The sequence below is a fragment of the Xiphophorus maculatus genome, chromosome 7 (genome assembly GCF_002775205.1).
Source record: "Xiphophorus maculatus strain JP 163 A chromosome 7, X_maculatus-5.0-male, whole genome shotgun sequence".
In the NCBI taxonomy this organism is placed as follows: Eukaryota; Metazoa; Chordata; class Actinopteri; order Cyprinodontiformes; family Poeciliidae; genus Xiphophorus; species Xiphophorus maculatus.
Window position 1 is genome coordinate 5349579 of NC_036449.1, and position 72089 is coordinate 5421667.

At 40.3% G+C, this 72089-nt stretch overlaps 1 protein-coding gene and 1 long non-coding RNA gene across 2 annotated transcripts; both read right to left on the minus strand.

Moving 5' to 3' along the window:
• Positions 1 to 1580: 1580 nt before the first annotated feature.
• On the minus strand, positions 1581 to 46458 carry itgav (integrin subunit alpha V). Its single transcript, XM_023337490.1, has 32 exons — positions 45844 to 46458; positions 40821 to 40951; positions 34003 to 34091; positions 31517 to 31631; positions 31238 to 31299; positions 30268 to 30316; positions 28613 to 28732; positions 27212 to 27256; positions 26002 to 26045; positions 24398 to 24454; positions 23067 to 23119; positions 21564 to 21639; positions 20348 to 20477; positions 19450 to 19547; positions 18477 to 18570; positions 18334 to 18379; positions 17540 to 17647; positions 17293 to 17348; positions 16594 to 16748; positions 13547 to 13684; positions 12159 to 12226; positions 11911 to 12055; positions 10834 to 10926; positions 9584 to 9663; positions 7177 to 7257; positions 6859 to 6964; positions 5421 to 5579; positions 4185 to 4310; positions 3928 to 4041; positions 3210 to 3317; positions 2715 to 2834; positions 1581 to 1911 (listed from the first exon to the last, which is right to left on the minus strand). The coding sequence occupies exons 1-32, from the start codon at positions 46011 to 46013 to the stop codon at positions 1819 to 1821; spliced, it is 3129 nt and encodes a 1042-aa protein (XP_023193258.1). The 5' UTR covers positions 46014 to 46458; the 3' UTR covers positions 1581 to 1818.
• Positions 46459 to 63133: 16675 nt separating this feature from the next.
• LOC111609276 lies at positions 63134 to 63571 on the minus strand. The gene is made up of 3 exons (XR_002753032.1): positions 63546 to 63571; positions 63298 to 63448; positions 63134 to 63220 (listed from the first exon to the last, which is right to left on the minus strand). It is a non-coding gene; the product is annotated as an uncharacterized LOC111609276 (long non-coding RNA).
• Between the last annotated feature and the right edge of the window lie 8518 nt (positions 63572 to 72089).

The window sequence follows — 72089 nt, forward strand, 5'->3', positions numbered from 1 at the left end:
TAAATCACCATTAATGTTTTGTACAAAATGCATTTAAACGCACAAGAAAACCCTGCAAACGCTCCCAAAGCAGAACTCAACATACAAAAGTTTCAGTCTGTTACCAAACGCCCACAGAAAGCAGGAGAGAAAACAAAGAAGAAAAATATATTTATATATATATTACTGCGACACTCTGATCGTCTCCTCTCAGAGCAAATAGTTCATCTTTATCCAAAAATATTCAAGAATCTAAAGTTTTCTCAATCCGTATTGTTGTTTTATTGCTGCTGTTGGTCCTAATTCAATCAGGTGACTCCAGTACTGACAGTTAATAATACTGGCTCTACTGTTGCACTTCCTCCATCAACTGTTGCACGCAAGGGCGTAGGTTTGGTCTAAGTTTTGGTGGGACCTTACAACTTACTGAGCCCCCCCGACCATTTCTGACCAGTGGGGGTGGGGGGGGGGGCACCACATTGGCTTAATAACCCCCTCCCCCCAACCATAACCAGATCATGCATCTTGTGTATACAACCAGATACAGTCATGCTCAGCAGATCAGTTCAAGAACACTTTACTTTTTCCTTTTCAAAATTCAGCAAACATTACAAGTAAGATCAAACGAAATATCCTCTGGATCTACTGATTATACAACAAACACAATTACAGATAAGAACAAAAAATGACTTCTTGCACTACAGGAAAAAGATCCAATTGTTGAGATATTATTGCGTGATAGATATCTAACTTATGGGTCCCCTCACTGTACTTACAGCCGAGGTAGCGAAATAACTTCTAATGTCTGTCGTCCTTTTCTTTTTTGGTGGCGACATGGAGACTCATAATAAATGTCAAACTCAGAAGGAGACGCGTTCACTGTCAGCACCATGGACCGAGCTTCCGTTCTGCGTGTGGCCAGCTGGCCGCCGCCTGGTGCAGCTAATCAAAGAACGTAGATCCACGTTCTGTGAGCCAACAGCGGGTCGTCATAGTTCATAACAGCGAATTTTAAAATGAATGCTACCACTGCGTAGTATATTGAAATATTAAACTAATCAATGTAGATTTTCGTTTATTTTATTTTTGTTAAAAAATACATATGTTTTTTTTTTTTTTATTAATATGGCAAAAATTGGTCGGGACTATTTTATATCCCTTGAATATTGGTCGTGACATGTCACGACCGTCCATACCCAAACCTACGCCCATGGCTGCACGTTTCTTTATGCATCAGCAGTTCTGGACCTCAAGGCCGACAAGACCAATCAGCTCGTTGCCTGTTCGACGTGGCGACTAGGCAAAAACAAACAAACAAAAAAAAAAACAGAAAAGAAAAGAGGAAATGTGCAAATCTGTTGAAAGGCCAAAACCTGACGGACAGCTCAACACCTGGCCGCTGCTCCCAGTGCATGCTGGGAGCGTTTCGTACGTGTCGCTTTAAATGTCAGAGAACCGCAGAGACGGAGCGCGAGCCGCACCGCAGCGCAGCGCAGTTCCACGCCGGGTTTATGGGAGTCGTTAGGTAAAAGTGCTCCGGTGTCGGCGGACGTGAAGCCGCACAAAGAGACCAAATGATCCCTAAACTTTTAAAAACGAGCGGGTTTGTAGCGTTGAGGGTTTTTTTTTTTATCAGCGACCAGTGTTTTCCAGCTTCTGTTTTGGCACAAATGCAACATGATTTAAAAAAAAAAAGACATAAAAAAAAAGCCAAACAAATACAGTTACCTGTCCCTCCCCCAAACAGTCATTACAGTGATTCTCTCTGAGGCTGGTTTACCCTGATTTCTTCTCTCCTTAACTTTCTCTCTCTCTCTCTCCGTCTTAAAATCGTAGCCTCTAAGCGTCAGTGTTCCCGTTCTCCTCCGGCTGCAGCTGCTCCTTCTCGGTGCAGTCCACCTGCGGGGGGCGCACTCTCTTAAAGAAACCCAGCTAAGAAAGGAAAGAAGAAAAGAAAAAGAGATCATTGGGAAACTTTCTTACAAAACAAGACGAATAAGGTGAGGCAAAGCAAGTTAAACTGAGTGTTAATCAATCAATCAAATTTTATTTGTACAGCACATTTCAGCAACGAGGCATTTCAAAGTGCTTTATATCATAAACCCAAAGTCACGCAACATAGAATCAACAATCAAACCATGACATTAAGTCAAGTTCCATCGTTAAATTCATAATTGATTACGTTTCAAATACAATTCTAACCAGGTGGGCTTTTAGTTGAGATTTAAAAGAAGTCAGTGTTTCAGCTGTTTTACAGTTTTCTGGAAGTTTGTTCCAGATTTGTGGTGCATAGAAGCTGAATGTTGCTTCTCCTCGTTTGGTTCTGGTTCTGGGGATGCAGAGCAGAACCAGAACCGGAAGACCTGAGAGGTTCTGGAAGGTTGATACAACAACAGCAGATCTTTAATGTATTGTGGTGCTCAGTCGTTCAGTGATTTATTAACTAACAACAGTATTTTAAAGTCTATTCTCTGAGCTACAGGGAGCCAGTGGAGGGAATTTAAAACTGGTGTTATGTGCTCTATTTTCCTGGTTCTGGTGAAAATGCGAGCAGCAGCATTCTGGATCAGCTGCAGCTGGAGGATTGACCTGTGAAGACGCCGCTGCAGGAATCGATGCGACTGAAAATAAACGTGTGGATGAGTTTCTCTAGATCTGGCTGAGACACTAGTCCTCTAATCTTGGAGATTTTCTTCAGGTGACAGAAGGCCGACTTTGTGTACAAGCAGCCTCACCTTGTACATAATGAAGATGAGCAAAGCCAGCAGCAGCAGTCCTGCGAGTACCGCCAGAGCGACCACCCAGCCCGGCACCGGCGGGGCCGTGTCAGCCACCCACGTCACCGACACGCTGACCTGGAAACAAGAGCAGGGAGGAGACCTCAGCTTCTCCTTTAGGAGATCACCTGGGTGTTTAAGATCTTCCACTAGATTTCAACAGTTCTCTTCAGAATCTAATGTTAGAAAGAAAGATCTGGACATTTTGTGTGCAAATCACCTCTGCAAATGCAGAAAGGGTTCGGGGGGAAAAAAGATGAAAAAAGTTTTGATTTTCAGCGATAAAATGAAACCAACATTCTAACACATTTTACACTTTGCAAAGTGTAAAATTTGTATTTGTACTTTATAGATAATATATTTTGATTAGCTAACAACATTGCCTCCTGTCCATGGAAAACCCTGGTGTTGTCAAGCTGTATGCTGATGACTGAGTGTTTCAGTGAGACTCACAGTGGTGGAGTTCGCCGGTAGCTCAGTCTGCAGGTTCTTATACGGCATCTCGATGACCTCAAACGAGGCCGTCGATCGAACCACGTAGGAGCGATTCTGATTCTCAGTCTGAGAAAGGAAACGAGATGAAGCAAAGGAGGTAACGCATCACCAAAAGCATCAGTCAACCTTTGAAAACCCGACCTTTTTAAAGGCCTATGGGAAACCCCCCCCAAAAAACATACATTTCAGTGACATTAGCCGTCTTTGACATCTGACTTTTAAGCAAACTTTTGACATGTCGCAAAACAGAAAAAAGAAGGAAAACGTGAATTAGGTGTGTTTCCATCTGCTGGTTTGGAGTGTAATCTCCACAAATGTTGCCTGTAATAGACAAGATGGAAAGCACACACCACACATTTCAGAAAAACGGAGAGTTCTCCGTCCAAACTGAAGGTTTGGACTCTGACATTTCTCAGTTTCGTGTCTCTAATAAGGCACAGACCCACCTGTGGATGGGACTACATCCAAACTTAAATCTGTTTCCATCTCCCCTTGAGCGACTTTTTTTTTTCAGAAAAGCCAAAAACTTCCTCAAGAGAAGTTTCTCCCGTCAACCGTTTCTGCCGCGAAACTTCAAAAATGCGCGTGAAAAAACAAAAAAAAACGTTGCTGGAGACACGATTCCCGCCACGTGAATCTTAAGGGAGCAGTTTTAAGAGCTGCTTTGTTGTTGTACCCTGAGGAAGTTGTTGACGTCCAGTCTGGAGTAGATGAACAGGATGGCGTTCTTGGTCCTCTCCAGACGACCGACCTGACACCTCAGCTTCAGACACTCGGCCGTGTTGCAGTCCTAAACAAGCAGACGCAGTCAAATAAAAACAGAAGATAAATTCAGGAAACTCGGAAAGACAGAGAAAATAAAACGAATGTGAGGAATAAAAGCAGGCCGTGCTGTGTGTGTGTGTGTGTGTGTGTGTGTGTGTGTGTGTGTACCAGTATCTGCAAGTCGTTTTGCGTCTCTTTGGCCTCCAGGTCTCTCTTCCTCACATGTCTTAGGTTTCCTCCCTCCATCTCTCTCTCTCTGATGTCGCTGGTGTTCTTCTGGGTCGGCACCGGGTTCTGAACGGCAAAGAAACCACATTTACTGGGAATTCAGTGGCATGATCTGTAACCCCAACTGAACGCAGAGAGAGATGAATCAAAAATCAGGACACCAGCAGTTTCTATGGATACTAAACCGATGCAGGGTTTACACAGGTTTCACCAACTTAAATTTAAGACTTTTACAGACCCGTATCATTAAAATTTAAGACCTGAATCACAACAGAAATGTACAAAAAGATATTTATATCGTAGTGCTAGACTTTTTTTGCACAGAAGGCACATGTAATCGTACAAGTTGGCAACTGGAGTGAGCCAGAGGTGAAGGCAAACATCCAGCAAACTGCCGATAAATTCACACTTACGCAAAAAGGCTAGCTAGCTAGCAAGGGATTATCAGCAGCTAGTTGGCCGCAGCTTAAACAGCCTCGAGTCGCAGAACGTAACTAAGATGTCTGCTATGGGCTCAAACTTTCACCTGACAGAAACGTCGCATGACAAAAAAACAAAACAAAAAACTACATAGCATACGAGATTAAATAGTCCTGCCGCGTCAAAATGTAAGACCTGAGATTGACATGTTTAAGGCCGACTTACATTTTTTAAAATGAATTTAAGACATTTTATAGCCTTTGATTTAGATACATGAATTTAAGACTTTTTAGGGATGTGTGAACACCTTGACATACAGATAACTTTCCATTAACGTGTTTTTAACAGAATCCTGAAGGGCCAGCTTCTTTAGCAATGACTTTTGTGGTTTACCAACGTTCTGCTAGATAATTGTTATGTCAGCACTCTTCATCCTTACTGTCTAGCTAATAGTTTCTGTATCAAACATCCTTCACCTACAGACACATTTCCTAAAAAAAATGTACTTTTTGCTGCAAATGTAAATCGACAAGATTCGCAGACACAGATACTGCTGTGTAATGAGTTTTACTTTGCGAACTTAATTACTGAAATAGAAAAACGGTTCAACAATACCATGATGCATTGGGAAACTGTGAAAAGCCACTGCTTTTCACAGTTTCCTCCTTCCAAAGGAGAAAGCTGTAAAGACACTTTAATTCTCTTCATGGGTAGAAAAGAGCAGAATAAAGAAGGAAACCGTGTCCGGCGTCTTACAGAGACGTTGAGTGGGTTGATCTCCACGTCCGTGGTGCAGTTGATGGGTCCCTCGGTCTCAAAGCTGGTGATGTAGAGCAGAGAGCCGTTCCTGAAGTGATACGGCCATTCCACCTCCAGCGACGCCTTGCTGAACGTACTGGGCCCGTTGTTCAGCAGCTGAAAGAGCAGCACTCTGTCAGTGTGAGATCGGAGCCACTGCGATGCAATTCTCCTTCCAGGCACGTCTGCGATTTACTCAGAGGTAAATATTGCAGAAGCGGCCGAGGCGATGGAGCTATTCGTCTCATTTCTCCTGAATTTTTGCCCACTGCACTGAACCCCATTGAAAGCCTCCTGGTTCTTCCACCAAATATTGATTTCTGAGTAAAAACATTAGCATTGTTGTTTCTAAATGAATATTAACTTGTTTTCTTTGCATTATTTGAGGTCTGAAAGCGCTGCATCCGTTTGGTTATTTTGACCATTTCTCATTGTCCGATAATAAATACTTTTTTTTTTTTTGCTTGGAATTTCGGAGACATGTTGTCAGTAGTTCATAGAATAAAAGAACAATGTTCATTTTACTCAAAATAAACCTATAAAAGAGTAAAATCAGAGAAACTGATCATTCTAGGTGGTCTTTTTTCCAGCACTGTATTTAAACATATCTAAAAAGACCAAAAATAGTCAGGACTTTTTAGTTGGTCTAAACTAAAAAAATTATAATAAATATTTTGAATTTCCTGTAAACTTTCACGTTTTCTAAAATTGTTACAATATGCAAATAAATTCAAAAATTTATAGATGACTTATTCAGCGGCGCGCCGATAAATCAGCGCCAATTTACTTAATTTTGGAAGTTTGGCGATTGGCTGATACTGAAACGTGAAACCGGTTTCATCTCTGCAAACGACTGAAAATCAGATACTGTCCCACTTCTCTCAGTTAATAATAGTCACCACACTGCTGCCAACTTAGCAACTTTGTTGTCACCATATTTAGTGACTTTTCAGACAAAAATAAAATAAAATCAAACAGTTCAAAATCCTCCAGCAGGTTTCTTAAAGATCAATGATCGGCCAGAAAACTGTAATCGGTGCATCCCTAGATTTAATATTCAAAAATTCATGAATTCCTATAAAATCAACGACGATACAGCAGAAAACATACACTAACATGTAAGGCATGATGTGACCTTAAACGCATAAAATACACATAATTAAAAAAGAAAAGGGTTCTGAACTGTGGTACTTTAAATGCTGACAGCAAACAGAAACAGAAGCAGCAAATGCTTCTTATGTCAAGAAAATTAACTAAAAAGATCCAGTTCCAGCTGCCATTTTGTGTGTTGCTGAACATTTAAAAAAAAAAAAAAAAAAAAAAAAAAAGAAGAGCTGAGGAACAGAAACATATTTAACTTTATTTAACTGTTTATTTGCATTTGAGACTTTTGTACCTCGTAAACGTGAAGAATCTGCGGCCCGATGTCGTCTCCCAGCACCGGGGGGTTTTTGGGCTTCCAGTTGGCGATGGGCAGCAGCACCTGAGAGGGAGACGACGACCTGGGAGAGCAACACACACGGTTTCCATGGATACATCCCGACATTATAACACCCAGAACAATGGGCGAGAGCAGAGAGTGGGAACTACAGTCTGACTGCTGGGTTTGTTCCTACTCTACTTCCAACATTTACACAGGAAAAAAAAAAAAGATCAAATTGTATATTTAAGAAGAATAAATTCCTGTGGAAAGGAAGCTAAATGTGTGTGTTACCCTCTGATGGAGGCTTTAGCCAGGATGTCCAGTTGCGTGACGCTGGACACTCGAGGACTCGTGTTTTGAAACTGGTTGGAGCTGAAACACAACGACAACTTCAGTCACCTCCGTGAATTAGAAATGAGAAAAAAAACACACTGATATAAATATAGGAACAGATAAATGATATCCAGCTCTGGAAGATTCATTGTAATGTGAACAACATGTTTCTCCTGACTGGCGGTGATAAAGGTGAATCGTCAAAATAAAAGTGGAAACATATTAAACGATTTAATACAGGTGTGGCGTTTCTGCAGGAGACTCGCATCAGGAGCTCGGACGGGGGGTCGTGTCCTGGCATCCTGGAGGGGGACAATGTTTTCACTCCCATTTTCAGGTTGAGGCATGAGGGGCCTCTATACTGATCAGCCAGAATACTGCGTTTGCTAATATGGTGGCTGATAAACATGGCAGATTTATTATAGTAAGTGGGAAACTGCACGGCACTCTGGTCGCCCTGGTCAATGTTTACGCTCCTAATACAGATGATGAGAATTTTTTTTAAACAACTATTTTCTTCCCTACCTGACCTCAATAAATACTCACTGGTCCTAGGGGGCGATTTCAACTGTTGGCAGGACCCAGCTTTGGACCGCTCATCCCTTAAAGGTAACGTCATAAGCAAGTCTGAGTCAGTCATCCAAACCTTTCTATCTGAGTACGGGCTGAATGATGTGTGGCGTACTTTAAATCCTGACAAGAGGGAGTACTCATACTTCTCACATGTACACAAAACCTATTCAAGAATCGATTATTTTATTACAGATGCTAAATGGCTGCAGCAGATGCGTTCCACTCACTTTGTCCCTGTCCCTTCCTCACTTCCCCCTAAGAACTGGACCATGGCGTTTCAATTCAACCCTGCTGTCGGATGAAAACTTTGTAAAGTTTATTCAAGATGAGATGCGTTTCTTTTTTGCTACCAACTCTTCCCACGAGACCTCCAGCCTTGTGGTACGGGATGCCTTTAAGGCCAACATCAGAGGTCAGATTATTGCCTATTCAGCCAAAATTAAAAAAACAGGCCACCTATGAACAGAACAACCTAATTCAACAAATCAAAGAGGTTGATGTAAAATATGCTCTGAATCAGTGTCCTGAAATGTTCAAAAGCTCTGTGCAGCTCAGCTCCACCCATTCTGGTTGTTTTAAACACGGACCCCTTCCTCAATCATTTTACCATTTCACACTTATTTCAGAAAAGGGCAAAGATCCAGTGGAATGCACCTCACACAGACCTCTCTCTCTCCTAAATACAGATGTCAAAATTTTAGTCAAAATTCTTGCCCGTAGACTTGAAACTGTTTTACCATCGGTTATTTCAAAAGACCAAACGGGCTTCATTAAAGGTCGGCACTCGTATTTTAATATTAGAAGGCTGCTTAATATCGTTTATTCTAGTGCCACAGATTCGGCTGAGTGTGTCGTCTCTTTGGACGCTGAGAAAGTCTTTGACCAGGTTAAATTCGACTATCTTTTTGCGATCCTTAGCAGATTTGGCTTTGGAGGAAACTTCATTTCATGGATTAAACTATTACACCAGCAACCGTCACGGTTCGTACCAACTTTCAGACCTTAAAAACCTTTAAATTACAAAGAGGCAGCCATCAGGGCTGTCCTCTCAGCCCCCTGCTGTTTGATCTGGCCACAGAGCCCCTCGCCATTGCACTTTCTCCATAGTTTGGTTGGTCCTGGGACTTTTTTTTCTTTCCTTTTAATGACATTTTTTTGACTGATGCGTTGAATATTCATTCATTCTGACAGAAATAAACCAAGGAATAAACATAACTGTCTGAAAAGCAAAGTTTCATCGAATCATATCTGGGGATGTACATTTAATAATGTCTAGATAAAAGCAACTTATACTCCAGTGCGTCTTATATACGTTTTCTTTTTCCCCCCCATCTTCATATCGCATTTTTTTAGTCTGGAAAATACGAAAATGCGGTACATCAATGGTGCATTATAATAGAGCAACACAGCTCTGCAGCAGCTAAGTTTCTTTAAGCTCACACTTTTAAAGTTGAGGAAATGAACCAGAGAGGCGAGGAGTGAAACCAAATCCTGCTCAAACCTCTCATTAACATAGTTCAGCCCCCCCTCCCCCCTCTACCACAGAAACACAAACACACAGGCGAACGCCGGGGGCGATGCATTCTCTCACTTTCATCCTTTCTGGCATTTAGACGAGTCTTGACTAACGAAATCAGCTTCCTACTGAGTTACTTGTTGGCTTCTGTAAGGCAGCAAAAGTCGAGATTCGTGTTCACTGTTCCCCATGAAATAAAACCATTTCCTCGCTCAGCCAGCAGGTGGAGCTGCTCTCATTCCGGTTAAAACTGCGGAGGCAGCAACGGGGGCGTACCTGACGATCTGGAGGTCGAATTTGATGGAGGTGTCCTCCTCCGACAGCTGGTGTACGCTGAACCCCAACTCCGCCAGGATCTGGCCAATGAGACCACAGAACAGGAGCCGAGGACCAATGAGAGAGCGGGGAGAGATACACACACACACACAAAACGTCTCAGGATACGTCCTAAAATATCTTAAAACAATGAGAGGGACTCCCAAAAGTATTCACACCCCTTGTACCTTTTTGTCAATTTACAACAACAAATTTCAGTGGAATTTATTGGGAATATATTTGACCGACCAACACAAAAAAAAACCCATAAACTGAACATAAATGATGCCTGGTTTTCGTGTTGTGCTTCTCTTCAGGCCCTGTGAATACTTTGTAAACTGAGTTTTTTGCTGCGTTTTGCTACATTTGCTCTGATTTGACCACATGTTCACTGTGTCCCTTACATGGCTTGTTTTTAACCTTCAAAAGGGTTTTGTTTCAACAAACGCTTTCTTCCTGACGTTCCTCCATTAGGACCAGATGTGTGAAGTGGACGGTTGCTTCGGACTCTCTCCATGTTTGGATGTTGGACTTAACAGAGTTCTGTGGGATGTGGGAAGCCTGGGATGTCACTTTGGGTGTTTCCCCACCTGATACGTCTGATAGAATCGCCTTGATTAGGGACCAAAAGTGCAACATTTGCTACATTTTCAGCAAATCAAATGATCCAAACCCTGTGAAAAACCTGTTCCCCTCCTCGCCTGTGGGGGCGCTGCACCAAGAACCACTGAAGGAAACGACAGGAAAGCCTCTGAAGCGCAACTTCCTTCTTCACAAAATGTAAACAAAACAGTGTAGCGTCAGATTTTAGCGATTGTAGGATTTTTCTTTCATCGTTGTTAAAAATGGCGAGTCATTTCTCTCGCTAGCGTTAGACTCGCATGTTTGTTTTGATTGCATTTACCCAGAATGCTTCGAGCCAACGCCTGCTTCCTGCTTTTGGGGCGGTGTCCAGTCCGCTTGGCATTGACATAAACACCAGGGTTCCCTTCAACTGAACACAGACTCAGGTCTTCATGATGTCACCTGTTCATTAATGTTCTCTAATAAACCTGCGTTGACCATTTGATCTCATTTGTGGTTGTGTTGGGACTAAATGTGACGAGGTTCAAGATGACCTTGAGTCCTTTTCCGAGGGGCTATATGTAATTTACTCTGTAATGTTTTTAAAGATGCCGAGTGTTGACTTCCTTGCGTTGCCTCTAACTGACCGTAGTGTCTTTCTTCATGGGGTTTCCCAGGTCGCACACCACCATCTTGGTCTCGTTCTCCTTCTTGTAAGCACAGGAGAGCCTGGAGAGAGTCTGTGGAAGAAACAGGCAGGAAGGAACGCCACAACGTCACCGTACACATGTTAACAGTGATAATGGATGAGATCTTAGGTAATAAATAAACAGACGTTCTGTCTTTTTTTATACCAGATCCAGTTTCTGATTTGGATCGAGTTTTTTTTTTATGCTTTCTTTCTTTTCTAAAATAAAAATGAGAAATGACAGAAAGAAAGTCATCAGAAAGTGGTGCTCATTTAAACCATCTCGGCCTTCTGGGAGCGCCGAGTATCAGGGCCAGGCTGTGAACATTTTTGCTGAAGTGTGAGAACATCGTCGTAACACTAGCGCACAAAAGACGCAATTTTAAGAACAACAACAACAAAAAAGTCTTAAAACTACGAGAAAAAAAAGTTGTTTTAATGAGAAAAGTAGGTGAGTTACTAGGATCTGACGTGAGCAGATTTATTTTATTTTTTTAAATACACAGTTGTTTGAACGATCGTCTCAAAATCCTGCTACTGATATTTTGATGATGTGTTAAAAAATTTATTATTTCTATTAAGTTAAAACTGTTAAAACTTATACAAAAGCAAACCTTCCCAACATTCCTCCTGTTAGATTTTTTTAAATTTCTGAATTCAAAGTCCAAATAAATAGAAACTTTAAAAACACACTCGTCAAAGAAGATAACATTGAACTGTCCTAAGATAATCTTATTTAAAGACACACTAACAGGGGAACACTAATTCACATCTAGCTTTGTAGTTTTCTGATGACTTCCTCTATCAGGTGAGTCGCTACCAGCATATTTAATATTTTTATTCCCAAGCAGAGGAAATCAAAGAGTACTAAAGAGTTCTTTTTCACAAAATGAGATCATGAGTTCTACAGGTTCTGTCATAATCCATGCACATGAAGACATGGATTACTTTGAGACCTCAAAGATAATTCTTTGTGTTTTATGTGACTTTTTGGCGTTCGCTCTGGATGGAAAACGTGAGAGGCGACCAGGTCTACCTGACTGCGGACCACCCCGGTGAAGTCGGCCTGCTGAGGCGGGTAGACGTGCAGCTCGGCCTCGTAGGCGCCCTCGCCCTTGTTCTCAGCCGTGACCATCAGGGTGAGGGCGTTGTCGTCGCCGATGTAGATCTTCTCCCGGTCGCTGCGGCCAATCAGAGGACGCAGACAGTTACAACCTCTAATAACTCTTTAACGCCGTTATGTCTCCATGACTGGTTTTATTTAATCGACTTCGCTGCACCAACCTCTTCACCGACAGCTTGAGGTCGGGTTTGCAGATGTTGTCTTCGCCGCAATCCAGCAGAATGTGAGCCTGGCACAAATGGGGAAGAAGTGAGAACAGAAAATCAGACTCTTACTGTCAGAGTAACCAAGTGGTTCAGGACCAAGAACAGCCACTAGAGGGAGATTTACCTTTTCTGTAGTGTCTCATTTACAATCAAGGCAACACTATGGGCTTCATTCTGAGTCTAGCTCCGTGCTAACATGGTGCCAATTTAACTTCTCTGTTTAAGTTACCATAGCAACAGTGGCACGTTTGACACATGAGCCAAGATTGTCAAATCTTGGCTCATGTGTCAAACGTCTCGCAGGTCCATCAAATAAAAATAAAACAGAAGAAAACAAGAGAAAATAAAATTTTAATCCAATTTTAGGGTTTTATTGTAGGAAAAAAGTTTTTTTTGTAGAAAGAGCATTTTCCTAGAAAAATCCTCTATTTTCTTAAGTCTGCTGTATTAAAAGCACAACGGAGTATTAGGAGCACGCTAAGAAAATAAGAAGATAAAATCACGAGAGTAAAGTTCATAGTGTTATGGAAACAGTATTAAAACAACATTTAATTTCCCTTTGGGATCAATAAAATATTTTTGAACTGAACTGAATTTGAATAAAGTCATAAACTTATGAGAATAAAGTAAGAAAATTATGACAACAAAGTCGTTTTATTATGATAATAAAGTCATAATTTTGCTGCTTAGTTTTTTTCTTAACATGGCCCCAATACACTTTCAGGCTCGACTGTACAAATTTATTAATCAGTTATAAGAACAGGATTTGGGTCACTTTCCTTCAAAACGCTTCCCATGTTTAGCAGTTTAATAAATTAAATAAAATCTGATTTGATTGCATTAAAAGTCTCTGGATACATGTTGTGTCATTCTTTTCTCTTTTTTTTTTTCTCCGAAGAGTTTTTGCGGCGCTAGTGGCTCTTATTTTCTCCACAGTAGGCAGACATGGAAGGAGGGTGAGGAGAGGGGGGAAGACATGCGGTAAAGGTCGTCGGGACCGGGAGTCGAACCCGCGACGTCCACGTCGAGGACTAAGGCCTCCAAGCATGGGGCGTGCTAACCCCCTGCGCCACCACAGAACGCCCCATGTTGTGTCATTCTTAACATTTTCCATAGTAAGAAAATTATGTTGGTAATAATTTTACCCCGATTACAAATAAATAGTCTACATCTGTATCAGCCACATGTGCTTGTCGAGGCAAATCTGAATCATTCTTGATCTGCAATTGGGGGCCAAAAAAAAAATATCCAAGGGCCACAAATGGCCCCCAGGCCACACTTTGGACACCCCTGACACAGTGCTTACATAGAAGAAGACCCCCAGCCCCGTCTGCAGTGAGTACCTGCTTGGTGACGTTAGTTGGTGCCCAGATGTTGACGATGGGCAGCAGTCCGGTCTGATCTGCAGCCAGCTTGTAGTCCAGACTGTACTCCATCGCCACGGAGATGGGAGTGATCTTATCCCGAAACTCGCGGTCGTCCTGGGTGATAAGGAGAAGGGAATCAGATGTGCAGCTTCAGGTTGACTTTTACTCAGTTTAATTTTATGGTAATATTCGGTATTTTTTGTCTTGTTTTTAAACTCTTGCCTTTCCCAGCCTCTCTTTACACTTTCAGATGAGGTCACACAGGTGGATGACTAATATGTGCAGAATACTTATGCCCACTTAAACCAGGGTATCTGCAGGTTTCAGCAAATCAAATGGAAGACTTTTTAAGGCCACCTTGGATTAAAATTAAGACTGAGGAAACCTTAAATATAGGGGATGGCTGGAAGATCCTGCTTTGTTACAATCAAGTGGAGCAAATCTGAAATTTTTGGGGTCCGTTTGTGGCTCTTAGCAGCCACTCTGTGCGTAAGGCTCTCTAAACTCCATACTGTCTAGCATTTCTGTTGTTGTTGTTGCACAGAATGTGTATAGCCTCGTCTCATTTGGTTAAAAAAATAAAATAAAATGAGCCACTGCCGAAAGTTAACCTTATCCAGCCAACTAGCAATACATTAGCATTTACCACAGATGGGCACAAAAAATAGCTAGCTAGCTACTAAGGGTTCTTTAGCAGCTAGTTTCAGTCAGCACGTGACTCAAACTTTTGCCTGACAGAAAAGTACATATGTGAGATTAAATAGTCCTGCCATGACAGAATTTAAGACATGTGAGTAACATTTTTGAGGCCAACCTACTTTTTAAAAAAAAATGAATTTAAGACATTTTAAGGCCTTAGGTTTACATACATGAATTTGTGGCTTTTTAAGACTTTTTAAGACCCTGCGGACACCCTGTAAACACATATCATGTTGGGTGCGCTGGAGAGGTTAATGGAGGTCTACAGGTACATCCAAGAGATGAGATTTAGTCACATTTTGGGAGAAACAAGGGCCCCCATTCCCTTCTTTTTAAAACAAATATAGCTTTGTTGTAAATAATCTGTAATCATTGTAGAGTAATTCAGTCTGAGTTAGCAGTAACGGATCGAAGAGTTTTCTCCCCACACCTAATCCTGCATCAATCTCCTCCCAGCTTGCACAGCTTGAACTTATCTGACGTGTTTCTTGTTCTCCTGCTTTCCAGAACATCTGGATTTATACCGACATTAAATTAAACACAGGTGGAAGTAGGTGGCCTCCACAAACACTTGGTTGCACTGGTTTTTATGAACAAGAAAAGAGAGCAAAGTGGGTTAAAAACAAATGGGAACTATTCAGGTTTGTACTTTAAAAAAAAAATATATATATATATAGTTTTCATTCCACTCTGTGTTGGTCTGTCCCATAAAACCAAAGGGGTATGAGTAATAATTCAAGGCCCTTTTACATAGCTGAACATTGATGTAATCTGTAATGATAGCGCAATCTCTCTCTCACTATGTGTGCAAATAAGGCATCACACAGGCCTTCGAAGAGTTGCAGTAATAAATACACTTCTGTGGGAACAGAATGTAAAAGGGGAAGGGAGGCTGTGGTGGAAAGAAGCCGACTGACGGCAGAAAGCTGGATCCACACATCATGAATAACTGAAAGTCCTCAACATCGCATGTGGGCCTGTCACTGTAACAAATTTTGCTGGAAAATAAATTGTCCCAGAAGAAAATTGTCCGTGGAGCAAGTTCTAAAAATAGCCAAAGAAATTATTTCATTTAATGTTTTTACATTGAATTAATAACATTTGTTTATATCTAGAATTTCTCTAAAAAGTAAATTATAAAAAATGTTTAAAATAAAATGCTCTATGCATAAAACTCTTTTCTATGGTTAAAGTTCAGAACTAAGCGCAGACGCCGGCAGGATTTTATCGGAGGGCAGCAGCGCCTGCAGCTGGACGGCTGCACCAGCTCTGCCTACATTAAGATTTTCCTTGAAGTAAAAATAGAAAAGAATAATGGCTGAAAGTTTTATTATCGAACTCTCTTTACAATTAACAAAATTGAGGAGAAAAAAAAAAAGATCTTGTGTGTCAAAACATCTTGTAGCGCACATCTGAGTCTGTGGGGGTCAAAGGGCACGCCAAAGCCTAAATCTTATTGGTCAGTTTGTTTTTGTTTCTTCGGCGACTTGGCGCTTTTTCTGTAAGCTAAAAATGAATGACAGGAGTTTGAACCTCCCGTAGTTCTAAGAGGTCGTTTGGATCCCGGCGGAGCTTTTTACCGTGTGCGGTTCTGGCGGGTCGCCGGTTTCTGAGCTTCTTTGATGTTTCCTGAACTGAAGAGCTGATGGGTCACCTGTTAGCTGACATCTGCTGCTCTTCCTGAGCGTCGTGCTAAGACTGTGGGTTAAACAATTTTTCCCCACAAGAGTAGAAATTAAGCAAACATTGTTGCTTCACCTTCTCTTCCTTTGGACGTCTGACAGGACCTGAACCTGGGAATCAACATCCTCCTCTTTCTGTGGATCTCATGGGTATATGGGCTTCGCTTCCATGTCTTTATTATTTAGCATCGATTGTGTAAAAAAAAAAAAAAAAGAAAAACAGGGTGCGCTGCTTTAGTGGTTTAGGTTTGTGCTGCTTTTGTGCGACGCGCACATGATGCGCGTTGGAGAGGTGGTTTTGCTCCTGCAGGTCAGGTGCAGTGATAGTTTTGTACATTCCGATCTGTCGGCCATTTTTCTTTTGACATCTGCTGGTGTCAGTCAGTAGGTGACCAGTCAGCAAAAAAGCTAATAAACCGGTGACCCACCAGAACCGCACACACTGCAAGGAGCTCAGTCGGGATCTTAGAACAACAGGAGGTTCAAAGTTCACTCATATACGTATATTTATTATTGTTATAAAGGCTGAGCCAAGAAAATTTATGTCTGTATCAAACAAGTAGCCCTTCGTGTTACTCTGTACCCGTGAAGTAGCTCCCAGTCTGAAAAAGGTTGGTGACCCCTGGTCTATGACTTCCTCACCCTTAAGTAGACTTCCTGCTCCTCGCAGGCCAGCCGTCTGTTGCTGTTCACCGTCATGTTCTTAGAGTACTGATAGGTTGCACTGTGGAGGAAGAGGGCGCGTTTGGTCGCCTCCTTCTGCTTCAGGCGATCCAGCGTGAGGTCCACACGAAAACCTGCGGCAGGAAGTAGGAACACGGAACATTTTCCATCACAGTGTTCCTACAATATGAATAAAACAAGTGACAGGAGTTTTTACAGACTCTGTGGAAAGTAGAGTAGAGCCCCCCTCCCCTACGTGTTGCTACCAGCTGCCAGGCTGAAGAAAAGAAACTCAACAAAGTCTTTTTGTGCCTCTAGGAAGGCACAAACACAGGAAAGTCAAAAGCTACCTCAAGCAAGAATAAAACTTTTTTCCATCAACCTTTTCCAACGCTGTACTTAAAAACATGCTTAAAAAAAGAACATTGATGGAAACATGGCTTGAAAATTTGGAGACCAAATTTTGTAGTGCTGCACATGGCCAGAACATTCTGTGTTAAAGTGCTTAAAGTGTTTTTGGTCCGATGTAATGATGCAGTCAAAACTGAATGTCATGTTTTCACTAGCTGTATAATAACAAGAAGAACTTTCACTTTTTAAATTGAATTTGTGAAATACTTGATCCATAGTCTTGCGTCACTGACTGTAACCATAAATGGTTGCAGCCGTTTCACTCACTCAGAGAGGATGGAGCTCCAAACCCGCCGGCTGCCAGACAGTACTTCACCTTAAAACTGTGAAGCCAAACAACCTGATCTCAGTGAAAATCAGACACATTGACATGACTGGAGTCAGCTTTCAGTAAAGCTAAGGGTTTGCTTAAAACCACTAAACTTTCATGAGAGTTTAGCTGAAATATATAACAGTAGAAAACCTACAGTGTCAGGATAAAAACCGACAATTCATACGAGATGTGAGCACTCACCAGGACACCTTCGTGTTGGTTTGAGGAATGGTGCAGTTCTTCTCCTCTGGGTTGATGATCTGGGGGCTTATGTCTAATGTAGCGTTCACACTGATCACTGGACGAGCTCTGATGCACAGAAACACAGATGAAGGTTGGCATTTATCGCATCGTTTATCGTGATAAATTTCTTGGTACGATAAGAATCCAGATTTATCCTGGTCACAATAAATTACATTTAATTATGTTTAAAACTGTCAGGATTGTTAGTTTTACTATTTTCCTCCACTGTCTGTCCAATAAAAGCATAAAGAAATATGAATTTGTGTGGAAATATGACTAAATCTGGTTCAGGGAGCAGTTTAGTGATACAAATCACACTTTTTATGCAACTTTTATCCTAAAGAAACATTTGACAAATTGGAATGTTTTTCAAGGGCTACAATTGCTGTGACGCACAACAATACAGTTACCCAAAACTTTAATAAATCGTCACTTGTATCGCTATCACAATATCACTACAAAATATCACCATGGACTAAGAAGCGTTAATGTGTTCCAACACTAAGGAGGACGGATAAAGCATCATGTGAATGCTCCTCTGTATTTGTAGCTTCTATAAAGCCAGTAGGAGTGAAGTGAATGAAAAACAGTAGCTCTTTGATATCAGAGGTGGCCTCGCTCATTAAACTTCTCCCTTTCAGTCAGAGGCATCAGCAGGTGATCACACTCACACATGCATATATACATATACATGTGTACCACACACACACACACACACAAGAAGGCAGAAAATGAGATTTAGATGGGATTACCTGTATAAAACCGCTTTGTCCGCTCCAAACGCTCCAACTACCAAATCTGTTGGACACAACCACGGCTCAGTTTTATTCCCAGCAGAGTGTTAAGAAGCCTTAATGGATCCGTTTATAAAAGTGTTGGTGTGAGTACAGTTTACCTGGATATCCGTTCTGGTCTATGTCCGTACTTCCTGTCATGGAATAGCCAAAGCTAGCAGGCATGTAGCTGGACGCCCATTTACCCTGCAGGACCTGCGGGGCAGGGAAGACGGAAAAAGTTTTTTTTTGTGAATCTTGAATTTTTATACATTTGGCTCATTTTTAAAAAATGTATTTTGTTCATTTGAAATAAATGTGATAACAACATTGGAAGGAGGTAAAAATGGAGATCAAAACCAAACCTGGGTGTTAAGTCAGCTGATTTCAAACTGAACACTAAATCCCACCGGACCCTTTCTGAGCATTTTCGGGAGCATTAGTGGTGAAAAAATAAGCTTTTAATAAATATTTAGGGCATGAATATTTTTTCCCCTATGCTGTAGACTAAATGATTTTAGTTAACAGACAGTAACTTCAAATGTACACAAAGGTTTTTAATTTGTTTTTAACCGTGTGATGAGAAAAACAAGGAATTTATGTAGAACAAAGCTGCCTCTGAGGAAGGAAATATCATTTTCACAGTTTTAAATACAAAAGATTCCAACAAAGTGAATATATATATTTTTTGAGAAACACTTTTCCCCTCCTCTACCTTCATGTTATTTTTTTCCCCATCTCATGTAAGGGGAGCGCCTCCCATGATGGCTGCAGCATCAGGTTCCTGTCTACCCATGTCTTGTGTTGTTTGCTTCTGTACAACGACAGCAGAAGCTGATTCTGAGAGTCCAGCAAAGGACTCTCAGAATCCTATTGGGAAAAAATGATCCAATAATTCATTGTTAAGCCTCTTATTGTAAAGGTCTGTAGCTAATTTGGTGCTACCACAACAGAAACACGCTGATCAAACTCGGCTTCACAGGACAGGACGGAGTAAGTGTGACGAAGGCGGGTCAACTGTGACCCTCGTTTCGTGTCGGGGTTTCTCATGCAGGTGAAATGAGCTCGTGTCTAAAGCCGACGGTCAAAGTTTACCTGAGAGGCTGTGGAGTCGATCCCCGAGGCGTGGCCGTTGTGGATGTAGACCAGGCCGTTGTGGTCCGGGCCTCCGTAGGGAGCAGAGATGGCCACATCTGAGGAGGGAGACACTGGGATCAGAGTTTGCTCAAAGATGAAGCGTCATGGAAACGGACGACTGCAGCACGGAGCCATGATTACGTTCACACGTCTGGATCGTTTCAGTGAGAACGGTCAGGGGAGCTTTCAGCTGTTTGACGTGCAAAACTTGGTTTCAGGGTCTAAATTAAAATCTGTTTCTAGTTTTTATTGAAATTTTCCTTGAACAATTACAAGAAAGTAGCAAGATAATTACATCGTTAGTAGAGATGCAGAGTCTGTAAGTAATTAATTAATTTTAATCGAAAACCATATATTGACATATAGCCAATTCAAAAACAGTTTTTTCTGCTAAATTGCTGAATAAATATTAATATGTACTAAACGACAAAAATATTGGTTGTTTTTAATATGTTATTCAGGTTATTCAAATTGGTACAAAGTCTTGTTGGACTCATTTAGCTGTTCTATGTTTGTAAATATGATTATGATAAAGTCAGTGCCTCACCAGCTATGAACCTCACCGCACGTCACTGGACATGACAGGCATCCCATACATAGTGTTTTACACATTCAGGTTTTTTCAAATCCTATTATTTTTCTCAGAGTGAGACAGGAGCAGAATATGTGTGATATCCATCCATGTGGCCACAGATTCCCCATCATCCTTTTTCTGATCTTTGGGATTCTGAAAACTCCCAACTCTAGTTTTCCAACTGAATTTTCTCCATGCGCCTGGGGCAGACGGCCGTGTGCCGTGCCTCACAGTAAAATCTGGTTTTAGTAAAGCAACAGACATTATGCCGGAGGGTCTAACCTTTGTACCCGTCCCTGTCCAGGTCCCCCAGCGCTGCGATGGCTGAGCCGTATCTGGCGTAAACCTCCGCTCCAGTCAGCAGCTGCGGCGGCTGAAAGGAGAAGCCGCCTCGGCTCAGGTAAACGGACACCTGGAGAACACGCAGCAACAAATTACACGTTCTGTCTGCTGGATCAATCCTGCACCAACTACTCATTTCCTCTCTTATATTTATCATCACTTTGTGGGTAATTTGGAGCAGGAAATACGTATCTATATGTATTCCTAAAGAAGTACAAGTGAGATGTTGGATACATTTCCATCTCAAACCATAAACAAAATTATTAAAAGGGAATCAGGTTAAAGTGTGAACTAATGCATAAAAGTAGATGAGACTAAATGGGTTCTGGTTTTATCTGACAGTAGCCAAAAGTTCAGAAATGTGGTTTTTTTTAGAAAGTCTGGACATAAATCTTGTTCCAGCCTTTAATAAACCAATGATAACCAGGAATGAAACACAAATGTTTAACAAGTATTTTTATTTAAAACAGATAATCAGAAATGATTCCCAATGCTTCAAAGCTAACATGTTGATTCTTTGGGGAGCCTCTTAAATTAACTCCTTCATCAAAATCCCCAAAAATATATGTGAATTAGACTGTAGGGGGAACAAATTGGCCAAGGGTCAGCTGAAGATTCTCACAGTCTGACAAACCTTGGGTTAAAAAAAAAAGTGTTTTATAGTTTTTATAGTATTTAGACAAAAACTTTAAACAAAATCTATAATACAATTTAATTATTTCTAAATCAAATTAATTTAAATGATAGATTATTCCCATTGCCATTTTATTATTACAGTTGTATTTCAAAAGATAACATGTTTTAATGTTGGGTTCATCTGGAATATGATAAAAACAATACAAGCTAGACATATTCAGAGAAGGATCTCTGCAGAGGTGAACTGTCACGTGAAATGTTTTTACTCATCTGTGTCGTCATGACAGCGCAAGTATTCAGGGTGGGTTTTTAAAAAAATCTTTATTTTTTTTCCACTGGTGTGGAAAAAAACATCTACTGTGTTGACAGGGATTCATCTTGATCTCCTCCAGCTGCTTTGCTACGTGTGCACATTCAGTGAATGGCTTCGTGTGCCATTCACTCCTTGTGACTGGCACAAGGAGTGAATGGCTACAACAAAGATATTTGTCGTGTGTGTGTTGATGTGTGTGTTTCCTACCTGTCCCACTTCCCTCAGTTTCCCATCCGAGCCTCGGTCCATGAAGAGGGGAGCTCCAATCAACACGTCCACAAACCTGAAACCCAGACGACATGAAAATGAGAACCAACCGTCTCATCTGGTCCTCTGTTCATTTCACAGTAAAACTCACTGAAATGAAACATCCTTGGAACCCGACACTCAAGGAATGAGTTTCCTGCGTTTATTAGCGCTCTTTAGCTAGGAGTAGGGGTTGCAAATCACCAATGGCAGACAAGATAAACATGTCCTCTCACAGCTTTGTTACAGATGATTGCTCTGATTAGGAGAGAATCGAGAGACTCTCCTCTGTCGGACACGAGCTGCGTTTCCGTTAACCAATTGAAATTACAAAAATTAATTTGCTTAATAGAAACACAGTAACTTAGAAGAAACTCACGTTTTTCAAGGTTTTTGCACTAGGATGAGGTGTTGTTTTTTTTTTTAGCCGCATAGGAATAGAAGCATTTTGCAAAACTGGAACAGAAAGACTTCTTTCGCATCATGAGTGATGTGATCGGCAACCGGATGTTACTTCTGGTAGAAACGACAAAGACGACAACAGGAAGTAGTTGTCTTCCTGTTTAAGACAACCGTGGTGTGTCGCAGTTCATGAAAAGTTATGTCATTCCAACGTGTTGAATCCTCTGTAAAATTGCCGGCTACAATCCACCACATACATAGCCGCTGCCAAGCCTGAATAAGTAGACAAAAACTTCAGCCACAGCTGAAATGTGAATATAATTTCACCTAACTGTTTTATTTCACCTAATAATTGCCATAATTTTTAATGACTTATTGCGTGAACAAGCTTATTCACGTGTGATTTCAATTTTATTCCATATCTGACAAAAGCCTCGTAATTGTGAAATTGTGTTTTTGACATGAGAATATAGACAAAGATTTGTAATGGAAATGCAGCTAATGTCAGGTTTTAATATTTTTCAGAAAACCAAAATCCCCCTGTTGTTCTTATACGTGGGGCAAAGGTTAACTGAGACATCTCACGGCATCTCATTAGCAGGTTTAGGTGAGTGCAGACATATGGACGTCAACAAACGTCTGCTTTACATGACGGCATTTTCGCATGACGTTCCAATTTTGAAGAGCATCTAAAAGACGTGTCATGATCATATTCATAGCCCAAGGAAACAGAAAGTCATTGGTGTTGAAGTGCTTTCCACAGGTGTCAATAAATGTGGTGAGTTGCCCTTGTTCAGATGTAATGCAACACATTTCTGGGTAAATGAATACATTTTTTACACAAGTTCTAAATAAGCAGAGCCGTAAACACTTCAAATGTGACCTCTGCGTTTAATGATTTCACCTGAACACCAAGCGTGCGCCTGGTTCCACTTAAACACCACCAGGGCAGGAGGTGGTGTGGGGTTTACACGCGTGCTTCATTAAGCCTTCGAGTGGTTTTTAGCGCCACAGCCAGGAAATGTCAGCTATTAGAGGACGAGGCAGGAAAACCACACTTACCCATCGCTGTTAACATCAGAGGCAGCTACTGAATATCCAAAGTAGGCAGCCAACTGCACAAGAGAGAGAGGGGAGGTAGAAAAGCTGACTTTGAAACATGGAAACCAGGACAAAAGTCAGAGAGCGCTCTACGGGAGCATGAGCGGCAATAGAGAACAGAAGTCAACGAGCCACGGACGTAAACAAGATGTTCAGAGAGAGACAACATGATAAAGGTTGTTGGGTTATTCAGGACGGGCAGGAACAAGAAGAGGAGGTCTGTCATCACAACCTCCTCTTCCCGTCCTTTCAACCCGCTGCCCTCCGCCGCCAGCATCAAGAGTTCATTCAGCGTCAACATGACCCAGAACGACCAGAGGGGTTTTAAGCAAATTGGGCTTTCCCACATTTTAGGTGATGGAGGTGCATGAAGGATGAGGCTGTAACAGGAGAAGATCAAAAACTTGGAAATAAGCAATAGATCAGTTAATCGCATGATAAATTAAAACGAGCATGATTTATAATTTTTCTTTTCCGTCTACTAAAAACTGGAAAAAACTCTTCAGTGGTGCTTTGGTCTCAACCTTTTTTTGACTCCATAATTCATTTCATTTGTTGTTGTTTTTTTATATTTAAAATGTCTTCCAGTTCCAGTGTTAAATGTTCATTAGAATTGAAAGTTTATTGATTCTTGAATGTGTTATCAAATCACATGAAGATGGTCTCGAAACAACAATAATGTCGCTTATCGCGACAACTTCTGGAACAAGTTATCGTCCTATAAAAACTTGTTTCTGTGACAGGCCTGCATATGGAGCTATGTAGGTTAGAAAATCAGCTGCCTGATTGTTAAAAGGAGAAGATTCTCCATCATGTGGACAGAAAGAAATCCAGCCAGAAGTCAGTCAGTCAGCGGAGCAGCAGAGCTTCTCCTCCTCAGCAGCCACGTCACTACAAGGCTGCTTTTGCCGACATTATCCAACGGTTTACCGCAAACTGAATACAGGTTGAAAAGTTTATCTAGATGCCGCAGAACTATTTTAATTCGACACCCTTTCCTGCCTCTTGCCTGTGCGGCCGTAACTCATTTGCAGTGCAGCTGATCTTAACGGCATTGAACATGTAATTTCATTCATTCTGTCGGACAATTACGTGCCAAAACGAAATGACTGTTTCTGCTGCGCCGCATTTAGGTTAATTACTGCTGGCTCGCACGGGGGCGACTTTATGAGAGGAGACGGTTTTTCCACACTCGTTCCAGATGGTGCCGAGCGGACCTGCATTGTGGGAAATGACACATCTACGCAGCCAGAACTCGCCGCCTGTGCTTTGCGTTATTTACCGAGGCTTACCTGCGAGCCGGTGAAGTTGATCATGGACTCCATGTTGGCTCCATTGAAGATGTTCACCTGAAGCAGCAACGCAGAACATAATAAAAATCACACCGGCTACACCGAGATCTGATCAATTAGTCTGCTAATTGAACCTTTTTAAAATGATAGTAACATATAATGTAATATATAATTAAATGGGTTTATAGCTGCACTTTGTGGCTTTTATTAAAACATGTGTTTTTTACACATTTGTTATGAGACAGATAATCTGTGAAAAGATCAATCTCCTCCACCTCTTCCCTGAGCTACTATTGTTGTTTGAAGAAATGCACCAAAAACAACCAATCAAAGCCAGGAGGCGGGTCTTAGCGCTGTTAATCAACCTCATGTACTCGTCGCCAAATGTGCTAATAGCAGAGAAACAACTTTACTGTTTAGCCCCCGTCATCTGAGGCTATACTAACTAGCCTTAGCATTCATGACAGGCTATGCTAGCTGAAGCGGAGAGCAAGAGAGGAAGTGAAAATAGCACCACACAAGATCCGCCTCCTGGCTCTGATCGGTTGTTTCTAGTTAGCACTGGGAGAAGATGGAGGACCTCAACTTTTTCACAGATTATGTCTCATACCAAACTGTCACAACATGGCGACAGTTTCAACAAATATGTAAGAAAAGAAAAAGATTTTTAAAAAACAACCTACATACTGCAGCTTTAAGAGCAATTTAAAATAAAAAGAACACTTCTCGTTTATTTCAAGTAGACGAGACACATTCTGCAAGCAGAAACAGAGACAGGAACTGGGACATGGTAGTGATCGTCAAGTTCCTTAAAACACTGATCAGACCCACGGTCAGCTGTTATTTTTATAATAATGTGACACATTGATTAGCAGAGGTGCACAGAGAAATCGGTTGGTAATGCTAACTGCACAAACTGTGCAGTTAGCAGTAATGCTACTACATTGCTAACTGTGCTAACAGTTAGCACAGTTAGCTTAATATATAATCACTAATAGAATCTGAATCAATTGTAATTGTCGGCTCTGCAAACATTTCGTCTTTGAGTTGTGTATCACCGACTGCTCTCTCACACAGAATGCATAGGACTCAAAACGTTTGCCTGACAGAAAAGTCTTGTGAGAAAAATAAACTACATTAATTAGTCCTGCCAAGACAAATTTAAGATCCGTGATTAAAATATTTTTTTTAAATGAATTTAAGACATTTCAAGGCCTTAATTTCAGATGCAGAAATTTAAGAGTTTTTAAAAAATGCACAGACAGAGTAATAACTCATTTAAGAATGTTTTGTTTTTTTACACCAAGGCATTATATACTTTGAGATGCATAACTAAAGCAATTTAAACATGTAACCTGTCAGATGTTGTGCAAAAAAGTATAGCAGAGGTGGGGAAAGGTTTTCTAACTGGTCTGAATGTAGTGATAATGTGAAACCATAACCTTCAGGATTTAGAGGCATTTGTGGACTTAGAGCAATGTAGCATTTAACTCGTTGCTAAATCAATATGCAATTTACCTAGAATGTAGAAAAAAAGTTATTGTCTCACATCACAGATGAGCAACAGAAGCTTAAGTGCAACAAGTTTGGCCTGTGACACTTACATAACCCAGTGCCTTGTCCCCCCTCGGCACTCCAGTCACATAATCTGTTGAAGACAGAATAGAGAGAACTGATGAGATCTAAGTGGAGGATCCAGGGACATTTGTTGTTTTTAAGAACCTCTGTGTATTGCTGTTAGTACTGGCAGTAAAGGTTAAACTTTAAAAAAATTACAACAAGTGGGATGTCTGTTAAGCAGCTGACTGCAGGTTGGCAACCAGAGCAGGAAGCCTGACTGAATAACTAGTTACTTTACAAGCAGCCAAAAAGCAAAAAGGTAGAATGCTCTACTACACAATATGAGACTCAAACTACAAAATGTCTACTTTCCTTCTGAATTTGTATCAAAATAACATAACGTGTTATAGACTAGCGCCACATGATTAAGCCTGTCACAATAAGCAATAAATCAGTTAATCGCATGATAAATTAAAATGATCATTTCCATTTGAACAACAGTCGCTAAAGCCTTAAATATTGTCATTTTGAGAAACGCTGCAAACATTTGACACCCAATACGAAGCGGTTAGCTTGCATTACCTGCCACCTTCCCCTGTTTTCTAAGCTAAATAACTATTGTTATTTCCAAAGCAATTTTATGGCGCTAAAACTGTCTCATAATTCACAAATGCACAGGACGAGATCCACTCCTCAAAACAAGCCCTAATCGATTTCTACTTGCTTCTTCTCTTTCCCTCTGCCTGAGCCTCACTGATGGCAGCCTCTGTATGGTGCACAATATATGAATAAACCTGATTGAGTGATTTCGCCTGACAGTGCTTGGTAAAATAGTTTTTCCCCCCACAACACAGCGCTAGTAAAAATGCTTTTGCAATAGCGTTAATTGTTTTTTTCTGTTTACATGTCAAAATGTTTCCATAAATTTGCAGCAGTGGGATCAAGTTGTTGCTTGCCTGTCCCTTTGTACTTTTTTGTTTTTAATTTTACCTTTTAGACATGCGAGCACAGCAAAACCACAAACTGATTTTACCCCGAGTGTCACAACGAGACGCTGAAACGTCACATTCTACATCGAATTGACTTCTATTTCAAGCACTTAGCAAACTTAACCCAGTTTCAGCTCTTCATGTCTTTTTGTAGACATTCAAACAGTTCTCCGTTCATTGAGTTTTATGAGGGGGGAAATAAAACTAAATAAGCAGATGCATCCTCAAAAAAGTGTTGGTACTGTTGGAATCAGCGCGGACATACCTTCCTTCCCATCCTCGTTGAAATCCCCGACCGTCACAGAGTATCCTGTTCGACAGAGAGAGAAAGACTCAGATCCTGTGACCTTCTAGGCTTCAAGTCATGGTGTTTAAGTTAATGCGGCGGAAATCAAGAAATCCCTTCAAAAAGCCTCTGTAAACTGCTCAAAGTATTCAGCCACCATTTTTTTGGTCTCCAGAAAAGTCAAGTTTTCCTACATCAAGCTTGCTAATCCACATATTTAAGGATCTTGTCTTGTGTTCTGGTACAAGCGGTCATGTTGGAACAGGAAGCGGCTGAGTCCCAAACTACTCCCACAAACATGGAGGCAGGAAAGTTGTGGTGTGCTGAACAATTAGGAGTTCCTTTCACTGGAACCAAGGAGCCGAGTCCTGAGACCTTCTACCAAACTATACACTTCATAGATACGGATAAGCAAGTGTTGTTACCCTGGAAACAGTCAAACCCAGACATGTCTGCTGGACTGATCGATTATTGCAGTAATTAATTGATTAATCGGATGGAAAAACTCCACTCCTTCTGCAGATTTTTCATTTAACCATTTAAGTCGCTTTTCTGCACAATATTAGAAATGCATTAAATAATGCAAATAAACAAATAATTTGGTTTTTAAATAAGAAAATAAACATTTTACTGCCTAAAATGAAATAACGCAGCATTCCTTTAGCGTATGTTTGGGCTTTTGCAGCAAAGGATGAATCTACAAGATAAAAAAAATACTTCCAACATCAGCATGTGAAAAGCTTGAGTTACCTAGATTTAGCATCAGTACAATGTAGAACTGATTTGTTAATTATTTTTTAGATTAAACGATTAAGAATTATGGATAGCAAAAGGTGCCTAATAGGAGATTGATTTTACAGAATTTGAACCGGAAGCTAAAAACCTGAAGGCAAAAATCATTTACGGAGAAAGTTTTTTTTATTATTATTTTAAAGGCAAATGTAGATATACATTTGTTCAGTTTTGGCTTAATTACTGCTCTGAGTATTGCTTTCAGCAAACGGTGGAAACGGTTGATTGATCGCTAAATTAGTTGACGATTAACTAAATCACCAATTCATCGCGATGAGTCCAATTAATCATTTCAGACCTAATGGGATGCTTCACAGCACTGCATCCGAAACCTTGCATTGCACTTGGTGATGTAAGGCTTGGATTCAACCGGATCGCCATGGAAACTCACTCTTTATGCAACTATCTTTGAGCCAATCTCAACTCCTCTGTGAAATACCGGCTTGATGCCATAGCAGTGATTGGAACACCTGAATTTGATCATCCGGACGGGAGAGCGAAAACCTTTGGCAGCATAGAACGTCTTAATCAGGTGTGTGTGTGTGTGTGTGTGTGTGTGTGGGGGAGGGTGTTTGTGTGTGTGAATACCGAGGTAGCTGTCGTCATACTGGGCACCGGCTGGTTTGGTGGAAAGTGTGGTTCCGTACGGCGTGATGTAGTCGTTGAAGCGTTTTAAAATCTCGTCGACGTTGTCTGAAATCAACTGGCCTGAGGAGAGAAGAGGAGAACGTTGAGGAACAAATCGAGATTCAAGATCCCGCAATCTGAAAAGTCCAAAACTGGAAAAGAAAATCTAAAACATAAAGTTAGGAAGGAAAAATATACAGAGAGAGAAATAAGTGAAAGTAATAGGATTTTTAAAAATTTTATTTTAAAGAACACTTTGGGTGTAGAAACCCCCCCCGACATTATTAAAGCAGCCACGGGAACATGATGCTAACAGCCATCTAATCAGAAACAGAGCTCTGTGTGTGTGCGTGTGTGTGTGTGTGGGCGTGTGTGTGTGTGTGTGTGTGTGGTTGTGTGTGTGTGGTTGTTGACTCAACAGGAAACAATAATTAGGAGAACACAGCCAAGGAGGAGCCGCTCCACGCAGCCAGAAAGCATGTATGCTCCTGAGTCAGCGTTCAGGATGTCACGCCCTCTGAGGTCAGACGGGCTAACGGGGATTACATCCATCCGCCGCTGTGGACACATCGTCTGCCGCTCGGCCCACCTGAACCTCACCCCCTCATTAAACTCTTAAGGCGGTGATGACGCAAGCTGCTGTCCGGTGTGAGACGAGGCACAGAGTCAGAATTATACCCAACTGCTCACATTCAGAACAGCTTCTTCGGTTCAATACGTAGCATGTGTCAAATACGTGGATCAATGTTGGAAAAGAGTTTCTGACTGAACGATGCAGCTCAGCTCCAGGAGGACCACTGTGGGATTTTGTCTCAGCCGTAAGACAAGTGGACAAATCTTTACTCTGGCGGAGTTGCTTAAGGAAACGTGGGAGTTTGGTCGTCTAGTCTATCAGCTCTCTGTGGATCTAGAGAAGGCTTATGGTTGTACAATTCAACGGTGACGTTTTTGGGGGGCTGTGGGGCGATTTGGGGCAAACGTAAAAGTTTCACTAGCACCTCCTCCAACATTTTTGAGATGCTCTGCTTCAGCTAGACGTGACACTATTTATTTTAAAAAAAGGATTAAAACATTAGATGGCTGGGAGCAGCTTAGTGTCATTTAAAGGCAGGAAACAGATGGGAGCAGTAAGGGCTGCCCAGCTCTGTCCTAATATAATAAGACCCACCTACCAGCAACTATAAATCATTACATGCAAAAATGAAATAAAATGTAGAAAGAAAATATAAAACAGATACTATTTATGTTAAAATTCTGTTGTGATGGGTACATCTTTCGGGACTGAATGCATTTGTCGTCATTAATTACTGCTTTTTAGCTCTCATATGTCTTGGCCAAAACACTCTGGTAATAGAGACTAAGGCTCAGACTTATTCTGGTTACATCAAGGTCTAATCTGTACCAGAATAACTATCCAGAGGAAACCTTGAGAGCGCTTTCAAACAAGCTCTGCAAGTTTTTAGAAGAAATCCTGGAGTTCGGTATCTGCACCCAGATACCGAACTCAAACTTCCATTTAAAACAAGCAACAAAAAAAAACAACAAACAAACAAAAATAAAGCAGAATAATGAATGAATGAAAGTAATTTATCCAGATCTGAGCACTGAACACTCACCCTGCCAGTAGAAGCTGCCTGGTCCTCCCACCACAACTCTGTTACTTTTCTGAAGGCATAAACAGAAAAAAAGAAAGAAAGAAAAACGAAATTCAGTATTACGCTCACTTTATTTTTCAGGTTCATAAACATCAGGGCATGTTTATACTCCTGTGATGTGGGAAGAATAAAAGACCTCCCATATTGAAAGGATAAAATAAAAAGCAAACATGGATTGCTGGAATAAACTAGTCTTCCTTTTGTCTTTTCAAACAAGAACTAATTTGACGCCGACGCCACCTACAAACTTCTACTAGCATAACCAAAGATTTTTAACTCCATAAACAGCAGAAAACTCATAAAAATACAATGGCTGTTTTGGAGCCCAGTCTTTTTGCTGAGGCTTTCTTGCAAATTTTTCTATAATTAAGATTACATAATCCAAAATGTTCCTCAATGTAACTGAACATGCCATTTTATTCCACCTTTAGCGTGGATTTATATCAATTTCATGAATTTATGTCTAGTTGTATTGGCTATACTTTGTTTTATTTTCAAAAGTGTTGTTCAAATTAAATGCAGAATTGTGTTAATTTCTATATTGGTAATATTGCTAGAGATCTTAGTTCGAACACGTAATGATCGATGTACAGAAAATAAAAAGTCCTTGAAATCCAGACATGTTTACTTAAGAAAACAATTTCATGATTTTCTTTGCTCTAATTAATCATTAAACACTTGCAGCAATGTAACTGGTAGCAAAGATCAAAAGTGGAACTGAGCGGCTCTGGCTCAGTCTCCAGCTTATAAGCACCATGAGTGATGATCTGACTTTACACACACACTGCACAAGCTCAGTTCATTTACAACTTACATGCCTGTGAGGCATGAATTGGCCTCACATGTCTATGTCACATAATAAAAACTGTTTAAAACTAACTCCATAAATATTTAAATGATGATCTATTTGGGTTTTGTGCTGCTTGCCTACCTTAACAAAGTCTGCACTGAAGCCAGCCTGGCAGAAACCCTGTCCTTCTGGAGTGTGGGAATCTGGAGGGAAAAAAAAGTGAAACATTGGAAACATCAAATCCCAATCTCACATTTATAAAGGCTGAGACCGGAAGTAGTGCTCTGTTTTTTTTGAAGTTGCATTAGTTTTAGCTTGAGCTGGAAGATTTGCTGCTATGTTCTGGGAGTAATGTAATTTTCCACCTAAGCTCCATGATGACCTCAAATAAAGCATCCGATAACACAATGAAGAACATACTGGATCTGCAGGGTGAGTATTCCACCACTGTGTCTCCTTTCTTCAGGTAACACGTTCCCACAGGCTCCCTCTCGCTGAAGCCGAAGGTGGACCACTGGTAGAGGGGAGCGCAGGCCTGAAATACAACAGACACATTCAGAATGTCTGACCCAAACTCAGAGCAAGCAGTTACTAGCAGAAGGTGCACCGGTCGCAGTTTTCTGGTCGATCACAGATCAGCAAACGTTAAAAAGCCTGACCTGCCGATTCAGACTTTGGCCGATGCCAATTTTTTAAAATCTCAGAAGTAGCCAACCAAAGCCGCACTGCCTCGGCAGAACAATTTGAACAAAGTGAAACCTGGGGATGTAGGTATTATTAATTTAGTGCAGTGCGCCACAGCAAAGCAAGGAATAACGTAGAAAAAACCATCAAAAATAGCTCAAAATCACTCTTTTTTCCCCCCTCGCCCTCTGTGTTGGCTACGCTACACACAGGCTCGTTGCCAAAGCAACTGACTCACAACATCTCTCTGAGGACCGAACATTCAAACTGGTGAAGAATTATATTTTCAGGCTTGATGTGTATTTAACGATTATTAATAAGTGATCATCTCAACACAGCGGTGGTTGATTAGCCAATTTAAACACCTGCTCTACTGATGGTCTGTCAGAGTTGGTGTGTGGATGACGTTTTTCTTCTTTTCTTAACTGATCTGAAACACACCAAATTCTGCAGCACATCTAAATCTTAAGACTATCAAAGTCAAGCTAGCCAAGTTAGCATAGCTGGCCTACTTTCCTCTCCCTCAATATGTTCTTTTTAATTAAAACCTTTCTTGACCTGTGAAATGTGATACTCTTGGACTTTGCTACCTAGTTGTCGTAGTATTGACAATTACTAGCAAAGCACTGCGTCCCTTTTTCTTTAATACATCACGCGTATCGTCAAATTGACAACAGTGGGCCGACTATTGTTAACCGTGTACGTGAAGACGTGCCCAGGTAGACGGGTCTGTCTGTCAGCCCTGTCTTATGGCAGAGTAAAACGGATCAGCGGCTGATTTTCTGACCTTTGTGGAGGTTTCACATGTAACTATTGGCTAGTTGCCAGTCTCCCAAAATTAAGGAAATCGGGAATGATTTATCGGTTCATCCCTAAGCATTAGGTGAGATAACAATGATGGAAAATGTTAAAATAGAAGAAACAACATAATATTGTACGGCTTTGTTAAACATACCCTATTTTCTTTATTTGAGGACAAATGCTTATTTCTTAGCTGCTATATGAAATGGATTTAGGTTTCAAGTTCTCTTTTTCACAATAAAACCATTTTATTACTACTCTGCATGACTCCAAGTCAACTTCAGCCAACTGAAGACACCTTAGACCGGTTTTTCTTTTAAACCAAGAACAGTTTGTTTTAACTACTGTAATATTCAAAACTCCTTCCAGGTGGAAAAAGGACTCCCAGAGTTTCAGGATTTTTAGTGTCACAGCAGCATAAAGCAATGGGAAGATGAGGTGAATGTGTTTAATCTATAGCTGAGGTAGTCTCATGTGTTTACCATTTCATTTCCAGTCCAATGTGTTGCCCAGGTGTGCACTACAGGGTTTATATTCCCTTCATGGAAAAGGTGTTCGGCTTATTTCTACTGCTGCACAACCCTGCCCTTTGTTTTGTTCAGGTTCAAGAGGAGGTGGGGGTTTCCATGCTTCCAGTTCCCCTGACCCGCCCCACAACATGGACTTTGGTATTTCTACATCCATCCTTTGATACACACCACCCTTCAGGAAAACAAACTAACAAGTAATTAAACTATAAGGATTTTTATGTCTATTTCTCATTGCTTTATGGGTAATGAGAAATTATAATCTTCCTCAAGTTTGACATTTTTGGCCCAGCGCCCAATCCAGAGGATTTCTGGAGAGAATGCGCATCTGTTCTATCAATGTTATAAATCTTGCGCTCATTGCATCGGCATTATTGTTCCTCACATTTTAATCCTCCGCGGTCAAACGCAAAATGGCACAGAATGGAAACGACTGAATGCCAGGCAACACTTAATATCTCCAGTTTGAGCAGTCTGTGCTCCACAGCGGCTGTGTTTCCATTGGCCATATAATTCAGCAATCTGACATTTTGAAAATAAATTTGCTTCACGGAAAAAACGCCATTTTCATAAAACACTTGTTTTTCAATAAGAAGTTTTAGTGCAAGGATGAATTGTTCTTTTATGGCTGTACCAAAATTGGTTTATTTCGCAAAACTGCAATGGAAACACTTGTTTCGCGTCACACAATCAACAACCGGACGTTGCCACTGGCAAAAACCACGAATAAGCTGCGAACAAACTTTTTCACTTGTGATATAAATTGAACTTAATTGGAGGCACAGTGACTGCAAAATTGCTTGATTTTTGGTTTTTGACAACGTTTATGTAACATTTGTTATTTTAACACAGCTAGTGAGAACTGAACACAAATGTGTGTGTTTAAGCTCTTACCAGGATGTGTTCTCCGTCAGATCGCACTGAGGCACCAAACCACTGCTTGGACTTAAACTCGATCTGATTGCCATCTTTAAATCGGTTATCTGTGAGAAAAGAAAAAAAGAAAAAAGCACAAGAGATGATTGTTAAATTAGATTACAGAAAATAATGTTCTTTCACAGAATCAACTGGTAAGAGGTATCCGACTGTAGGCTAAGCATCAAAAATACCCTAATTTCTCCCATCACTGAATGCACCATAACCAAGAACTAATGTGTCAGTTCTTACTGGACAAAGAAGATTCAAAGTTAATGGTGAGTTGCTTTTCCGCCACTTGCACATTAGCGTTCACAAGGTTGATTGACAGCGCTAAGACCCGCCTCTTGGCTCTGATTGATTGTTTTTGGTGCTTCTCATCAGACGGCAATAGCAGCGCAGGGAGGAGGTGGGGATCGATCTTTTCACAGATTATCTGTCACATAACACACCGTCACAACATGGTGGCAGTTTTAAAAAACATGTTAAAAAGATATACTTTTATAAAAGCTACAATACTGCAGCTTTAAGGAAACGAGTCAAGTACTGGAAGAGCACTGGGAAGATTACCAAAATTTGACACCGACACTTTGTATGTATGAACAGAGCACTGATAATGGAGGCAACAGCAGCTGGTTCTCTCCAGCTCTCTGCCCACAGACAGAGGAGTAAAGCCGTGCTGAGTTCAGAGACCACAGCCCAAAAACATCACTTAGCTCTGAGTCGCTTAGATAAATAAAGAGATAAATCACAGACAAATCTGACACAAAGGAAACAGATGAGTAGATGAAGGAAGCAGACACATGTTCCAGCCAGCCAAGACACAAAGTGAGGAAATGTTCTAGGATTTTCCAGCCTGATTAAACAAAAACATTTATGTGGAAAGTAGATTTTAAAAATCCCTTGATTCTCAGAACTGTGTTACCAGAAAAGCGTCAGCTAAATCACATTTAAGCCAATCAGACACTGTGGACAATTTTTTTTTTTTTACCCCTCCAGGGGGTCTTTTGTGGGCTCTAGTGTCCCTTAAATGATAGTAGGCTGACAGGAAACGGGGAAGGAGAGGGGGGAAGACATGCGGCAAATGTCGTCGGGTCTGGGAGTCGAACCCGCGACGGCCGCGTCGAGGACTCAAGGCCTCCAAATACGGGTCGTGCTAACCGCTACGCCACCACGGCACGCCCCACTGTGGACAAATTTGAACAGGATTTGTTTACCCCAGTTTGGCAACGCAGTAGATGCTGAACCCCTAATCTCTCCGTATGGTAATGAATCATTCACCAATGGATGCAGAGCGTTTGCTATCAACTATTTACCATGTTAGAAGGCCTGTAGCCACGACAACAGACTGTTTTTGTTGTCAATTTGAGCGCTTACCTCCTAAACCAACGGGTTGACAGAAACCAGTTGAGAAAGAGGAACATGACTCTACAACCATAATGCTACACTAGCAACACTAGAGTTAATGCTGCAACCAAAATCCTCCCCCGCCTCTAAAACCAGCTCATAATAATTATAGAGATGGTTGATGATTTCAAGGAAGATCAACATGATTACAGTTCAGTCTCAGGAAAGAACATGTCTCCCTTAATTCATGAGAAAATGACAACATATGGTATGGGGTATTTTAAAAAAGAAATAGTTGCAATGTTCTAAGCATATGCATACATTGTGGGTGATTCTTATGAAGTTTTAAACGTTTTGAACTTCAATTGTGAAACACCTGAATTTCTATTTAACCAAAAAAGAACCAGAGTGTTTCAAAATGTTCATTTAGATACATCTCCTAATAATTAAAGTAGCAGTGGTCTAAAGCAATGTGGTCCACCCCACAAGCTTTCTTTTTTAACATTTTCTTTGGTGTGGTTTCAGGAACTGACGGTCTGATGGGACAACTCTTTTCTCCGACAGTGACATCTGCCGCGCTCCTCCTGAGCGCCACGTTAGGAGCTTTAGGTTGAAAATGTTTAGTTAGTTTTTCACATGAATTAAAGCTTGTTTAGTTAAAATCTTGGTGTTGCATGACATGTTGCAGTAGAAGGACACGCTGTAGAAAATCATGCAAAATGTTAAACGCAGTCATTTCAAAGTGGAAGCACTTTGGAGTAAATATCTTCCTTATTAAATTGTTCATTTACAAAATCACAATTTTTATGTTTTAAATGGCTGCTGCTATGCGTTAATGGATGTATAATTTTGGCACCCATCTTACCGCACAGACAAGATGGCATAATTGCAGAGTAGAAAACTATAGATTTAAGTCGGAGATATTTACATCTTTTTGTTTCAGCATAGCTGCCGCTACATGTTGCTCAAAATAGCTGGGAAGCACATTTTAACATCAGATGACTGACATCTAAAAGAGCATTTAAAAGAAACAGCAGGAACAAAAGACTGTGGTGAACGGTGGTGAGTTGGTCAAAATGAAAAAGAGTCAGAAATGAGTCAGAGTCATACCACACATACATATTCACACACACACAAATGACTTCCAGTTAATTCTGCCCTTCCAGTGAAGCTTTGGTCAGCAATCATGCAGGTCAAATCAAAGACAAAGACCTCCTTTGTAAGAAAACACACACACCCCCACACACACACAAACAATCCAACTAGGCCACTCAGTAACTGTTTCTGTTAGGCCCTACAGGCTCTCAGTGTCAGTTTTTCTTAAAGGTACTGGACCAGTGCAGATGTTTGCTAAATCCATCTTTCTGCACCATTAGGGCTGCAGCCTGAATGCAGCGAGAACATAAACTTCCTGTTTGAACAGCCTGCTACACAACTTGCACTTAATAAGGCCATGTAAGATGAATTTACCTTTTATGGGCATAACATGCCTGGAACTGAGTGCCGCATGAGGCCAAATGCTCCACAGGTGTTAAAACAAGTCTATCAAAAGCCAAGAAGCCTAACCCACTGACACTCTGGCTACCAAGGAGAACATTGGATGTTTATTGTGTAGGGAAATTTAAGGTTATGCTGATTTAAAAGAGCCACACAGTTCCCCGCAACAACCACAACAAGTCAACAGTTGCCTAATTTCATTGATGGTTGCTTTTATTGCCAACTTCAAAGTAAGCTTATGAAGAAAGATCAAAGAAAAGTGACATCAACCCTTACAGACTTTATAAGAATAGCCAATATTAATCTCCAACTTACTTACGGCTTTTAAACTCCAGTTCAGATGTGGACATTTGCTACTGATCCAGTTTTTTAAAAAAACAAACAGGAGTTGAACTCCCACAGGTTCTACACTGCACATGTGTGTTCCAGATAGAGGGGAGCAAAGTCACAAGTCATCACGTCCTTCATCAAACAATTTATCAGAAAGATAAAAACCTTGAAAACCTTTTTGTGAATTTCTGGCTTGCTTTAACACAATCGTAGGCAAATTCTAATGTATTATACAAATCAATTTAGTACGACGCTCAAGAGGACAACAGCAGATTTCACGTTCGTAGCATTTTATTGTGAAATCATCAATGAAACCTAAGGTCAAACGAACATCAAGTGTTTATTTCGTTTGTCTATGTTGCTCTGAAATGACACAGTCATAACTTAGCACACAAGTTATTCCAAGCATGTAGAATATCAGGGCTGTAGTGTCTATTTAGTGGATATAAAGAGTGGGAGGGGGTGAGGGCTACAATGTTTTAGAGTGTGGTGTGTTTGTTACAGCCAACTTCAGTTTGCTGAGGTCTGCCACAGAATACCAACCAGACTCGACTACACACTCACACACACAATAGCTCCCCGTCCCACAAACACACGGCCGCCCCTCTTGGCCTGAACTACTCTGTGTTCCAGCGGCTCCAAAAGCTTCTCTCTGTTTATCAGAGCTTTCCAGTGTTTTCTCTGCTTTTAGAGCTGACCTGGTTTCAAGAAACTGCTGAGTGTTACACATGAGCTCTCATTCCGACGCAGCAGGCTAAGCAGACGGGAATCGGTTAGCCGTTTTTACATGGGCCTGTACGCGATCCAACCCAACGCATTTTGCAAAGTAGAGGACTGATACAAAGTTAACGTGATTAGTAAGTGTGAGCGATGTCGCCACAATTCAGCTAAAATGAAGTTTGTGCCCTACAGAGTGTTTACCCAGCTGCCGTTCTAACAGCAGGGAAGGAATGGGAACAGATACAAGCCACAACATAATAGAAATACCTCCGGTTGTCGGGCGGAAAAACATCAATGCGTTGTAATTGGGAAAGTCGGCACACCTGACGGTGATTGCAACACGAGTTGCTACGAGGGAACGTTTTAGGTTCTGCAAGATGGAGCTCGTTTGTCTTTTTCTCTGCCTTCTGGGTTTCAAGGTTTTTCTTAGTACTCATCGTGTTTATCTCCTGGAGGAAAACAAAGTGAGTCACATGCAGATCCGGACCGATGATTCAGGCCGCACATAACAGCTGTTACTGAGTCTTACAGTGATTAGGAAATCTACTAGGCTTGTGTGTTTCATCTGGGGTTAAAATGTGTTTGGAAATCGTACTTGTAAGAGACGGTGATGGTCAGAGTTAGACCTTAGGAGTGAGGCAATGCTGCCACGCCCCAAGACATGGTGATAAGCAAGTAATAAACCAACCAAAAAACTGGCTTCCTGTCTGTGGCACACTCGGTCTTCACTCCCCATCTCCTGGTAACTGTGTGGGACTTTGTCTGATGCAGATTTCTATTAATTTGCCACATCATGTTTCAGTGATATCTCTCATTTCTGACTGAAGCAGGAAGGAAAGAGCACAGATAACAGAAGAGGAAGGATATCTCACAGATCAGATAACTTTAAACAGATCGAGGTTAAAAATGTGTTTGCTCACTAACATCAAAACCTTCTATCTGCTTTTTCAGAGATGGCGAAGTAAGGATGCGGAGCAGTCAATCATAGTTTTAGTGTGATTTTGTTTGCAGGTCAAAAATGATACAAATCTGACCCGATGGAGATGGAAATGTTTCAGTTTTACTAATGGCAAAATTATTAACAAAAATAAAATCTTTTTACAATAGAAAACTTGGAATTTACACTAACCATTTATCTGCCGCACTAAGCAATAAATCAATTCATTGCGTGATGAATTAAAACGAGCTCAACAACTTTCATTTGCAGATTTATCGTTTTTCTCCCTTTCTACTAAAAAATGGATGAAGAAGACTTCAGTCACTGGTCTCAAATAGCCTTTATGGAGGCCAAGTTTGTTTACAGAGACTTTATAATTCACTTTATTTGTAGTTTCTGTTTTATTTATTTTGGATATTTAAAATGTTTTTCAGTCCCAGTGTTAAATGCTCATTAGAATCTAAAGTTTATTGTTCTTTTAGAATGTGTCCTTGCATTATTGTGCCATTAACATTAAATTACTTGAAAATAGTCTCAAAAACAATATTATCGTTTATTCCAATAACTTTTTGGACAAGTTATCGTCTAGCAGAATTTGTTATCGTGACAGGCTTATTAATAATAATGTTTTTTTTATTCAAATAAAACCACATCCATGCAGCCAATTTTACTCAGAAGCAGATTTCGGTTCACCCAGCTCTGGTTTTCATTCATTTATTAAACTTAGCTAAATACAACGAGCGTTTTCAAAAACACATCATCCAAATCCTGTCCTTAATGCTGAAAATGAACTCAATATTTTTCTAGGCAAGAAAACTGGAAGGCAATTGACCTTACAAAAATGAGCAAACTAAATGTCTTTCTTTTAATAACTTAAATTTAAGGACAACATGCAAAACTTGTTTTTAATGTGATTCACACATTAAATAGAAAAAAAAACCTTGCCTAATTTATTTGTTTTATCAAAATATTGTTTATTACTCAGCAAGAAAAAAATATTCATAACTTTGACAATTATAACCACCTGAAAATGGTCAATGTTTATGATTAGAAAAACTTCAGACTGTTCTCATAAAGGAGAATAAAACATGTTTAAATCACTGAAATTGTTTTAATCTCTAGACAACCTGGTGTCCACGACTACATACAGACTAGGAGAATATACGAGAAAACCTGAGACATTTAATTAGCGTATTTAAGGACAACTTGCTTGTTTTCTGATGAATTCAAGGCATTTTAAGGTCCTAATTTAAGACAGATGAATTTCAGACTTTTTAATGAGAGGGGACAGCCTGTTAAAGAAACACTTGCAACTTGGAGAAACCTGCGGAAGAGAACTTGCCTCCACAGATGAACCTACATTCCTCCTTTAAAATACATTCCTGAATGTGTCCTGACACGAGGCAACAGCAGCATATTGAGCTCAACCCTCATTAACCTATTGATTCCACTGTAAAACACAAAGTTATACATTTGTGGTGACAGCAGGCCTTTGTTCATCACAGCTCACTTTAATCGCAGCCGATTTATTTGCAGGAAGCGATCCAGTGGATCGTAATGAACGACGAGGGAAAAACCTAACGGGTAAGACGGCGTTTTGTTTCCAGGCCACTCTGGGGTCACTCTGTCTGTGATCAATTTAGACCGTTTTCACAGTTAGCCATGAGTCAGGAAGTGCAGCATGAAGCAGGCTCCTGAATAAACCCATTGTGGTTTACTCTATCATCTCCTGCAGCTGCGCCTGACTAAAACCGAAATGCTAACGCCGACACAGTAGAGGTGGGCGATACGGACTTAAAGTTTAATCCCGACATTTTGTGGAACTATTGTGATAACGATAAAAGTGAGAGTATGAACTATGTATTACTCCTTTTTTTATTTAGGGTAACTGTATGGCAGTGACTGCGTGCCCCACAAACACAAACACGTCGCTCTCTGGTGCGTTAGGGAGTTTGTTCCTGGTTACCTGTGTCATCGAACAGCAGCTGCCGGCAGCTGGCGGAGTTCTTCCAGGGACAACTGTACACAGCTCCCCTCTCCACCACGGTGCTGCTGGACGATGTGTTGGCTCGGGGCGCTCCGATGAGGACGTCGGAGCTGAGGAGGAAAAGGAAGGCGGTCAAGTACCAGCGAGATGAGGAACGCAGACAAAAAGAGAGGCATTTCGTCAACAGTTTCTCAACAAGAATCGGGTCGCGGATGGAAGATGTCCTTTCAGACTATCGTCATCTCTCAGTTTTCAAAGATCAATGCAGTCAGCGCTATAATGGACTGGCTTAGATCAAAGTGTATTCATTCAATCATTCATTCATTCATTCAATCTCCTGGTAATATCTCTCGCTTGTCAAACGGTTTTAACAGACAAATATCAGCCAGAAAAACAGTGACCGCTCATTCAGGTTCTAGAATAACTAAAGTGAGAGTTATTGTGTTACTCTTGTTTCTTGAATTTATTGCCCTTCTGCAAATCTTGTAAATACAAGGGCAGCTTGGCGATTATAAAGCGAGTGCTTGGCTGCCTGCAGCGATGACCGTTTTCATCTGTGTTCAGAACAGCAGGCCTTTGTTCATAGCAGCCTGCTTTAATTGCAGCTGATTTATTTGCAGGAAGCAATCCAGTGGATCGCAACGTACGACGAGGGAAAAACCTAACGGGTCAGTCGCCGTTTTTGTTCTGAGTATTAGGATGTCAGCTGACAACATCAGGAAAACAGCAAATTGCCGACTAGAAAAATTCAAACAAAGTTTAACTTCCCCTGTTAGACCAGCATGTGCTTTATAGAAACATGGGAGCGCATGGGTGTGTCTTAACACAATGTTGAGATGGAAAGATGGCAGCAGTGACCTAGCAAATGCAGTCATTGATGCACATCAACAAGGACAGAATCATAAAATCAGTGAAAAACTATTTTAAGAGAAAAACTGTCATTAAGTAGCAAATAGTTTTCCTGGTGTGAACATCCCCAAAGTCAGAGGCCATGTTGTGAAAGGTTTCCAAAAGAAGGACAACTCAGGGTTTCCCCCAGTGTATTACAAGCCTGGCAGGTCAGCAGGCTTCACTTGCCCCCCACCAGGCTTGTTTATTTTAAATAGCGTTTTTTATACACCAGTAACAGTAAACATGGATTAAGCTAGATTTATAGTTTAACACACACTGAACACTCTTTTGCCATTGAAGGAGGTGCGCCATTCCTGCACCTGTTTGGCCTCATCCTATCATTTTCAAATTATGAGGCCTGCTCGTACACCTCCAAATTTTTATAACTTCACATCTTTTAACACAATGGGCTGCCCTATAGCGCCCCCTACTTAGCAGGTTTGGTGGGGGAAATCCTTGATAACCCAATCTTTGCGTACCTTAGTTAGCGACTTACTGACTTGGGTTTGGAACAATCTCACTAGGGCCAACGAGACTCAAGTAGTGATGTTCGGCCGTAATGAACAGCTTCTTATTTGAAACAGAGGCAACCACAGTATAGCAGCACATATACCTTATAGTAGTTGTCAAGCAAAGTGGTAGAGTGGCGATGATTTGGGTGAGTTCAGTTGCACGTTCACACCTCCCGAAACGAACCGGACTTCCTTGACAAACAAACCGGAGTTCGATTAAAGCGGACCAGACAGAGATGGCGCAAGCGTCCAACTGCCGGAGCTCGACCCCAATTTGGGTCATAAACGCAGCACAATGAAGCCAAACACAGCAGCGAATCTCCAGCAGACAAAGGGAATAATGGCTAGTGCTATCACCCAGTCAAAGTCCAAACCTCTGCCTGATTCAGCCTTAAGAAGGATGCACGTAAAAACCCGTACATCTTAAAAAAGATCCAAGGTCAAATCAGAGAGAAGAAAGACAAAATTCATCCATAAAAAAAGAATACTGTATCATTAATTGTAGAAAGGAGTGTGTACCCTTCTTTCCCACTTGTCTTTGAAATATTCACTTAATACACAACAAGCACATGTCAGAACCAGACTGAATAGCATGACAGGAAGTAGCTAAAACCTAATTACTCTCTGGTTTGAGTGGAATGGAGGCAGAAAAACAAACACATTTAGAAGAGCTACATTGAGACAGAGTGTTCTGTCATTCTGTAAAAGTAGTAACACAAGTAACGAGTGGTTGTGCGTTATCTCCAAAATGCCTTTTGCTGAATAAAATCACTCAATACGAAGCAAACCCAAACACTTCGGCGATCAAGAATTTGGTAAAATTGGCCAAATCATTTGTTACTGATTTATCTTTCTTGAGTAGCAAACATCTAAGAAAAAGTTTAACAGCAGGAGTTTGGGTTTTTTTGAGGGAGTGAGAGGAAGGTTGTGTTTGTTGAAGAAATGTGTTTTGTTGATAAAGTTTGGCTGTGCAACTTACATGGGAAACGTCAAATAATTGACATAACAAAAAACTAAACTTAAGCCCTTTAAGACGCTTCAAGAGCCGCTTTTCGTGCAGAGACGCTCGAAGGAAGTATTCTGCTATCTTGTCAGACAGACGTACTGAAAATAGACACGAGAAAAGAAACATGGAACTGGGAGACAAAAGTCAGAGACGACTCGCATGCTTCAGCCTCACACGGTGGAAACACAATACCTCTGTCATCTCTGGAAGTAAGCAAATATTCCTCTTAGGCCGCTTTGAATCACGATGTAGGCAGCCTCTTGAAGAAAACAAAGTATGTATAAACCAGGAGTTTTTCCACTCTGTCTCGTTTCAATCCCAAAGCATTTTATTGAGATGTCATACAAAAACTAGCGCATGACTGTGAAGTGCAAGGCATCTTATTTACAAATGAAAAGATGAAATATGCATCTTAAATCAGAGCTTACAGAACCGCCTTTCACAGAAAAAACCTGAACATGTTTTGTTCAAAGACTTTCCATGAATTGTTAGTCTGTTGGGTCATTGTCCTACTGGAAAAAAAAAAATCGATCTCCTGCACCTCTTCCCTGAGCTACTATGGCTGTCTGAAGAAATTCACCAAAAACAACCAATCAGAGCCAAGAGGCAGGTCTTAGTGCTGCCAATCATCCTCATGTGCATGCTGGTAAATGTGCTAATGGCAGATAAACATTACAGTTCAAGGAGAACCATTTATCTGCTGTCGTCGGTGGCTGCGCTAACTAGCATTAGCATTTGTGGCACGATATGTTGTGGTGAACCAGCAAGGAGGAGAGGTTGAGCGCAAGAGTGATTGACAGCGCTAAAACCCTCCTCCTTTCTGACTGAGTGGTGGATTCCTGCAGTTATTTCCTTAATTTGGGGAGATCGGTGATTGGCCGATGCTTACATGTGAAGCCAATCTTATCCAAATAAAGTTCAAGAAACCAACCACTGTCCTCCTCTGATCTCCCGTTAAGAGAGGTTTGACCGACAGACCGACCCACCAGGTCATGTCTGCATATCTGCAGTTAACAACAGTCACTCCACTATTGGCAATTCAGTGAGTTTTTTGCTATATTTAGTGACATTTCGGTCCAAAAAAAATGTAAAATGGTATTGGCCAAATTCAGAATCGGCAGATCAGGCTTTTTAAAGATCGATGATCGGCCAGAAAACTACTATCAGTGTACCACTAGTTTAAATTAATAACTTTGCAGCATAAAATTGATTTATTGACATGTTTAACACGACTTTTGGTGTATAAATGGACTGCGTAGTGAATGGTACCACGCTACTTTATACAGTCTTCAACCGATTTCTGTGGATCTTGGGTTTTTCCTACTTTTAATGCAACTCCCTCAAGTACCATTAAAAATTCTAAGTCAATGTACCAACTTCAGCAGAGATGACAATTTTCCAAGTTGAACATAATTCCTCAAAAAAATAAACACGTTTGACCATGTACTGTAAATCATGCTGTTCAAAATAACAGGTTTATTGTATAAATTCACCAAAAAAAACAAAACAAAAAAAGATCAGAAGAAAACCGTAAACAGCTCATGTTAGAAAAGAGCCTGTTTGTAAAATTAGAAGATTTTTATGTATTTTTTTAATGTATTTTATTGCATTTTCACATCTAAGCTTTTTCTGTGTTTGGAGTAAATCAGCCTACAGTTAAATTTGATAAGGAAATCAAAAGGAATACCTTTATGCCCAAAAGTGAAGCAGAATGACACTCTGGACATTCCCAACTGAGAGTGAGTCTGTGAGTACAGCACTTTCTGCTGCTCTCTGCCAGTCACAGTTCAATATTAGTGGCCCAGTTCTTTATCGATTCGCTCTGATTGGTTATCGGCAGCTCAGATAGTGAATAAATCGCAACACCTCAAAGTGCTTGCTTTGAAATCAGCTTGAAGTAAGAAACATAAGCTACTTCTGCATTAAAAAAAAAGATATTTGAATTCCTTAACTTTCTATTTGATTCACAATAGTCAAACACATGTTCTGTTTGTATTAGCCCGTGATGAGTGTCGTTTGTCAGATTAAAAGTACCTCCTGAAAAGAGCAGCCTTTAAGGTTCATTACGCCCACACTGTGGTTTTAAAGAGGTTTTTGTTTTTTTATTATTGGTCTGACGCGGTTTTCTAATTTTAAATGTCATTTTTCCCCCCCATTTACTATAAATGTAAAATCATCATAATTAACAGAAATAAAGCGTTCTAAACATACACCTGTGCGTAATTAATCTATATAAATGTGTTTCACATAAAGACAAAAAAATAAGTTTGATTAGTCAGACAAATCTAGAAAGAAATCGGACATCACCGGTAAAAAAAAAAAAAAAAAAGCCTGATCAGTGCAACTCTTGTTAGAAGAGAAAGGAAAACAAAAGAGAGTGCTGAGATGTTAGTTGTTACTTAAATGTCTGAAATGCAACAGAGAAAAGTTTGTCTATGTCCCAGTGTTATGCGTTATGCCTTCAACCACGCTAGGATAAAATATAAGTAACATTTGTCCAAACTTTCTATGACTAATGGTGGAAATTGTATGAATAAGCATTAGAAATCCATCCGTGACCATTGTGCATTAACAAAACAAAACAACAACTCACTTTTGGTTGGTTGCGGATTTAAAGAAGTCCACCGAGAAGCCGAAGTAGCTTCCCTCGGGTCCGGTGTAGACGAACGGTTTATCCACATCCAGGTTGAAGGAGGCAACCTGGCGGTGGACGCTCACACACACCAGGACGAGCAGCCCGGCAGCTGTCCGTCCCCCTGCCATGGCCGCTGCTGGAGATCCCCGCGGCTTCACCCAGGAAAACACCGACCCAGATAGGACGCTACCCCGGTCCACCCCTGTTGGTTACCGAGACTCCCCTGTGGCGTTGCGCCACCAAACAGCGTCGCTTTCAGGAGGCTGAAAATCTCTCGGTCTTCCCGACCGGAGCTGCTGGAGGAACAAGTCTTGTAACGCGTTACATGAACCAGGTCCCCTGCTTCCAGCTGGAGCCTCCGAGCCGCACGCAGCGAACGGAGCGAGGTGCGAGGGTCACAGGGAGTCCGGCTCGGTTCGCCTTCGGAGGTTCGTCGGCTTGTTTTTTTGGCTGATAAAAGAAACTGGGTGCCTTAACCGACCCCCGAACTGAGGCCAACACCGTCTGAGTACGAGGAATGTGTGGAAGTGTCAGAGAAGCTTGTTCCAACAAGCTAAAGTCAGACAAATTTACGGCTAAACCCCCCCGGCTAACAACATCCGCTTAGTTCATTTCAAAATAAAAGCACGGAGAACAACCATGTTCAGAGTTCTTTACTGTGGAAGCTTGAGACCAGTTGTTTTGTTTTCACTAGGTGTTGTACTGACAGACGTTTTAAAATCGGGACTTGGACTTTGTTACTGTCAAGTCATAAAAACAAAGAAAATAAAAAAGGTTACAAATTAGTGCCACTTGGCATTGAAAATGGTTTGGAACATTAATTCCAAACCAGCTTCTATATTTACATAGAGGTCAAAGAACGCATTTCTGAGAGCAAGGTGGAAACAATACACAAACGGTCCAATGATGTCAGATTTTCAAGAGGGAAAGTTGGGGGTTTTATAATAACTTGACCTCAAAATCCAATATGGCTGCCTTTTAGTCATAGCAAAACATTTTATTTGAACTTTTATTTCAATACATCTTTCACAGAGTAACTTTTGCTAAACACCAAATGAGCCTCCATTAGTGACCATGTTGTGACTGTGTTTCAAAGTTCAAATGAACTGAAATACATGTTTACCTTGTACTGGCTAGCATAAGGCAAAGCAAGTGTTTTTTATATATTTAGCACATTAAAAAAAGTCCATGGTAACAAAAAACATCAGACTACAGTGGTATAAAAAAGCAAAGTAATGAAAGTTGAAATACAGATTATACAATCAGGTCTTTGAATTCAATTCTAAACATGCCTCCCCCACAAGATGTCACCCTGGGTGGTTGTCCATGTCGCCCATATGAGAAACTGCCACTGATTATTTGTCTCCTAACAAACTGCCATCATGTAATGACAGTTTTTAACGAATGTGTAAAAACCCCCAAATTTTATTAAATAAACGTTACACACTGCAGCTTTAAAAGAGGGGTTTTTTTTGTTTGCTTTTGCTTTGTTTTGGAGATTTTCTCTCTTTTTTTAGATAAAAAAAAGCCTAATTTTGCTGATCAATATGGGGGACCATTTCAGCCTAAATTAAATGCAATTTTTTTTTAAAAAAGGGGTTTTATGGGGTGGATACTTTTCATGTTCACTGTAAATGAGATACATTCATGTAGTGTATAAAGCAGCATTTTTAGACGCATGTTGACATGCTGTTCCCTCAACAACAACAACAACAACAACAACAAAACACATAAGTTTGGAACTCTTTGACATTTTAAAGGCACCACTAAACTAAACACCTTTATTTTGAAAGTCATGTGTTTTCCCTAACGGTCCGCGTTCAGCTTCACAGCGAGGCTTTTGATAGACAACAGGAAGTTTCTTTCCGGAGCATCAGACAGAAGGAATATCTCTGATGACGTAGAACAGCACAAAGTGATGAACCGCAGTATCCGGTTATATTAACCTTAATCTCCTGAAATGTGTGTTCATAAAAAAAAAATACACGAAAACCCCTTATTCTTTAACATTTAGCCCCCTTCAAGTTTACAGTATTGTAAAAAAAAAAAAAAAAAAAAAAACACTCTGATTGGATAGAAAGGAAACGTCTTGGACAATTTTCCCTATTTTTGTCTCTTGCAGAGAAATTGTAACAAAATTAATAGAAACTTGTGTTAAAGTCAGACAAGTATAAAGATTTGACTCCCAGCTTTGTATCAACGAATGAAAAAGAAAATAACATTTGAAAAGTAATTGCTGTATCAAAATCTTCGTGTCAATTCAAGGAGGAAGGACTCATTTGAAGCCGGACACATCCTAATTTAAGAAAGTACAAAGCCAGGCATAAGAACAGAAAATCCCAGTTCAGATTAAATTTTAAATCACATTTTTATACACACACTTTCTACTGTTAAGTTTGCAAAAAATAAATAAATAAAAATGAACATTTTTTAAAAACCCTGTACTATTGTGAGTAAAAACAAAAACCTTGAACAACTGCAACCGTCAGGAAGGACTGAATGTGGAATCCAATACGAATTTCACACTGCATGGTTTCCTAAAGAATGAACAGTGAAGGAACTCTGAGGTTCCATTATGACTTCAACACAAACACAAGAACCAGACTGAAAACAAATATGGCAATAATTTCTCAGGCGTTCTTTCAGTTCTGCAGTGAAACAAAATCTTTATTTATTTTGTGAACAAGTTAAATGTCAGAGAAAGAAAATAAAAATAATTAAGAAGAAAACAAACAAACAAAAACATATGTACAGTAATCAAACAAAGAAACAAACAAAAACAACAACTTCTGTATGCAGCTTGAAAAGGAGGAGGAGGAGGAAGACAAAGCTTATTAAATCCTATTGTCTTATACAAATTTGTCCCACATTACACATATTTGTATATATCATTTTTACACATCGCAATTTCTGCTCTTTCTGAATTATATCTATAAAATGAATGTATTATTATGCAGGCTACACCAACTAAGGTGTACAGCTGCATTTCATCCTTAACAACCAAAAAGCAAAACATTTTCCTGGCCTACATGGTCCATTAAATACAAACAATCTCATCCGGTCTAAAAATGTTTTTGTTTTTTTTTTAAATGCTTTCAAATTAAACCAAACAGGCTTGAAATGAAAGAAAACTGACACGATCCGAAATGATTAAATCTATATTTTAATGCAAATAATATATAAAGTTTGACTCGGCTTCATTCTTTGCACAAAAAAAAAAACCCCAAAACATTTAGTTTCTTTCCAGATTATGCTAATCCAGTAAAATGCTTCCAACTTTTTCCAACCCGGCCGAGTACGAATCCAGCTAGAGTGCCAAATAATTATCTCTCTCTCTCTTTATTTGTGAAAGTGGACACACGGCTGGCTTCGGGCCACGTTGCATGGGTTGCTGTTACAGACAGAACATCTGGAGGACAACCCGCCGCCGGGCTCCAGCTGGGCTACACCCTCACCGACGTCCCTCGCCCATAAATCCGAGTGCAGTCACGTCCAGCCGCGAGTCAGCGAGCGAGCTGGGGGCTTGTCTTTTTTTTTTTGTTTTTTTTTTTTTTCTCGTCTTATTTGGCCATGAACGGGCCTGAAGAGCTGCAACAATGAAGTGTGCTCTCAAGAATGTGCGGCAGACCTCCCATGAGATTCACCGAGATCAGGGGGTTGATGTGTTTATGTGAGGGGGGAGCTTTTAATTCTCCCAGCGTGAAACATCTGATGACGTACCGAGACAAACGAGCGAGTCTGCTGTGTGAACGCCTCGGAGAAATGCGTTTCGAAAGCAAGACGAGCATGTTTGGGGGAACGGAGCGGAGTGAGGCAGAGAAAACATGGTGTGTGTGGGGGGGGTAACAGGAGAGATGGTGTAATACAAATTGTGTAAAACACAGATATACAGATTACGTGGCCTGTGGAAGAGAAAGTTTGGGTTCAGTGCTTCAGATGTCATGAGGACCAATTTGAGTTTTGACTGGGCTGGGGGGGGGGGGGGGGGGGGGGGGGGGGGGGGGTATGAGCATTTTTGCAGAGTGAGGATATTTTGGCTGCACTCGCTTTGGACTGGGCTTTAAAAGGGGCCGTTTAATTCCTGAGACGTTGGTTCTGAAGAGGCACAGCACGAAGAGCGGGGCGAACGGGGCCTGGTGCTGGTGAAATCTGCAGCAGTTTTCATTTTGGGCCACTGTGTGTCAGCAGAAACTGCGTCTCGCTGTATGTTAGACCGCCTCAAGGGGAATTCACACTCCTCCAAGTGAACGTTTTCTCAACGTCCATTGGGATTTTATGTTGATAGATCAACGTAGTTGTGGAGTGGGAAGAAAACGATGAATGGTTTGCTAATTATGTCATAATTACCAATCTGAACACGTGCTTTACAGATGTATTAATACGAGTTAATACCATAGAAACAACTTCCATTGCGATTGCAACTGCAGTTCTGTCTGTTACAGACAGATAACAGATAACTATTACCTGTTTGCCAACTCTTCAAAAATCACCTGTGTTACACAAAGGTGGGCCTTTTCCAGCGGCACCTACTGAGTGTGGTTTACTCATCTCTGCTTGACTCTACCCAATATAACCGAGTACCAGTTCTTTGTGAGCGGCGTCCGAAAAGTTACACAACATAATCTTTCTGCGACGCAAACACAACACAGTACAACAAGCACAAAAACGTCTGCGCCTCGTCGTTAATACCCTGACCGTTCCCTTCCTAGGCAGTTCCATTCAATTCTCATCTCCCCGCAGTGCTTCACCTGGAATTTCACCATTTCGCCGGTATAATTTCAACCGGAAGCAGTCTGTGAATGAGGAGGTAGATTTTCCGGCTGCGGGAAATCGACCTCAGGAAGTGGAAGTGAACAAAGTCTGCCACGCTTCCAAAAATGTAACAATTAAAAGTCAGACGAAGAGGAAGAATTAAGACATTTAATTACTGGCACAGATGTCATTTGGCTTAGCTCTTCTCTATTGGCAGTGGGCAATGGCTGTTTACAGCGCATGCTATGTCCGCTAAGCGTCGTAGGGTAGCTGGCATTTTATATACGCCGCGGCCAAGCGTCAGTGATTGGTTCCAATCAGATCCAATCGTTCCAGAGCATTTAAAATATCAACAGTCCACACAGTAATCAGTTCTCAGTAACCCCAGGGTCCAGGCCTGAGGGTTATTGAGCAAAGAGTAGAACAAGTGGCTGATTTTTACCAGGCTACGTCGTTAAACTGTGGAGTCATTGCCATTTTCCTTAAAATTCCCAATACAGTCAGTTGTTGGTGTGAGTTGATACAAATGGTGTGTTTGATTCTTGTAAGAGAGTCTCTTTTGTCAGAGAACTGACTCGACCCCTGAACCAACAGTGGCTAGTAGTCTTCTGGCATCACGTAACGGTAACTAGTGGAAAATCCTTATGAGTAGAGTAGAGGAGAGGAGCGAAGCTGAGTTTCAGACAGAGCAGGAGTTTTTAAAGAGACAGAGGCCCAATTTTAAGGTATTAAATTAGGAAGTAAAATTTATTTTACTTCCTAAAAATAAAATAAATTACGCTATATCTATAGTGTATTCAGCGCTATGGGTATGGCGCTGAATACACTATACCTATTCAGCTCATAGAAAGACAAATAGAAATTAATGCCCAAATTTTAAAATTTTTATTCATAAAAGGTCTTTTAAAACTATGTCGTTTTTCTGCCACTTCACAATTATGATTTCCATTCGTTTCCATTTATCACATTGAAGGTTCTGGATGTGACCTGACAAAATACGGAAATCTCCAAAGGCCATAAAGTATTTATCTGCTTACATCTCTACCAGCTGTTCACATCCAGAGGCTAACATTTTGTGTCAGATGTGTTTCACTGAAGCTGAATTGTAATCTAAGTGATAATCCTCGGACTTCTCAGCTAAACCCGTCATTATCTTGAGTATCTCGTCTCGGCTTGTTTTGGTGCTGCTAACCACAAATTAGCAGGCTAGCCCTTCCTGTGAGGCTGGTTCCTGTTCTGGCAGAAGCGTTAGTGATGTATGATCCAAAGATCAAAACAGATGTAGAGTCATTGTCCTGTTTCTGTCAACATAACTTGATTTCATTGGTTTAAGAGTCAAACACTGAGGGCAACAAAAATAGTCTGTTGTCATGGCTACAGGCCTGCTAACAATGTAATTACCTGGTAGCAAACACTTTGCGCCATTGCTGACTAATTCATTACTACACCTAGAGATTAGGGTTTGCAACATCTATGCTTTGCCATACTGCGGAAACAAATCTTGTAAAATATCATCCACAGCATCTGATTGGCTGAAACATGTTTTAGCTGAATGTATTTAGTTCTGAGAATCAAAGGGTTTTAAAAGCTTTCAAGCTGGAAAATCTTAAAGATTTCCCCACTTTGTGTTTCGATAGACTCCAACCAGGCTGAAATATTTGTTCCTTCTTATGCTCATCCGTTTCCTTTGTGTCAGATTTGTCTGTTAATTATCATTCTATTCATTTAAGTGACTCAGAACTAAGTGATGTTTTGGGTTGTGGTCTCTGAACTCAGCGACTACAACCCTTTCAGTTGTGGTCGCTGAAAGGGTTGTGGTCCAAAATGACCACAACAAAACGATCAAAACGACCTTTCCCCAATTACAGGAAAAGTCGGGAAAGGTCATTTTGGTCGTCCTCCGCACTTGTGAGAGTTCCTTATTTAATTCACAAAAACATAATAGTTCTTCTCTATCTCCTGATTTTTTTGTTGCAATTGTCTTGTTTTTGTAGACCCTCTTGCCATGTACGGTGGTACTGGGGTTGAACCAAAGTGCAGGCAGGAACTCGATATGGTCAGTGAATACATCTTTAAATAAAGATGAACACTTTCAGATAATAATATGTGTAATAATAATAACAAGCAGAATAACTGAGGGTGATCTCATAATGCAAATGAGGGGAGCCTTAACTGGGCTTCCATAAGAAATCTTTGCAAAAAAAATGGTCAGTATTCCACTAATGATGAAAACACACAATTTCGCAGTTGCTGTTTCTACTAAACAAGAAATGTCGTTGTGTCACGAGTGGCACAATTACTCATGACACTTCCTGTCGTCTTCTTCGTCTTTTCCGCCATTAGCAACATCCGGTTGTTGATCACGTGATTCGCGAGATGCTAAAAGAGTGGTTCCGTTGCAGTTTTGTGAAATACACCAATTTTGGTAATTGAAAAGCCACCATAGCGCAAAAAGTAAAAAAGTAATTATCGAAAAACCTGTTTTCTTTTCTTCTTCTTTTTTTTTTTTTTTTTTTTAGAAATGGACGTGTGTATCCACTAACCACATTTATTTTCAGAATTTCTGTTTTACTATAACATGGAAACACAGCTACTGAAGAACAATCACGAGTCAGAAGGAAATTGGAACAGAAAGCACAAAACACAAGCGCCCAATGATCATGACACCTTAACATACTTTTGTTTGAATACAAAAGTATTCAAAGGTGTCATCAAAAAAAAAATCCTTGACTCGGGTGTTGCTATTAAATGACACACCCAATCAAATATCACCAGTTAAAATATCACCAGTAGATTCCAATGGAGACTCCAGAAATGTATTGTCTTATTGCTGACATTTTCATTTAATATTTTCAGGCACTTAAGTTCGTCATGTGCCTGTCTACAGTATACCCGCTTAGCAAAGTATTTGATTTTCATAATATGGATCTCATCTGTAATAATGCACAGACACCAGCAGATGGCGGCATAAGCTACCTGTTAGGCAAACTGACGCTTCATGTCTACCTCACCAACGAGTGAAACTGGATTAAAAGGCTAAAAAGCAGCTGTAAAATCAATGAATAATGAAAAGTAAAGTAAACCACAAAAATGGGCGCACTTTTCTAGAATTAATTAGATATGCATTACTTTGAAACAGACATTAACAGGCTTATTAATGTTATCTCTGAGCTACTGTTAGCTTGTGAGTTGATTAGATCTGTGCCGTCAAGAACTGTCCCAATTTGTTTCTTAATAAACTCAATCAAATCCTCACGATTAACCATTCTTCTTCTTCTAACACATCAACAGTGAAGTCTTGCTGCCTAAATTATTTCCCACAAGCCAACAGGTACCATAATGATGAGGTAGTCAGTCCTAAGCATCTCACCTGTTGGTGGTCATATTTTTTATGTAGGCTATGACTGGAGTAAATAGTTTTTTATGGCAGTGGAGACAGACATTATATCACGCATTACTGGAATTATTTCCTGGGTATCATTGTGTGAGCAGCATGTTATTGTAATGGCCTGGCAGAACTATTTATTCAATTCAAAGATAATTCACTGATGAAAAGGCGTAATTAAATGTTGTCGTACCTCATTTAATTAAAGAGTTACTGTAGATGGTGATGACTGTAGGCAGGAAAAATGTCTTTAATAATCTGTATTACAGCAAATTTTTAGACCTCTCCAACTGAATACACTCTGTTTCTCATGGTCAGGATTGTCCACCATTTTCTTGATTTTATTATTATTGCATTGCTTTTTATGAAAGAAAATAGCCCTAAAGTCTCTCCTTTGCTTGTGCAACAGAGTTAATATTGTATAGAATTCCACTTGTCGTTACTTCTAATTTGGGCTCATGCGTAATGGGTGAAACAGCCCCCCCTCCTGGTGGCTGGCCGTGATAACTGTAGTGAACGCAGACGTCTCGTTCCCTGTTCATAAGAGTCGTGCGCGAGGTGGGTTCGCTGAGTTTAGCGCTCTGGTTCCGCTAGCTTGATGTTATCATAAACTGCTATTCCTGGTAAGGTGTTGTACCCGCATGACTCAGGTGACGAACCTGAGTCCTGACCAGTACATATTATATTCCGTACAGATAAACCTCGTTTCATCTCATCCTGAATCCTGGAAATTATTCACTCAAAGCAGAAATGGTTTATCCACCTTATTTCAAGCTCCCATGAAGCTTTGCGTGATTTATATAAATCCTTAAAACATTGACAAAAATTGGTGTAGAGGCTAAGGTAACATGTTGTAAAAAGCTCAATAAGCTGTTTTTCTTCTACCTATGCATGAGTATGGGTAGCTAAAAAATTAGGTAGTTAAAAGCTACATTATGTAAAAGCTAAATCAAAAATCTAGATTAGAAAAATCTTTATAATCCTGCATCTCGGACCCATTTGGGTGTCATTTTATTGTTTTGTGAACCTCATGTTTCTCTCCACTAATGCAGCACTCTGAGGGTGGTCGGCACAATGATGTTTTAAATAAATCCTATGTTGTTGTTTTTTACAAGTTGGTTAACAAATGTATCCCATTATCACTATAAATTAATTCAGGTTTTCCATATCTGGGAATTATCTCTTTGCAAAATACTTTAGCCACTAGAGCATCTTTTAGTGCAGAACAACTCTATCCATTTAGAGCAGGCATCTATTATAACCAGACAATATTTTTCCCTTCACTTTGATTTAGTTCTATGAAATCCATATGAATAGTTTGTTCCTCTATATTTAACACTTTTATTTCTGCTGCTGCTTTTTGTTATTTGATCAGTAAACCTATTTCCAGTAGAGACCTCAATGGTACCTATTGTGTGAGCTACACACTAACAAACTGCTAGGTTAGCTGCCAGTTGTTTTGCTTATAGATGATCTATTAGCAAAGGGGCGTTTAGTTACTGTTTTACCTGTAAATATGGTCAAATTGATCAAGGTAACTAGATGGCCACAGTTTTCTCTTCTTGCTTAGTTAAAAATGACCATCCTGAAATTAAACCAAAATCTCAAATCCTCTCATTTAAATATACATTTATATATTTAATGATCTATAAATTTATATTTAAATATAAATTAAATATATATCAATTAATTGATATCAATTAAAACTTCCCATATTATTTCATTACTCATCAATCATTTGTTACTTAAACAACCCACTCTAAGGAGGAAATTGTTTCCTGAATTTAGGAAACTAAAACTACATCAAAATCCTGCGTTATGCGATGATAATAACTTCTCTACAACTTCCTATAACCTGTTTCCAAGCAAAACCCAAAGGATTAAAAAGCCTATTTCTATGTTCCTTAGGAAAAAGGTTCATGGGATCCTTTGTGATTTTAGATTTCACAGTTTATGTTTAAGGTTACTCCACTTTTTTGCCAGGGGGCTTCATATGGTGGTCAGTTGGACCTGGTGGGGGTCGGAGTTGCAGCACCGCTGCAGCTTCTGCCTGTTCTCCCCTGCTGAGCTGCTGCAAGCTGCTGTGAGCAGGAGTTGCAGCTCCTCCCTGGTGCTTCATTGTTCTCTAGTCTAAATAAACATACTCAGCATGGAGGGAAATAATTCACATACTCATCTAATGTTCCAGTTCCCAATTCTATATAAATGATTTACTCATATTAACCCATAATTTACTGTCCATTTGTTCTGAAGTTTTTATTTTCACAGGGTTCTGCCTTTCAATAACCTTCCAATCTTTACACTGCAGTTCATCTTTTGGTTCACACTTACTGCTGTTTTACCCATTTTGAACAATTTAGTCCAGTTCATCAACACATAGGATGATCTAAAACTGGGATTTTTATAGCGGGGCAACAATTTTAACAAATACCAATTGTAGTCATTCTCAATAAAGCATATCTGAAACCGAACTGAAAAAAGAAGCAAGTGAATAAACAGTGTACAGAAACAATAAACCAAAGAAAAAAATACTAAAGTAAAAGCAAAACCGTAATAAAAATGAAATGCACAAGAAACTAAAAACAAAAAAAAACAGTAACAGAAGTTGTACCACTATGGTCTGGAAAGTGCTCTCTTCTTCTAGTTGTTTACTTGTGAAAGTTAAACTTGTCTTTCCAGACTCGACTGTCTCCCCTGAGGGAAGATTGGAGGAATCCTTCTCTATGTCATTGGTCTGGGCAGCAGTCGGTACCTGGATCCAGCAATCAATGGTGGCCTGTGTCCCATCGGTTTGTGCTGCCTTGGTCAAACCAGCACTTGAGTTCTCAGGCTCAATTGTTTCTTTCTCCGAGGGAAGATTGGAAGAATCCTTCCCTCGGACAGTTTCCTGGATAGCTTCGTGGATCCAGGTATCAACTGCCGCGTGGCACCAATATATTGCTGCGTTTGACAAGACAGCACTTGAATTTCCAGACTCAACTGTTTTTTTCTCAGAGGGAAGATTGGAAAAATCGTTCCCTATCTCAGCGGTCTGGACAGCGCTCTCTTTATGGGTCCAGTCTTCTTGTGCCGTCTTCGTCAGAGAAAAAGTTGAGCCTTCAGACTCAACTTCTGGGTCCTTACCAGCCGGTGAAGGACCAAAAGGAAAAGCACAAACATCATCGTGCTCAGAGAAGCAAGCTTCCCCAGCCGGGGAAGCTTGGATCTCTGGTGAGGAAGGCTCCTCTAAAACTTCCCCAACCGGGGAAGGTTCAAAAGGGATGGCATCAAAATCACCATATTGGGAGAAGCAAACTTCTCCAGCCGGAGAAGCTTGCTTCTGTCGCGAGGAAGGCTCCTCTAAAACTTCCCCAACTGGGGAAGGTTCAAAAAGGAACGCATCAATTTCATCATATTGGGAGAAGCAAACTTCTCCAGCCGGAGAAGCTCGCTTCTGTGGCGAGGAAGGCTCGCAAGGAACTTCCGCAGTGGAGGAAGGTTCAAAAAGAAACGCATCAAACTCATCGTACTGGGAGAAGCAAGCTTCTCCAGCCGGAGAAGCTTGCTTCTGTGGCGAGGAAGGCTCCTCTAAAACTTCCCCAACCGGGGAAGGTTCAAAAAGGAACGCATTGATATCATCATACTGGGAGAAGCAAACTTCTCCAGCCGGAGAAGCTTGCTTCTGTGGCGAGGAAGGCTCGCAAGGAACCTCCGCAGTGGAGGAAGGTTCAAAAAGGAATGCGTCAAAATCATCATATACAGACTCAGTGCTCTCGTCCTTAGAGACACTTTCGTCTGAATCGCTCCCAGGAAAGATCTTGTCAAAAACCTTCTGCATTTTGGTGCTAACCACATATCCAAGTCCAAAACCCAGGGGAAAAAACACGCCAACTAAAATCCTGTTCATGATGAAAAGCTTTGGTAGAAACAGTGTTGAAGTTCGAAGATCTGGCTGAATATGAACTGATGATTTGAAATACAAGCCCTCATAACCTCAGAAGTTCTTTGATCGTTTGACCACATCACAGATGAGGTCATAGCTACAATGAGGTCACAGTAGTTCTGAGGCAATGTCTTGTTTCTGCTCGTTTCTATGGAAACGCTCAGATCAGTTCCACATGACCCCAAAAATTGACCCTTTGCAACTGTGTCACTTAATCATTCGAGGTGCCATGACAGACGTCGGAAGTGAGGATGGAAGTATGGACCTTACCAAGCTCCGCCCACAACCGACCTAGAAAATCCCACGTGGCCTCAAGTCTCACAAACAAAGCCTCACAGCGCGTTGTTTCTATGTAAACATGGCGTCTTCCACTTCCACTGATTCTCTGCAGTGTATTTCTGACTCCATTAGTGCATCATTTCTACCGGATTTTCACAATATATCAGCTACTACAATGGACAGAGGAACCAATGAGTTCATGTCATCTTTTTTGGATGAGATCAAGGTGTTTGAGTCACGCGATGCCTCCAACATTGTGCACGTCACAGCAAAATGCTTTTGCTCGATGAGGAAAACTGCAGATCCACACACCCTCTACATCAATATAGCTGTGAACTACTAGATCACTGATGCCTATTGATCTTGCAAGGCTGGGTAAGTCGGGCATTCATCGTTTTGTAGGCTACTTTTGAAATCGGTGGGTGATTCCTGTGGTTTGTTGGCAAATGTTTGAGTGCATATAAAAATAAGACATGGTCAAAGTCAACTACGTCCCTGTTGGACAGACACATTATATAATCAGTCCATGGAAAAGAATCCATGCTGCTCCCCTGATTTTACCTACCTGCATGTGAAAACGAACAACAGCCATAAAAAGGAAGTCTCCGTTTTTTCATGCTCATGCAAAATGCACTTTAAATGGACGCCATGCAGTGAACACTTAAAAAAAAACAAAATCAGGTCACATCTGTTTTACTGTGAATTGGTTCAGTCACACATCACAATGAACAAAGTCAATTCAGGCCAACAAAATACCTGAGAAGAGGAAACTATTACTCCATGTTGAAGCTGACACCCATTGATTATAGATTGACTATTGTATCTATTGATTATAGCTTGACTATAGATTGACTATAGCATCCATTGATTATAGCTTGACTATAGATTGACTATAGCATCCATTGATTATAGCTTGACTATAGATTGACTATAGCATCCATTGATTATAGATTGACTATAACATCCATTGATTTAGCGTGGCAAACAGTAAATGAATGTTTACCTACATGAGCTTTTCTATACAAGAGAAACGACACTAGAAGTCCTTAATATTCCAGACCAAAATGTGGAGATGATGAGACGGTCAGACATTTGTTTTGGGGATGTTCCTTTGCTCAACGGGTGTGGTTATTATTGTTACCACGGTTACAGGTTATTATTTCATATATAATAATAGCCTATGTGTTGTTGAAGGAAAATTAGGGGAGGAATGATTTTTTGTGGTGGATAATTGTTAACTGAAAGACGCTCTTTGGAAAACGAGGAACATCCTGATTTTTAAGAAACATTTAGTAGCAGAAACAACTAACAAAAAGTGTGGCTACATTTATTAAAGACTATATTTGTAAAAACTCTTTGGGTAAAAAAAAAAGTGAAAACAAAATGTTAATGTGAAAAATACCTGGACAGTTTTTGATCCTTTAGGACTAAATAGAATTTGTATATCTCCACTGAATGAACGGTTTGTGTATTACATAATATTTTATTATGCCCTATATTTATTATTATTATTTTACTTATGAGTGGGAAGACACACATTCCAGGCTAAACAATTACAGTGAAGTTTAACAGGGGCATTAAAAAATGTGTCGGCGATTTTCAGTGGGTTGTTTGATATCAGACAGAACGGATCAGGAGAGGAACCGCAGACCCGTCAGAACCTAAAGAACCAGACAGCAGCCTCTTCATCCCTCAGTCATTTTCTGAGACCGAAAAATAATATAGATGGCAATTTAAAGAACAAATCATACAAATAGATTAATAGTAAATAAATAAACATTGTGAAGAGAACATTAAAAACGTTTGTTAGGATTGTGTAGGAAAAATGTTGATATCTTTTATAAATACAATGTTTTATGGTCAATATTATTTCACCATTTTATTAATGTGGGTTGCCAGTTTGGATCAGGCTTCCTATCGAGCTATAAGAATGATAGAAAACATGCTAACAAAATGCCTCAGAAAGTATGTAGTTGCGCCCGTCATGCTGCTTTTGATTAGATGTAAATACATACAATTCCATAATTCTTCGATCCAGCAGTGATAGAAGTTTGGTAATAATGCAACACCCATATTTCCCATGTTTTGTCCTTTATCTCTTTTTTCATGCAGCTCTCCATGTCCTGTTAGTTCCTCCCAGCTTAGATCAGCTTGATCTGTTTCTTTAGACTCCGTGGGAACAGAATGAATGTGAGAAGAGATTCTGAATTTGAGGTTATTTTTAAACCATAAAAGTTGATCAAACTTTCATGTTTTCTTTTGTTTGTTTTTATATGAGTTGACCTCAGATAACTTGTTTGTACCAGGCTTCACGCCAAGGAGTTTAAATAGCATAAAAAAAGGAAATGAAATGATTGTCCTTCTGCTCTAAAGCAGATTTATCATCTCAAATGATCCAAATCTGATATCTGAATAAAACCAAAGCAGTGATGGCAAAAAAAGCTTTTATTGAAATTTCTTACAACTTAATGTTATTTCACTCTATGATCAGCTTAATAACTTTCCATGCTTTCACAAATCAAGTGAAAGTTACACAAAAGACTAAACAGAATACAAAAACCTCCAAAATACACCATGACATCATAATTAATAAAAATAACATGACACTGCGAAATATATACAAAAAATTTAATATCTTCCTCATGCTTTCACAAATCAAGTGAAAGTTACACACAAAATGAAACCGAATACAATAAGTCCAAAAATACATGTATTATATTACATCATAATACAAAGAAATAACCTGACACTGCAAAATATTTGACATTCTTTAATATCTTCCTCCTGCTTCCTGTCTTGTAAATAAACACCATGATTTTCACACTGTTGTGAGACTTTTCTTTAGCATTGTGATGACTGTGAAATATAAATTTAATCTTTAAATGTACACATTTGTTCAATTTTTACTCTTCAGAAACCAACAAAATGTGTGTTTATACACTGAGCAGGAGCCACAATGATCTTCTGTAATTCCATCAGATTATGCAGCATATCTTCTTCATTCCAAACATTACATACACATTATTACATAAAAACATGCTACCATGACTTTTTTTTTTAACAATATTAGTTTCTGGACAGAGGAAATGAGCTGAACACATTCTTCAACAGGTTCAGTCCAGGAACAAGCTCATCATCTTCCTCTCCTGTCTGCAGCCAAACAGATTTCTCGTCCTCCTCTGACCCACAGCTTTCCTGTCAAACCTCAGATGTTCCATCTTCCACCTCAGTCATGGACTCTTCTGCTTCCACAAGTTTGTCTTTAACCACATCAGGAGACGCTGCTGCTCCCTTTGCCTCCACCTCCAACTTTTCTGTATCTAGAAGTCAGGTGAAGAAGCAGCCGGAGAGACTGAACAGGAACGAGGCTGCAGGTCCAGATGCTGTCAGTCCCAGATTCCCTCTGTGGGATTCTGCAGCATCTCTTCAACCTTTGCCTGACCCAAGAGGAGGTTCCGTTGTTGTGGAAGACATCCTGTCTGGTTCCGGTACCGAAGAAAAGTCACCCATCAGTCATAATGACTGTAGACCTGTTGCCCTGACGTCCCACATCCTGAAGGTCCTGGAGAGACTCCTGGTGGCCCACTTGAGTAAGCAGACGATCACATATCAGGACCCCCTGCAGTTTGCTTATCGCCGTGGAGTTGGAGTTGATCAGACACCTGCTTCAACAAACCCACTGTCATCTGGACAAAGCAGGCAGCACAGTGAGGATCAGGGTCTTTGGTTCCCAGGTGCATTTAACACAATTCAGCCTGATCTGCTCTGTTAGAAACTCCAGAAGACACAGGTGGAGGCCTCAACAATCACCTGCATCTGTGACAACCTGACAAACAGACCACAGTTAGTGAGACTGAAGGACTGTGTGTCTAACCAGGTGGTCAACAACATGGGAACACCACAGGGCACTGTACTCTCACCATTCATTTTCACTCTCTACTGTTCAGACTTCCAGCACAAGTCCGACTTCTGTCATCTACAGAAATACTCAGACGACTCTGCAGTTGTTGTGTATCAGAGGAAGACAAGAGGCTGAGTACAGAGATCTGGTGGATCACTTTGTGGCCAGGTGAGGGAACAATCATCTAATCTTGACTGTAAACAAAACAAAGGAGATGGTTGTTGATTTCAGGAGAAACAGGAAACCCTATTTCCATCATGGGAGAAGATGTGGAGGTGGTTCAGGAATATAAATACCTCGGTGTTCATCTGGAACACAGACTGGACTGGAGACGCAACAGAAGGCAGGAACCACATGGACAAGCCGTCTACAAAAAGAGACAGAGCAGACTGCACTTCTCCAGGAAGCTAAGATCCTTCAAGGTTTGCAGCAAGTTGCTGCAGATCTTTAAGTCTGCTGCTGAGAGTGTCATCTCTTCTGCTATCATCTGTTGGTGCAGCAGCATCAGAGCCAGGAACCTCAAAAGGCTCAACAATCTGATAAAGAAGGCTGGATTGGTTCTGGTTCTGTTCTGGAGATGACTGTGGAACCTCTGGAGATGACGCAAAGAAAGATTCTTCAGAAGAGTCAAGAAAGCTATGGACGACTCTGACCGTCCTCTTCTTGAGTCTGTATGGGGAAAACAGAGTATCATCAGTCAGAGGCTTCTTCAGGTTTGCTGCAACACAGACAGCTACAAAAGATCTTTCCTGCTGACAGCAATCAGTCATCTGCAATAACTCTTTGAAGAATCTGAATTAATGAGCTACAACTACATTTCATTTCCCTTTGGGATCAATAAAGTCAAAGCATGTTTGGGTAATTCTTGCACACTACTCAAAGTTTGATAGAAAAAAATATTGAACAATTGGAAGTTATGGTGGAAACATTTTTGTGGTTTCAATGAAATGAAACAAAAAATGTAAAAAGATAATGAAGTTTCTCTTTTCCTGTGCAGTTTCACCTGTTTGCAGCTCGTTTTGCTGTTTGCTGCGCGTTTGCAGTTGTCGGCCACAGTTTCTGATCAAGTCATTATCTCCTCAACCTTCACCATCATCTGTTACAACCAGTAGATGGACGAAGTAACCTGCGGTAAGTGTTGGTCAACTCATGCTTGGTTTGTTATTGAAGGACCTGCTTCACATGGTCCTTCTTTATTCTGTGTCCTCAGGTGTCCCGCTGTTGCATCAGGAAACTTCATCTTGGGATTTCCAGCAGGATTTTCTGAGTCCCTTCAGTCCTCTGTGTCTTCTCTCTCCTGATTGGTCCAGTGCTGCTGGTGATGCTGGAGAATCATCACATAATAATACACACATTCCTTAAGCTCTGTCTAAATAACAGATGATTAAAGTGAATTCCTGATCAAGTCATCATGTCCTCACCTTTTCCACAATCTGTTACAACCAGTAGATCAGCAGTTGGAGCAGGTCGTCTTCTTTAATTGTTGGTCAACTCAAGTCATGGTATATGAGTTGACGGAGAAATGAAATAAAGATAAAACATAACAGGGTTAAAAAAACAGAGAATATAAATCTGCAGAAAAAAGAAAAGGTTTGAAATCTGATCTCAATTTCATCCATATTTAAAATTGTTACTGGGGTAAAAATAGGTTTTCTTACTTTTTTTGTCAACAGGGTTCTCTTATCTTCCTCCGTCTGACTGGTGGTGTTGAAGGTGGAGGTTTACAGGTGGAGCAGGTCTTCTTCTTTAATTGTTGGTCAACTCAAGTCAAGTGACATGAGTTGACGGAGAAATGAAATAAAGAGAAAAGACAACAGAGTTAAAAAAAGTGAACACGGACAGAAGAAAGAACAGCTTTGAAATTTGACCTCAATTTCATCCATATTTAAAATTGCTAGCCAGGTAAAAATAGGTTTTTTACTGTTTTTTTGTTAACTGGGTTCTCTTATCTTCCTCTGTCTGACTGGTGGTGTTGAAGGTGGAGGTTTACAGGCTGACGAGATCCAACCTGGAATGATCAGAGAATCAGAGATCTGCCACCAGCATGATGTGAAGGTAGAATGCAAAAACTTACAAGCAGTGTGAAAAACAAGGGATCCAGAAGGCAGGAACCACATGGACAACGATGAAAGTATCCAGCGATGAGCAGCTAAAACCTGAAAGATTAAAAACTGGGAGACTGGATTAGTAGACGAACAGGACAGAATAATTTACTATATTGGAAAGCAGCGTGTAGGGAAGCACCACTATTACATCCTGAAACAGGACGGAGTTGAGAGGAAAACACAAAGACGAAGAAAAGCCCCGGTGCAAGGCGCTACCTAAGGCTTCCTCAGTCCTGCCAGAAACCTTAACATCTAAAATACTAAATTTAGCAGCGGAACAAAGAAAAGCCCCGGTGCAAGGCGCTACCGAAGGCTTCCACAGTCTTCCTAGAAACCCAATGGCTTTAATAAAAAACATGAGAGAAATGATGATGTCCTAATATGACTTCCCAAATAGGTCCTTCAGTTTTTACAGATCCCAATCTAATCAGAGTCACTTGACAAGACGTAGTGAGGTCTAAAAAACACGTGTCTGGAACTCTCTCTTGCTGTAATTCCGCTAGATGTTGAAGGTATTGCTTCCTCTACTGTGTCCTCTTCACAGAAAAAGAAGTCAGGGTATGACAAAGTTGAATCTTCAAAGTATATTGATGGTGAAGGACTGAAAACGAGGGGTGACAGAATGGGATCCTCATATGGCGACATTGGTGAGAGACTGAAAACACTGGGTGGCAAAATGGTATCTTCAAAGTGCGTCGGTGTTGAGGGACTGAGGACGGGGGATGACAAAATTGGATCTTCAAAGTAAGTCGGCGTTGAAGGACTGAGGACAGGGAATGACAAAATAGGATCTTCAAAGTGCGTCGGTGTTGAAGGACTGAGGACGGGGGATGACAAAATAGAATCTTGAAAGTGCGTCGGTGTTGAGGGACTGAGGACGGGGGATGACAAAATAGAATCTTCAAAGTGCGTCGGCGTTGAAGGACTGAGGACGGGGAATGACAAAATAGGATCTTCAAAGTGCGTCGGTGTTGAAGGACTGAGGACGGGGGATGACAAAATAGAATCTTCAAAGTGCGTCGGCGTTGAAGGACTGAGGACGGGGTATGACAAAGTTGAATCTTCAAAGTATATTGATGGTGAAGCACTGAAAACGAGGGGTGACAGAATGGGATCCTCATATGGCGACATTGGTGAGAGACTGAAAACACTGGGTGACAAAATGGGATCTTCAAAGTGCGTCGGTGTTGAAGGACTGAGGACGGGGGATGACAAAATAGGATCTTCATATGACGACATTGGTGAGAGACTGAAAACACTGGGTGACAAAATGGGATCTTCAAAGTGCGTCGGTGTAGAGGGAATGAGGACGGGGGATGACAAAATAGAATCTTCAAAGTGCGTCGGTGTTGAAGGACTGAGGACGGGGGATGACAAAATAGGATCTTCATATGACGACATTGGTGAGAGACTGATAACACTGGGTGACAAAATGGGATCCTCATTTGGCGACATTGGTGAGAGACTGATAACACTGGGTGACAAAATGGGATCCTCATTTGGCGACATTGGTGAGAGACTGAAAACACTGGGTGACAAAATGGGATCTTCAAAGTGAGTCAGCGTTGAGGGACTGAGGACGGAGGATGACAAAATAGGATCCTTACATGGCGACATTGGTGAGAGACTGAAAACACTGGGTGGCAAAATGGGATCTTCAAAGTGCGTCAGTGTTGAGGGACTGAGGACGGGGGATGACAAAATAGGATCTTCAAAGTGAGTCAGAGTTGAGGGACTGAGGACGGGGGATGACAAAATAGGATCCTTACATGGCGACATTGGTGAGAGACTGAAAACACTGGGTGGCAAAATGGGATCTTCAAAGTGCGTCGGCATTGAAGGACTGAGGACGGGGGATGACAAAATGGGATCCTCATATGGCGACATTGATGAGAGACTGATAACACTGGGTGACAAAATAGGATCCTCATATGGCGACATTGATGAGAGACTGATAACACTGGGTGACAAAATAGGATCCTCATATGGCGACATTGTTGAGAGACTGATAACACTGGGTGACAAAATGGGATCCTCATTTGGCGACATTGTTGAGAGACTGATAACACTGGGTGACAAAATGGGATCCTCATTTGGCGACATTGGTGAGAGACTGATAACACTGGGTGACAAAATGGGATCCTCATTTGGCGACATTGGTGAGAGACTGATAACACTGGGTGACAAAATGGGATCCTCATTTGGCGACATTGGTGAGAGACTGATAACACTGGATGACAAAATGGGATCTTCAAAGTGCGCCGGTGTTGAGGGACTGAGGACAGGTGGTAACTCAATGGGATCGTCATATTCCGTCTTTTGGTACGGAAAGGACAGGACACTATACTTGGTCCTCTTGGCTGGGGGCTCCTCTTCAGCATCACTCTTCTTTGTCCTCTTTCCGTTTATGCCAGTCACAGATGTCACATGAGCCGTGTCCTCTTCCAAACCTACCTGATGATGTTGCAAGGTACCGATAGGTCTGGACTTCTCTGGACGCAAAATGGGCTCTTCCTGTTTGTCAAGTCCAGATGGGAATTCAACTGAAATACAAGGAGCCATGTCTTCTTGGGGCTTCTGAGCCACCCCTAATTTAATGTTTGGTCGAAGGACCTGGACAACCCGAAATCGGGATCTAAAGTCATCCTGGTCTCCATTACCTACCTCGTCTTCACTGGAGCTGTTAGTAGAGCTACCACTGGAGCTGGTAATATTGCTATCAGTGGAGCTGGTAGAACAGTCCACAGACTGCGGAGGTGAACTATACTTCAACTCCTCTCCGTGGTCTTCAGAAATCATGTCGGCTTCATTTAACCACAACTTACCGTGTTCCTCACCATTATCTGGACGTCCCTCCAACGTTGGGGATCCATCTGCTGGAAGCGCCATGGTATGGGCTGTGAAGAAAAAAACAAAGCCAAAAAAGCTATAAATCTGTATCTTGAAAAAATCACAAAAGTCCAAAGCAATGTTTAGAGGGAACACTGAAATACCAACAATACAATAACCCAGCTTTGTGAATGTGTTTGTTTTTTTGAATATATTTAATTAGCAATATTAATGCTATGCCAGATGTGATTATACAACAAGAACGGGAATTAAGAGATAAAATAAATAAAGCTTATCTTTAGTCACACACAAAAAACAGCAAAAAACACAATTTTACATAAAAACCAGAACAAACTCTAAAACTCAGTGATCAAACACGTATAAACCATCAGCACTCAGACAAACAAACTTGCAGCTTCATCTTGGTACCAATCAATCATTAAACACAATAAATCAAATTTAGATTTATTGGTAATTCATCCCTAGCCATAAACTCTTAAAATAAAATAAAACCCTGCAACAAAATGGATTCACTAAAAGTAATTTTATCAAACTAAAGTAAAGTGTTTTCCAATCACCACTATTAATATTGCTGACTCTTTCTGAAAATGTAATCAGCGTGAAAATATATTACAGCTCCAAACATGCAAAGGACCAACACAGCATTTCGTAAACAACTAATTATTCAAAACTCCTCTTTCTTAGAAAAAGCAAACTAAGCAATAATGGTTTAGTAAATATTAACTAAACTACTTAGAAATAATACAGGACAAATATGTATCTAAAAACTTTTCTAATATTCAAGTATTAAGGTTTTATTTCAAGCAACGTATCCAAGGAGACCAAATGTGTTATTGAGGCATTTTTTGAAACCTGGACCAGACACTGACTACTTATTCCAAAGATCTGAATAAAACAAAACGGATCTTCTAAAACCAGAAATAACTTTTTAAACCACATAAACAACGTCAAACCCCTGCAATCCCTCCAAGATTTTAACTAACAAATGAATCACAACTGGACCAACTGAAACTGAGATGATTGTTTTTCTAATGAATTTTAACATTCACTGTTAACATTCAAGTGACTTCTGAAAATGATACGTCACTAAAATGCAATGGAACAAAAGGCTGTTTTTCTAGTCTTGAGTAATTACAATAAACTAAATAATTTAGTTACTTTGTGAAATCAACAGGCACACATTGATTGTTCTTTAATGACTTTTTATAACAATAAACTGTGTGTTGTTATTTAATCAATGTATCCATGGAGACTACATAGAACACATTTTTCACAAGGCTGCGTTGAAGTCATTTTAAATAATGTCACCAATGTATCCATGGAAACTAAATATGTTTGTCTAGGCATTTATCAAAAAGAAAAAAAGGGCAAAGAACCATCCAGTTTACCAAGAATTGGAATCCAAAGTTATCAAAGATAATTTTCACAAATAAATCATTATTTTGTTTGTGAAAATTAGCTTTGATTGATGATCACTACGACTATACACGATTCATTGCCTATTAATGGTCTATCATTAAAGAACACACACACTTACAATGCTTATTACTGGGGCGACAGTGGTAGGAGTTTGCCCTGCAATGGTCCGCCTCTGTCGTTGTGTCCTTGAGCAAGACACTTCTCTCACCTTTAGCTGGAGTTTATTGCTGGCACCATACAACATCTGTGGCTACAATCCATTAGCTTATAAACATCAGTGTGTGAACGCGTACATGAATGGAAATTTTATGTAAAGCTTCCTAACAAACCGTTAGTCTTATGTCATTACCATGGAAACCAAGTATGTTTGTCAGGGCATTTAAAAAAAAACAAACCACATCAACATATCCCTATCTTGAAAAAATAATGAAACTAAACAATTAAAATATAGGTTATTATAAGGGTAAACACTATTTTTTAAAATGTTTTTTAAAAAAATATTAAATATTTAAGGCATTTTATTTGGCGTGTCCATGGAAACTGAGTGTTTACCACGGCATTTTTCAAAAAATAACGGTCAAAAAACAAGCTAATTTTTTATTAATTTGAAGTTAATTGAACTAATTTGACAATAATTCAGTAAAATGCATATATTTCTTAAATTATTACACCACAGTTTAACATTCCCGACATTTCCAGCGAAATTCAGTAAAGAAAAAGGCTCATTAGTTAACTAGTTAGTTAGATCTATGCTAGCAAAGAATGCTACTCGTCTTTTTTTCTACAGCAGTCAGTATTTCTTTAAAACACACACGAACGCAAAAATAAACTAAACAAGTCACTAATATCTTAGTAATAACTTGCTTTCGTTTATTAAAAATAGTAGAAGAATGATTTGAACCTTCCAGCTGGTCACCCTGCTGCTTCTTCTCCCGGTCAGGAAACGTCTTTCGCAGGTTTGGTATCCACGGGTTTCTTCAGCAAGTGCGAATTTCAGCAAGTTCTTCTTCAGCAAGTTTTGCGCAGCAGATTCTCGACAAGCTCAAACCTTCCGAGGCTGTAAAGGCTCCTTCAGGCGTCTCTGTCAAAAGTCCCGTAGCAAAGGGGAAAGAACTCAGAAGGTCGGCGTCATTTATAGGCTCGAGGACGCTAACGTCGTTGCCATGACTTCCACTGACGAACGCACGCGCTGGTGCGTGTGAGAAATTGGACTACAAATAACGCAGATAACACAAGTATCGCGTTGTCTTGTTCATCACTCCGTATGCTGCCACCTACTGGCCAACCGCTCCTCGACCCAAATATTAATGCAGGGAACCCTTTCCACATTTATGCTAGTTCTTCCAGAAGCAAAAAAATATATATAGTAATGTTCAGATAATTATTTGCAGTCATTCTAAGACACGAACTATCACATTATAAATCCAGAGGTGGTCCAATCGGTGGACATTGTTACCCGATGCATTACTGAATAATACAAAGCCAACATTTTCTCCAGGATAAATTTTAATTTATATTTCAAGTCTTAATTTGAGATAATAATCTGAAAAAACCCCAATATAATAGCTTGAAAATATTTATAAATATATTAAATCTTGCTTTAACTCATAAGGTTCTTCATAAAGATGCTAATAACCAGATCCTCCATGGTAATGAATACGTCTAGGCTGGCTTACACCTTTTTTCTTTCTTTCTTCGTTTCATTTAAGCATTTTTACTTGCACATCTAAAACAATTTTACGGCGTCATGTTTCTTTCACATATGAATCCACTCGTGTTCAAGTTGGTTAATTTAATTTATACATACATTTTGCACACCAGGACATTAAAAGTATTTTTTGTTTTACAATTTCAGTTCATACATGAATGTAAAAAAAAAAAAAAAGTCAATATTACAACATGTATCCATGAATACTGCGATCATGGTCTTTCAACATTAGCACAAAACTTGGGGAAAAAAGACAAAAGAGGATAAGAAGATACCAAAAATATGTATATCTGTATAAATATAAATCTTAAGAGTAACAAGATTGTATCAAACACAAAGGAGAGAAAAAAAACTTTAGAGTAAAAAATACAAACTGAAGGTTTATAAAAGCCTTAAGGAAATGAGAGAACAAAGTCAGTTGAAGATTGTCAGTCGTAACTCTAACACACACATCCAGGAAAGCACGACACACACTTGGTGGCATTCGCTCATTCTGAAGCCGTCTTTGCCCACAGAGAAGGCAGTCCGGGTTAACAAAGACGGAACAACACATAGCGCTGGGGAACAATGACAGAGCAGCACCAGCCTTTGATCACTATCAAACATAATCCTGATGAGTTAGCGTTGTATTTCTTCCTGTCGTGCAGCTAAATGGCAACAATGCTGGCTGTGTTTACATGCATGAAGTCGGCTTCAAACTAGCGCTAAACACTTTCATAAAATGACAACGAACCGGTTATTTCACATTAGATTATAGCTGCTGTTGTGTAGCTGGCCTGTTAAATGAAATGTAAAAATCAAGCAAAAGACAAATTTATAAAGCAACTCAGCCTGGGTCTCCCACTTTTTAACCTACCCATGTCTGGTTGCAGCAATATGAAGTCAGAATGAGGAAAAATAAGTGAACAACAATTCAGTCTGGGTGTTTCAATCTGCATTGAATTGGATGGAAAAGTTCACTTCGGTCCTTATAATTCTCTGTCCTTGCTCCTCATATTCTCTGGGTTCTGCTGGTCGGCTTGTTAGTTCTGGATCAGAGGAAGAGGAATGTTTGTTGCATGTGAACACAGTGAAGCAGAGAATGCTCTGTCAGACTCCCCACGGCAAAAACAAGAGACAAAAAGAAGTCTTCAGAAATTTTTTTTTAAAAACTACAAAAAACAAGGCAGTCTTAAGATTGTGTTGCTTAGAAACGCGCCGGTGGGAGGAGGACAGCTGATCTCCGCCTTGCAGCAGGAGGAAAGCAGGTGGCTCAGACGGTGCAGGTGAGCTAACGATGATTTGTGCATTAAACTCCTATAAAACCTGCAATAGTGCCGAATATGCATGCGCTAATTTTAGCCAGGATGTTGCACATAACCTAAGTGTCAGAATCCATTCCTAATATATTCCGATGTGTTTCCAGATGTTGGTAAACCATCTGGTGCTTCTGCAGCCTCTGAGTTGCAGGATGTCTCATCAAGTGTCCGTCTTCTTGACTGCCACTCGGTGTTTGACCTTCAGGATGTCCAGAGACCTTCACCTTTCTGGAGCTGGGATCACATGAGCCCGATGTGCTGATGAAACATTTCTAATTTTAAAAAAAATGTGGCTGATGTTCTTATACAGTTGAAGTGCATTAACGATCTGTTGTTTTTAGCTTCTCAATACGTTTAATTATGATTAAACTGATGTTCATACTGAGAGCAAATAAAGCTGTGTTCTTTCTAATCTGACTGGTTCTACTTTTAATCAAACTATTCATGTTTTCACATTTTGGTCGTTTCAGGAGATGAGAAGATTAAAGACGATTAAAAGGTTCTAAACTTTAGTTTAGAAAATATTACTTTCATTTACTTTCATCAATTTAGTTACATCTACTAAAGCAGCTTAAAATATTAAAA

What these genes read in the sequence shown, in the direction of transcription:
- itgav (XM_023337490.1), bottom strand. Translation starts at nt 46,013, where the DNA reads ATGGCAGGGGGACGGACAGCTGCCGGGCTGCTCGTCCTGGTGTGTGTG. An exon ending in TCAACTTCACCGGCTCGCAG is followed by an intron (nt 23,120 to 24,397) that starts GTAAGCCTCGGT and finishes TCTCTTGTGCAG; the next exon opens with TTGGCTGCCTACTTTGGATA. An exon ending in GCTAAAGCCTCCATCAGAGG is followed by an intron (nt 6,965 to 7,176) that starts GTAACACACACA and finishes TTGCTCTCCCAG; the next exon opens with GTCGTCGTCTCCCTCTCAGG.